Here is a 72,089-nt window from a genome sequence, read left to right as displayed (position 1 = left end):
TGACCCAGCAGGAAGGGGATGGGTGGAGGTGGGAGTCTGTCCTAGGCTGAAGACAGTTTGCAGGAGGCTGTGGCAGAATCAATGGAAGCTGTATCCCCATGGTGCTGAATTCAAAAAATATTTTCTAAGCATCCTCTGTTTGGGATGTGGGGTGAGGCACAAAAAGAGAACTGTGCCAAACTTTAATTGGCTGCCCATTAGCAAAGCCTCTTAGGTGTGACCTCTACAATATTCAAGAGATTCTTGTCTGTCTCACATTCTATGTTCCACTTTCTTTCCACATTCCAACACACTATTCAGCTTTCATCAGGCCTGCAGAGCGAGATAAAGCAGGAGAGAAGGAGATGGGAGAAAGGCAGGGAGGGAAGATGGGGAACAGGGAAGGGAGAGGAGAAAGAGTTGGGGGGGGGGGACAAAAAGGAAGAAGGGGGAGAGGGAAGAGAGTGAAAGAGGGGGAGAAGAGCTAGTAAGGAGAAAGAAACTTGGCAGGAACAGAGGAAGAGGAGGAGGAATAATAATAATAATGATAATAATGTTGGTATTTGTTAGGCGCTTACTATGTGCAGAGCACTGTTCTAAGTGCTGGGGTAGATACAGCGTCATCAAGTTGTCCCACATGGGGCTCACAGTCTTAATCCCCATTTTACAGATGAGGTAAGTGAGGCACAGAGAAGTGAAGTGACTTGCCCACAGTCACACAGCTAAGTGGCAGAGTATGGATTTGAACCCATGACCTCTGACTCCCAAGCCAGACTCTTTCCACTGAAGAAGGGGGGGAAAAGAGAAAAGGTGAGGAATAGAGGGAAAATGGGCGTTGGGAAAGAGGGAGTAAGGGACAGGAGAGTTAGATAGGAGAAAGAAGGGAGGGGGAGAAGGAGGAATGGCAGCTGGAGGACTGTATGGAGAGGGAGAATGAGAACAGGATGGAGGGAAAAAAGAAATCTAGTCTGTGAGTCCATGTGGGGCAGAGGTAGTGTCTGATCTGATCTGCCACTTGTCAGCTGTGTGACTGTGGGCAAGTCACTTATCTGGGCCTCAGATACCTCATCTGTAAAATGGGGATTAAAACTGTGAGCCCCACGTGGGACAATCTGATGACCCTATATTCCCCCCAGCGCTTAGAACAGTGCTTTGCACAAAGTAAGCGCTTAACAAATACCACCATTATTATTATAATTGTTTCTACCCCTCTGCACCCCATAAACCCTTAACAAGCAATACTGTTATTAGAAAGTTGAGGGGTGAAGGGAAGGTGAGAACAGCAAGGCTTTTAATGGAGACACTAAATTTCCAACTCACATCTTCCCCGGAGTTACGGTTCGCCTCAAACTCTTGTCTCTAAAAGAAAGCTAAGCTTTTTAGTAAAGATAGGCAATGAACTCCACGGGATTCAAACAAAGAATTCTAATTCCTTTTTCTGTTTAATTGAAGATACATTCTTTATGCAGGTATGTGAGAAAGCCCGCCCAGATGTTTTCTCCTTAAAGGTCCCTCCATTCTGGTAATCCAAGTCTTCCATAGGACAGAAGTTTTGGGAGAGAAGCAACTTGATCTGCTTTGGTTTGTGGCAGAGAATTTATTAGTTTTCTAACTGAGAAATGGATTTGTCTGAGGATGATGGGCAGAGTTCCTTCCAGATCCCTGCTACTGTCTGTGCTGGGGAAGACCCTCCCCCTTCGTATCTGACAGACCACCAGTCTTCCCCCTTTCAAAGCCTTATTAAAATCACATCTCCTTCAAGAGGTCTGCCCCAACTAAGCCCTCATTTCCCCTGTAGCAATAATAATAATAATTGTGGTATTTCTTAAGTGCTTACTACGTGTGTTTACTATGTATTAAGTGCTTGGATGGATACAAGCAAATCAGGTTGGACACAGTCCCTCTCCCCCATGGGGCTCGCAGTCTAATCCCTTTCCCTTCTGTGTCACCTATGCACTTGGCTGTGTACCCCTTAAGCACTTTGATACTCCCTCTACTCCACAATACTTACTCTAGTATTTTTACTATCCCTAATCTATTTTAACGTCTGCCTCCCGGGGGTAGACTGTAAACTCCTTGTGGGCAAGGACTGCATCTTCCAATTCTGTCAAGCCCTTAGTATAGTACTCTACACCTAGTAAGCACTCAATAAATACCATTGATTGACTTCTTAACACGGGCATTTAAGGCACCCCATTGCCTGGAGGTGGAGGGCTTGACAGGTGAATCTCTTACAAAATCCATTCCAGCTCTAGGATTCCGTTTTTCCGCTCACCAGAAAAGCACTGCATTTTAATAGATCAGATCAGGACTCCTGAATCGCTTAAATCCAAAATCCCGCAAGAGCATCATCAAAGGATTATTGTCCCTGTCTTTTAGGAGCTGATGATCTAGGGTGTATGAAGAAGAAATCATAAACAACAAATAATTAGGCAGGAAGAAGATCATTTGCATAGTTGAATTCAGCTCTGAACTCCCAGGGGAAGAGAGGAGGGAGTTTTGTTCTTTGTGGCCTTTTGCATCTCAGTTGCGCGGAGTCTGTTCATGTTCAGGCTTCTGGGCCCTTCTCCTACAGTTGGATGCTGTACCCCCAAATGAAGACAATTCCATCCCCCTGATTCATTCAATAGTATTTATTGAGCGCTTACTATGTGCATCCCTCCTGATCTCACTAGTGAGCTCCAAACCAAAGGGAATCCAACTAACACAGCCCATCCTGCCCCTTTAAATTCAGGCTTCCCTCAGGCCCTTCCTCCCTTCTGAGTCTGAATTAGCTAGATGAGGTGTATCAATCCAATGGAAGGGGGTTGATCTTTATAATAATAATAATGTTGGTATTTGTTAAGCACTTACTATGTGCTAAGCACTGTTCTAAGCGCTGGGGTAGATTACAGGGTAATCAGGTTGTCCCACGTGAGGCTCACTTAATCCCCATTTTACAGATGAGGTAGGTGAGACACAGAGAAGTGAACTGACTTGCCCACAGTCACCCAGCTGACAAGTGGCAGACTCAGGATTCAAACCCATGACTTCTGACTCCCAAGCCCGGGCTCTTTCCACTGAGCCACGCTGCTTTTCACATATCTTCAGTGTAGAAAAGTCTTTAATCTAAAAATACGGATTAAAGAAAGGTATTCTCTACACCTCTAATTAGGGAAGGCCTGCAGGGAAGGAGGCCAAGCCGAAGAAGGACCGACCTGGAGTGATGTAGTAGGTTAATTACGGTAAAGAGCTTCAACCTGCGCTCCAGCCGGGGTCACTTGGTCTCGCCCACGTGGAGGGGGGGCGGGTTGGAGGGTGCGAAAGGGAGAGCGGCGATTGGGACGCTGGATTGGGGGCGAGGCGCCGTTCCTCCCCCGGCGTCCGACGGCAGATGGTTCGGCCCGGGGGGCGGGGCCTGCCTGGCCGTTGGCGGTTGAGACTGCGGCGGTGGGGGGAGGGGAAGAAGCGGCAGAGGCCTCTTTGTGTCGAGTCGCCTTGGCCCAATTTCCGTCAGAGTAGTAAAAGCAAAGGAGTTCAAGTGTGAATAAATAAAAAAAAAATAGAACAATAATCAATTCTAAACATGGTAAATCCCACCAGTCTGCAGCTCTAAATAATAACAATGTTGGTATTTGTTATTATATGCAGAGCACTGTTCTAAGCGCAGGGGTAGATCCAGGGTCATCAGTTTGTCCCACGTGAGGCTCGCAGCCTTCGACCCCATTTTACAGATGAGGAAACTGAGGCACAGAGAATAATAATAATGGTTTTTGTTAAGCGCTATGTGCAGAGCACTGTTCCAAGCACTGGGGAAGATACAGGATAATCAGGTTGTCCCACGTGAGGCTCACAGTTAATCCCCATTTTACAGATGAGGTAACTGAGGCACAGAGAAGTTAAGTGACTTGCCCACAGTCACACAGCTGACGAGAAGCAGCGTGGCTCAGAGGAAAGAGCACAGGCTTTGGAGTCAGAGGTCATGGGTTCGAATCCTGACTCGGTCACTTGTCAGTTGTGTGACTGTGGGCAAGTCACTTAACTTCTCGGTGCCTCAGTTACCTCAGCTGTAAAATAATAATGGCATTTGTTAAGCGCTATGTGCCAAGGACTGTTCGAAGCACTGGGGGGATACAAGGTAATCAGGTTGTCCCACATGGGGCTCCCAGTCTCAATCCCCATTTTTCAGATGGGGCCCAGAGAAGTGAAGCGACTTGCCCGAGGTCAAACAGCTGACAAGCGGCAGAGCAGGGATTAGAACCCATGGCCTCTGACTCCCAAGCCCGGGCTCTTTCCACTGAGCCACCAAATCGTTCCAGAGGGTTGCAATTTCTCCTCAGGCATCTTCAGTTTCCCCAGGTTGCTTGTAATGTGAGATACTAATCTCCTTTGGAATGAAAAATTTCCATAACGAGCAACAAAACCACACAGAAGGCTAACCTACATTTCCTTTGGTCACAATTTAATAATAATAATAATTATGGTACTTGTTAAGCGCTTAACTATGTGCCAGGCACTGTACTAAGCGCTGGGGTGGTTGCGAGGAAATCGGGTTGGACACAGTCCCTGTCCCACCTGGGGCTCACAGTCTCAATCCCCATTTTACAGATGAGGGAACTGAGGCCCAGAGAAGTTAAGTGACTGGCCCAAAGTCACACAGCTGACAAGTGGCGGAGCTGGGATTAGAACCCATGACCTCTGACTCCCAAGCCCGGGCTATTTCCACTGAGCCATGCTTTTTCTCAGTAATTGAAGACAATTACTTGAGGTACCAGTCTCTAGAAATGGGGACTAATACCCAGCTGGAGGCCTTTCTGCACCTAGAGTCCTTTCCGCACTTGATGATTGAGTTCTTATCTCTGATCAGTCATTGAAAGGTGTCGAGAAGAAACTCCAGCAATCAAATAACTTCAGCTGCCTTTCAGGATTTGTTTATGTCTGAAAATTATGTATATATGCTTCTGTTGCATATGTATTTTTATGTCCTATGCCTCGGTCACTTCTGATTTTTGTCTTCATACTCTGAATATTTATAACTGCCTTCTCTCCTTCATAAAATAGTTAACAGCTTGAGGGCAGGGACTGTAACTTAGTTTCTTCCATGTAATGCACAGTAGCCGATTTGATGTGCCCAGAGGCCAAGTCTGCATAGGATAAATATTTCTGGAGAGGGTTTTTCTTCCCTCATGTGTAAAATGAGGTTTGAGACTGGGGACTGTGTCCAACCCTATTTGCTTGTATCCATCCCAGCACTTAGTACAGTGCCTGGCACATAGTAAGCACTTAACAAATCCTGTTATTATTATCATTATTATTGTGATCTGAATCTCTGTGGGGCAAATCTTTCTTTCAAATACTATGCAGAAAAACCATTTCCTAACTCCTACTTTAGATCTTGTCCCGACATCGGCTGTACTGCTTGACTGACACACTGCATTTTGGGTTTTTCCAGCTCCTCATCTACCCTTCCATGCCTCAGTCTAGGAAACGTCGTGGTAAATCTCAGAGTTTAAGCAACCTGGATGCAGAATGTGAGAAGTTACACAGAACACTCAGCTCTTCAAGATAGCAGAAGCCTGTTGGATGAATGGGGAGGCATGCCCTAGCATCAATCACCTACTTTTGAACCAGTCTCTTATTATTACAGTAATTTTCACTGTTTTCCCGTTTCTTTCTGGCTGAAGTGAAAAGGAAGCCGGACACGTTTGAAATGTTGCTTTGCCCTGTGAAGACAGAGGTTTCTCAGTGGATAGTGAATAAAAGAATGGCACTGTCCTAGGTGCTATTTCCACTCAAGTAGTCATGAGAATTCCCCTGGACAAAACTCATCATTATAATTACCAACAGCTTTTATGAAGCACTTACTTCATTCAGAACCCTAGGGATTTGGGAGAATTGTGAAAGAAGAAAGGATCCTTGATGAGTTTTCAATCTAATCAGGGAGTCAGGACAACAGATGGGGATGAATGAACTTAAAATTAGATTTATTTTTTTTAGTGCAAGGGAGAAGCAAGGGAGAACCTTGAACCTTAAGAGTGGAAATATAAATGCACCCACAGCAGAATTACAAAAGAAATAAGGGCTGATTTAGCTGTGATTAGTTTCACCAAGATCAGGGCGGGGTTTAAAGAAGTAGGAGGGTCTTGATCTCTTCAGAAAGGTTATTAAAAATAACTGAACAAATCAATAAATCATACAATTGTGGGATCTGCTGGGGTTTCAATATCTTGTGGGGACCCAATTTAGGGGAAAGCAGGGCAGACAAAACTGCATGCTTGGAAGTGCGATACTCTTCTCTTGAAGAAGAAAGATTTCATAACTTTATCTGTAAAATGGCGATCAAGGCCACAAGCCCCATGTGGGACATGGACTGTGTCCAACCTGATTATCTTGTATCTATCCCAGCACTTAATACAGTGCCTGGCACATAGTGAGCCCTTAATAAATATCATTTAAAAAACAAATAAATTAGGCAATCAATGGAATATCACAGAAGAAGTAATCTCTACCAAGTAGCGTGGCTTATTGGAAAGAGCACAGATTTGAGAGCCAGAGGATGTGGGTTCTAATCCCGGCTCTGCCACTTGTCTGCTGTGTGACCTTGGGCAAGCCACTTAACTTCTCTGTGCTTCATTTCCCTCATCTGTAAAATGGGGATTAAGACTGTGAGCCCCATGTGGGCTCACATGATTAGCTTGTTTCTATCTGATTAGCTTGTTTCTATCTCAGCACTTAGTAAAGTGCCTGGTACATAGTAAGTAGTTAACAAATACCATAAAAAAAAAGCACAGATCTCAGTGTAGTTCCTATCTAAGGGACCATCACGGTCAAGATATGAGATGAGGAAAAGAAAGAATGAGAATGCCTGTTTAGACCCAGCATATGTGCAAATGAAGAGGAGAGCCGAACAATTAGTGAAAAAAATCAACAGTCTTTTTGGATTATTCAAACCACAGATACCCTTTTCCTCACTAGCAGATCTTTTTAAGCTGAATTAGCAGAAGTGGTATTTGAGTGCCCACTGGGTGCAGTGAACTTTACTAAGAACTTAAGAAGGGTCAAACAAGCTATTCTTTCCTTGTCCAGGAGGAGCTTTCACTCTAATGGAAGAGACAGACACAAAATTATTTACAAGTAGAATAATCAAAATAAATAATAATGTACAATTGATAAACATATACAAAAGTGCTATCGAGGGTATAAATGAGTACATAAGTGCTAGGGATGGTATTGCAATGATCTGATGGGTTTATATGACTTGGTGTGATGGGAATTAATTTTAGAGGTTTGTTAAGAGAAGATAGGATTTCAAGAAGGCTTTGGATATGGAGAAGATGAGAACTAGCCACCTCTCCCTGGCCCCACCCATGAAGAGAGGGCGGAAAACGGTTGAGGACAGAATCATTTCAACTCAGAGTTGCCCATTTGACATTGAACACTGATTTTTGCATCAGGTATCTAGGGAACCTTACCTCCTATAAGAAAACTTCCCTTGGATAGACTTCCTTTTGAAGAATCAGCATCTCCCACTGCGGGGAATGGGGGTTGATGACCTTGTTAGAATGAAGTTGGTTTTTTTTCCCCTCTGTGGATCAAATTTGGGGTTACTTTGTTATATACCATCAAACTAGAACTAAAATTACTGAGCACTCTTAGTTCCACATCCTCCGAGGCAGACATGGGATTAAGAACCCCTAACATGACCCAGTGAGTCAAGTTCTGTATAGACCCCAGGGGCCATGAGTGAGCCAAACTCCCAAATCAAGCTAGATCAAAAATCAGTATTTAATTAATAACACAAATGGAAAAGAGTGTCACAGAGAATGTCACAGAGAATGCTAAAGATGATGGGCAACTTGAGTTGAAATGATTCTGTCCTCAACTCTTTTCCATCCTCTCTCCATGGGTGGGGCCCAGGAGAAGTGGCTAGTTCTCCTCTTTTCCATATCCAAATTCATTTTGAAATCCTACCTACTCCAACAAACCAGATGAGGTTTTCCAGATGACATTCAGGCAACTGGAGATCTGATTACCCGGCTATGCAGTTGGGTTATTATCAGAAACCTACTTGGGAAAATACTTGCGGAAGGACCTGAGTTCTAATCTTAGCTCCACCACTTGACTGCTTTGTGTCTCTGGGACAGTCACTTAACTTCTCTGTGACATCAGTTCCCTCATCTGTAAAGTATTCTCTCATAATATCCCGACTGGACTATTGCATCAGCCTCCTCGCTGATCTCCCATCCTCCTGTCTCTCCCTGCTTCAGTCTATACTTGACTCCAATGTCCGGATTATCTTTCTACAGAAACGCTCTGGGCATGTAATTCCCCTCCTTGAAAACTTCCAGTGGTTGCCTATTCACCTTTGCATGAAGCGAAAACTCCTCATTCTTGGCTTCTAATCTCTCCATCACCTTGCCCCCTCCTACCTCACCTCCCTTCTCTCCTTCCCCGTACACTCCGCTCCTCTGCCACTAACCTCCTCACTGTGCCTCGTTCTCCCATGTCCCGCCATCGACCCCTGGCCCAAGTCCTACCACTGATCTGGAATGCCCTCCCTCCTTACATCCGCCATACTAACTCTCATGCTCTCCCTCCTTACATCCGCCATACGAACTCTCTTCCCCTCTTCAAAACCCTACTGAGAGCTTGCCTCCCCAGACTGAGCCCTCCCTTTCCCTCTGCCCCTCCTCTCCTCCCCATTCCCCCTCCTCCCTCCCTTTGTTATACCCTCTTCCCCTCCTCACAGCACTTGGGTATGATTTATTACTCTCATTAATGATGTCTATATATCCGATTCTAGTTATCTATTTTGATGGTATTGATGCCTAACTACTTGTTTTTTTTGCTGTGAGTCCATTGTTGGGCAGGGATTGTCTCTATCTGTTGCCAAATTATACATTCCAAGTGCTTAGTACAGTGCTCTGCACACAGTAAGCGCTCAATAAATACGATTGAATGAATTAATAAGCCCTCTTTTATTCATTCATTCATTCAATCATATTTATTGAGCGCTTACTGTACAGTTGGGAAGTACAATTCAGCAACAAATAGAGACAATTTGTGAGCCCCAGAATGGGCTCACAGTCTAGAAGGAGGGAGATAGACATCAAAACAAGTAAACAGGCATCAGTAGCATCGTTATAAATGAATATAATTATAGATATATACACATTGTTAATAAAAATAGAATTATAATTATAAATGTGTACAAGTGCTGTGGGGCAGGAAGGGGGTACAGCACAGGGACTAGGTTGGGGCAATGGGGAAGGAAGGGGGAGCAGAAGAAAAGGGGGACTTAGTCTGGGAAGGCCTCCTGGAGGAGGTGAGCTTTCAGTAGGGCTTTGAAGGAACTGTGAGCCCCACGTGGGACCAGGACTGTGTCCAACCTGATTAGCTTGTACCTACTCCAGTGCTTAGACCAGCGCCTGACTCATAGTAGGTGCATAACAAATACCATAAAAAATACTGAAAAACGGGGGTTTGACTAAAATAACCCAGAGATTATGCTCATAACCAAATTAATCTAACCCTACTTTCTTCTAACCCCAAGGCCAGCTTGGATAGACACACTACCACATGCACATCATTCTGGCTGGATCTTAGGGGCAGAAGCCAGTTGGCAGCACAGTTTCCAGCCAATTCCAAACTGCAAAACTTCCAGCTGAGCTCATCCTTGCCTTCAGATGGTATGGAGCTTGTCGCCCTATTGGCCTAAAGTCAGACCCTTCTCAGAACATAGGCAGACCTGAGCAAGTCTATAGTTTATATAGCTGAAGTTTATAGCTCCCTCCCTCCAGCTGTCTGAGTTGAAATTCCAGACTTGCTCATCCCAGCCTCTAGGACCCGAGACTTTCCAATCAGGGTTGACAAGATCCAAAATGGTGGTTTTCTGGCCGTTAGCTCTTTGAAGACTTTTCTCTGCCGGTACCCCCACCCTCTAAAATCTCTACCCTCTACTTGCCCTAAACTCAAAATGAGAAGCTGTCAGGCACCTGTGTTTATAAATAGGTGGCCACATGACTGGGGAAGTCCTTAGCAAGAGGAAATTTTGCAGCGTGACCTAGTGGAAAGAGCATGAGTCTGGGAGTCAAAGGATCTGGATTCTAATCCCAATTCTGCCTTTTCCCTCTTGTGTAAGCTTGGGCACATTACATAACTTCTCTGTGCCTCAGTTTCCTCAGCTGTAAAATAGAGATTCAATACATTTTCTCTCTCCTACGTAGACTGTGATCCCCATGTAGGATAGAGACTGTGATTGACCAGATGATGTCCCTACCCCAGAACTTAGTGCAGTGCTTGGCCCACAATAAGCACTTAACAAATGCCACAGTTATTATTAAATGTTGCTTGATAAAGTGGATTCGTCCTGGCAGCTACTGATCTTTAGTTCATTTGATCTCCCCCTTGCAAATGGTTATTGGCAGTTGAAACTGAAAATCTTGAGTTAGTTCCCTTTTGCAAATTTCATTTACATTTAAATTGTGCATTCTTCAAAAGGATAGGGTTGGTAAATAACTGAAGATTAAACTTTAGTAGTTGAAATTTTGTCTGGTATCCAACCTGCAATGGAAGTGACATCTGGCTTTTACTATTTTGTAGTTAATTAGGTTTAATACTGCCATGTGTCATTAAGGGGAGTACATTTCTTTTATCTGCATTTTAATGAAAGAAAGAAGCTCTCAAGATTTGGATACCTTATCATGTTGAATGTCTGGTAGATTGGCAATTGAAATATTGCTTCCCTTTGGAAATGGGAATAAAACATCTTGCAACCTCTAGAAAAGAAACAACGACAACCAAAAAAGCCCTAAGCCATGTCAAATCAGCGAAAGCAAAGTGGAAGGTTGTGCAATTAAGCAAGAAGTATAGGCAAGAATAGAGGCTAATCTAGATATGCAGTATGACAGGATCCAAAAATATAAAGTTTTTAAGTGTAATCTCTTTGAATCAGAAAATTTTAGAGTTCAGAGGAAATTTAAGAAGCTATGTAGATTCTCCTTCACTTCCAAAGAGAATATTTTGAAAGTGTTTTTTTCTGCCCTATCAGGCCAGGTGTTTTACATAAGTGTTCTCACTTATCAGTGGTTTTCTATTGAAGCGGTGCTTGCAACTGTTAGCAACCGGGCAGCCAGGGGAAACCCCAACACTTATTTGTTTTGATTGAAATAAATGGGATCAATTTGGAAATATTTGCTGCTAAAGCAAATGGTTGAGAGTTTAATATTCTCGCAAAATGTTGTTTAGAAAGCTTTAGTGTTTTATTTGCAGTCCTTTGGAACCACTCTGTATGGTCCTTGCTAATTATGAACTTTTTAGGCACATTCTTTAACCATTTGACAAAGCATGATGTTGGGCCAGTGGAAAGAGAGTGGCTCTGAGGATTTAGTTTCTAGACCCAGCTCTGCCTAAAAGTAGACTAATGTGGGCAAAGACCACCCATGCCCTTTGCAATTTGCTGCACTCCTGCCAACCTACTCATTTGTTGCATGCTATATTCCAGTGAGGACATGTCCGGCAGGGACAAGAGAGTGTGAGTGACGTTGTTCAAATCACTAGCACTATAATCAATTCCTCTGTGCAGGTTCTCAGTCCTAAAGCCCCACTTCTGAGGTTCATCCATCGTTCCTGATGGGAGACTCCTTCGTTAATTATTTTGGTACCGAGGAGGCGTCTCATCCTCTGGAAATATTTAAGCTCAAGATTAAAGCTCACTTGCCTGGTTTGGTTTTGATGTAATTTTGCCTGAAGATTGAAGTTTGGACTAGATGACCTCCTTTCTAGGTCCCTTCCAAACCTCAACTCAATCAGTCCATCAGTCAATCTATAATATTCGTTGAGCACACATATCGTGTGCCTCTTAGAGTGCTGTACTTACAGCTTGGTGTACAAAATAATTTCTCTTTTATTACCCCTTTTAATTTTACCTCCCTATTCTATTCCCTGGGCATTCAAGTCCATACTCCCTATGTACATATGTATTTATATTAATATATATATATATATAATAGCATATGTACTATGTAATTAGCATCTGTATCCCCCTTTAGACTGTAAGCTCAATTTCAGTAAGGAAGGTTTTATCGTACTCTCCCAAGCATTTTGTATAGTCCTCTATACATGGTATGTTCTCAATAAATATTTATTCATTCAATTCATTCAATTGTATTTACTGAGCGCTTGCTGTGTGTGCAGAGCACTGTACTAAGTGCTTGGAAAGTACATTTTGGCAACAAATAGAGACAATCTCTGCCCAACAATGGGCTCACAGTCTAGAAGGGGGGAGACAGGCAACAAAACAAAGCAAGTAGACAGGCATCAGTAGCATCAATATAAATAAATAGAATTATAGGTATATACACATCATTAATAAAATAGAGTAATAATATGTACATATATACACAAGTGCTGTGGGGCGGGGAAGGGGGTAGAGCAGAAGGAAGGGTCTGGGCGATGGGGAGGGGAGGAGGAGAGGTACTCAAGTCCTCGCCACACCTTCACAACACTTTTGTACCTAGCGATCATTTGATGGATTTATTGAGCACTTACAACATGCAGAGCACTGTACTAAGCGCTTGTGAGAGTACAATATAACAGAGTTGGTAGACACATTCCCTGCCCATAAGGAGCTTACAGTCCAGAACTTACAGTCTACAGTCAATTTATTTTTATATTTGGTTGCTTCTCCCACCTGTAACTTATTTTAGTGCTTATCTCTCCTGCTAGATGAGTTCCTCTCCCAAATACTTAATACAGCATACTGCACTCAATTAATACCATTGATTGATTAGTAGAGATGGTCCCTGCTCCCAAGGGGTTTACAGTTTAGTGGGGAGAAGTTGAAATAATTTTCTAGTACTTCATAATGTTCTATTATACAGTATACAGGGAATCAGCATTGCCTAGTGATAGAGCATGAGCCTGGGAGTCAGAAGGTCCTGGTTTTTAACCATGGCTCTGCCACTCATCTGCTGTGAGACTTTGGGTAAGTCACTTAATTTTTCTGTGTCTCAGATACCTCATCTGTAAAATGAGGATTAATACTGTGAATAAGCTAGCACTAGAGGAAAGAGTATGCAGGCTGAGCTGAAGGAGGAGGTTAATGAGGTGAGGTATGATGGGACAAGCTGATTCCATGCTTTAAAGCTGATAGTAAGGAGTTTCTGTTTGATGCAGAGGTGAATGGGCAGTCATTGGAGGTGTTTGAGGAGTGACGAGACATGGACTGAACATTTTCGTTAATAAGTGATCCATACCGAGAAGCAGCGTGGCTCAGTGGAAAGAGCCTGGGCTTGGGAGTCAGAGGTCATGGGTTCGAATCCCAGCTCTGCCACTTGTCAGCTGGGTGACTGGGGGCAAGTCACTTAACTTCTCTGTGCCTCAGTTACCTCATCTGTAAAATGGGGATTAACTGTGAGCCTCGCGTGGCACAACCTCATTATCCTGTATCTATCCCAGTGCTTAGAAAAGTGCTCTGTACATAGAAAGAGCTTAACAAATACCAACATTATTATTATAGCAGAGTGAAGTATGGATTGGAGTGGGGAGAGACAGTGAAGTCCCCAACTGGGGAACAGAATATACTTAACAACAGTGTAAAAACATATGAGGACTCAGCAGTGTCTGTTACCTAGAGGGTGGACAGGTATACATTATTTGACAGGCATGAACTGAACCCATACCTAAACCTATAGTCTTGCAAGGTATGCACTTGACTTCCGGGTCACTGGATGAAAGAATGTGAATGGCTTAGTGCAAATCAGCACCGCTGATAATAAAACAATTCAAGTGCAGGTCTTACTGATGGTATGACACCTCAAACATGAACTCCAAAAAGTCTTACTCGATTAGGTGGTCCAGGATATTGGTCATGTAGTTGCTTTACAGGCAGCAGTGTGCCTCAGCAGGGAACTCAGTGGCTGAGCCAGCCCCATTCAGGAGTGCCCTGCATGCCCAGAATGGGGAAGAGAACTAGAAAAGTTGTCATTAAAAATCATCTTCCTCACCCAATCTCGGCTCAGTGGTAGATTGCAACTAATGAACTACACATCTGCAGTACAAAGTCGAACAGACTTATACTAAGTAGGAAACAATTGCATCATGGAACATCAGGTGCTACATGATGACGAAAACAGACATTGTCTTATAAGAAGAATGGCTCTAATAGTGCATGAACTGTCCAGGCACAGAATCCAGGCATAGGGAAGCTGCATTGCCTAGTAGATAGAGCACAAGCTTGGGAATCACAGGACCTGCATTCTAATCTTGGCTCTAATCTTGGGCAAATCACTTCACTTCTCTGTGCCTCAGTTACCTCTTCTGTAAAATGGGGATCAGACTGTGAGCCTTACCTGGGACGTGGACTATGTCCAAGATTAGCTTATATCTACCCCAGTGCTTAGTACAATACCTGATACATTGTGAGCACTTAACAAATATCAATAAAGGAAGTTGTTATTGGAGCATTAAATGAGACTAGATTTCTGAATGAAGGATGCAGGAACTGGACATACTTCCTTTTGAAGACACTTCTTTCTTCAAAATGATGCTTGACATGGTCTGGTTTTGCAAGCAGACATCATGAATAGTGGGCCTTCCAAATCGCGCCCAGAAATATGTACCTGACCAGCTAACATTGCTCCACCTGGTCCTGAAACAAAAGCTTTGCCATCATTGTGGTTTTGGTCCCATAGTGGCTAACTGTGTTGAAGGAAAGAATGTTCTACAAATCATAAATTTGTTCTAATGAGGGATTTCAGTGCCAGAGATGGAAGCAGTGCCCACCCATGGAAGAAAATCATCAGGCCCCAGGGGATTCACAAACTCAACAGCAATGGTCTACTCTTTCTGACTCTTTCTACTCTTTCTGTCTACTAAACACCCCTTCATGTTCACAAACAGCATCTTTCAATTGCCAAATAATAGTATTCATTGAGCACTTACTGTGTGCTGAGCACTGCACTGTTTGGGAAAGTACAGTAGGATTAATATAAGATCCTCAAGGACTTTGCTGTTTTATAGTAGTAGATGGACACTAAAATAAAGTACAGATAAGAGGAAAAAGGAAAAGGAAATATGTTCTCTAGACTGTAAGCTTGCTGTGAGCAGGGAACATATCTATCAACTCTGTTATATTGTACTCTCCCTAGCGCTTAGTACAGTATTCTGCACACAGTAAGCACTCAGTAAATATAATTGATTGCTAAATGTTCATGAATTAGTGCTTAACTAATGTGGTTTGTAAGATATTTACAGAAGTGGGACAGGAGATGTGAGTAATTAAGTTTTCCGGTGGTGTAGAAGTTATGGTGAGGCAGTAACGGGGGGTAGAAGCAGGGAAGATAAGAAATTAATCTGGACATCTTCCCGGAAGAGATGTGATTTCACAATGTCATTGAAAATGGGGACTGCTGTGGTCTGTCAAATCTGAAGGGGGCCGGGAGTTCCAGGAAAGCGGGAGGAAATCAGGAGCAGGTCAATGGTGGAAAAATGAGAACAAGTACAATGAATATATTAGCTCCAGTGATCGGCTCTATAAGTAGGAGGGAGAGAGAGCTGATTGAGCTCCTTCAAGTCACAGTCAGGAGTTTCTGCTTAAAGCAGAAAGGGAATGGGTAGCTGGGGATTTTGAGGAGTAGGGAGATGTGTGTAGAATACCATTTTAGAAAAACAATATAGGCAGCAGAATGAAATAAGGACAGGACTGGAGAGAGACTGAAGGTAGGGAGACCATTGAGAAAACTGTAGTCAAGTTTTATCCATGCTCCCCTTTTGGATGAAAAGAAAGGGAAGATCCTGGAAATCTTGTAGAGGAAAAAAACTGACAGGATTTAGCAACAGACTGAATGTAGGTGCTGAAAAGAGAGAAAATAATCAAAGTTAAAGGATTCAGAGATTGGAAGGAGAGTGACATTGTCAGCTACACCACCTTTCTCAGCTGGGTTGAGAAAGTAGTTGGTGGTGGGGATATGAAAGATAATAAGAGGGGGGGTCGAAAGTAAAACATCCTGGATGCATCCATAACCCGAGCATCTTATTTATTACAGCAGAGGGGGGAAGAAGAACTTCAAAAATATCCTGGTCACTGCAGTCCCGCAGAGAGAATATTAGCCAGATCACTATCTCATAGGCTCCAAGCTCATACTGTCCTTGGAATTATTACATTGAAAAATGGCCTCCAAACCATCAAAACATCAGAGCATTAAGCTCCCGGAGAATGAAGATATAATCAAGAAGTTTGGCAGCAACATCACAACAGACCTGTTGAAACAAGAAAATCCAATCCAATCCCCAAAATGCACAATGAATGAGCAATTTTTTCATGATGCTGTACTCCAAGAGCTTTCAAAACATTAGAGAAGTCACCAAGGTGAGTTTGCTGCAAATGACTTGGAGAATAAAAGGCCTATTTACTGCAAAACATCACTCACTCCAGCAGCACCCGCTGCTCCTTAGAGCTCATACCAGTTTGGGTTTCAGAAACCTGTGTCGCCACAAGCAAACCGATTAGAGAACATGCCCATCAGGTGGTGCGATGCCCAAGTATGCAGATCACCACAAAACCAAAAACTTCTATACATCACTAAAGAGATTATCATCCCTCTTCATGTCATCATGGTACCTCTGAAGCTGAAGGCGGCTCCACGTTCATCACAGAGAAGGAGACTCCCAAAGAGGTGATGAGAACATTTCAGTGTTCTCCCCATTATGCCTTCTCCAACTGAAAATGAGACTCTGCACAATTTAAAAACTGTTTTAAAGACTTGGTAAAACAAAGCCCCAGACCATGTTGCAGCACAGCTGAGAAACATGGATCAGCTACCGTGGATGGACCCGTAGAGGGTAAACACAATCAAGAAAGGAGTGGTTCTTTTCCAAAAATCTTCCTAATAACAGAGAGATGAGGAGTCAATTCTATAAGCTCACTGTGGGCAGGGAATGTGCCTGGTGTATTGTACTCTCCCAAGTGCTTAGTACAGTGTTTTGTACGTAGTAAACATTCAATAAATATGATTGAACGAATGAATATTTACTGAGCTCTTACTGTGTGTGGAGCGCTGTATTACTACAGTGCTTGGAAGACTACACAATAACGGAGTTGGTGGACAAATTCCCTGCCTACAAGGATCTTACAATCTAGAGGGTGAGATAAACACTAAGTTAATAATAAATTAAAGATATTTATTTAAGTGCTGTGGGGTTGAGGGTGGGGTGAATAAAGGGTGCAAATCCAAGTGAGAGGGTGATGGAGAAGAGAGTGAGAGAAGAGTGGAAGAAGTATCAAAAGAAAAACAGCACCAGGCACCCGCAAGCATCCAACATAAAACAACTAGGGACGGCCTATTTACTCAATGACACCAGGATTGTGGGTAACCCTGACTCCGCCACTTGTCAGCTGTGTGACTTTGGGCAAGTCACTTAACTTCTCTGGGCCTCAGTTACCTCATCTGCAAAATGGGGATTAAGACTGTGATCCCCACGTGGGACAACCTGATAACCTTGTATCTATTCCAGAGTTTAGAACAGTGCTTGGCACCTAGTAAGGGCTTAACAAATACCACCATTATTATTATTATTATTAGCTTTATGATCTTTTAGAGAAGAAGCATGGCATAGTGGATAGAGCATGGGCCTGGGAGTCAGAAGGTCATGGGTTCTAATCCTAGCCCTGCCACTTGTCTGCTGTGTGACCTCGGGCAAATCATTTCACTCCTCTGTGCCTCGGTTCCCTCATCTGTAAAATGGGGATTGAAGCTGTGAACCCCACATGGGACAGGAACAGTGACCATCCCAATTTGCTTGTAACTACCCCTAGTTCAGTGCCTGGCACATAGTAAGCGTTTAACAAATACCATTGCTATTATTATCATCATAAACAAACTTGTAGGTTAAGTGCATTATCAGTGGCACTTTGGTACTTTGTTTTGGTGTTTTGGTCTCTGCAGTTCAATATTTTCTCTTTGCCCTCTTCCTTGACTCTCCTGAGCATACTAGTACTTTTTCTGGTGAGGTTTTTGGCCTTTCACTCTCCTAAATAAAGACACACAAAATAGAATTTCTACCAATAGATTAGTTCCTTTTGCTTGAATTCAGAGAAAAAATTATTCAGTTTTTATATCAAACCGTTGCTATGGAGGTTGCTGATGATGTCACACTTAGAGGATTGTGACCATCCAAGGGTCTATAGAACCGGCAGAGTGAAACCCTAACCCTCCTTCCTTTAGTAATAAGCAAACATCATAGACCATAGACAGCCATGTAAAGGGGTGAGTAGATTATCCAAAGGGATTCTTTTTAGAAAGCCCCCCTTATATTCTTGGTTTTCCCTTTAGCAATTTATACCGTCACCTTAAATGGTTGGGGTCTGCCTGTGGTTGCTTTTAGGAAGTAGTTGTTAAATTTCTGAGGGACAAATATCACCAGTAGTTACATGATCCTCAGGAGGTAATTTCTTCAAAAAAAGCCTGGATTCTGGGAAGCATTTCTTGGTTTGGAAAGTGAACACAAGTTCTTTTCCCCAAAGCTGTCTGCCAAAGGAGGAATCAACTGAAATTGGTATAAATAATAATGTTGGTATTTGTTAAGCACTTACTATGTGCTGAGCACTGTTCTAAGCGCTGGGGTAGACACAAGGGAATCAGGTTGTCCCACGTGGGGCTCACAGTCTTAATCCCCATTTTACAGATGAGGTAACTGAGGCACCGAGAAGTTAAGTGACTTGCCCAAGGTCACACAGCTGACAAGTGGCTCAGCGGGGATTCGAACCCATGACCTCTGACTCCAAAGCCTGGCCTCTTTCCACTGAGCCATGCTGCTTCTCTAAACAGAGGGAAAAGACAAGGAAGGGGCGACCGTGGAATTTAGAGAAACAGCGTGGCTCAGTGGAAAGACCCCGGGCTTGGGAGTCAGAGGTTATGGGTTCGAATCTCGGATCTGCCACTTGTCAGCTGTGTGACTGTGGGCAAGTCACTTCACTTCTCTGTGCCTCAGTTACCTCATCTGTAAAATGGGGATTAACTGTGAGCCTCATGTGGACAACCTGATTACCTTGTATCTACCCCAGCACTTAGAACAGTGCTCTGCACATAGTAAGCGCTTAACAAATACCAAAATTATTACTTAGTGGGCCAGGGTTTAAAAAATGAAATGAGGGTGAGGGTGGGTCTGTCATCGGCTGGATCATGGACAAAGGGGTGAGGGGGTGACTGTGGAGAGGGTAGAAGCAGGTCTGGGGTTCAGGGGAATCTGTGGGGGCCTAGATTTGAAAGAGCAGGGTGAAAGAGAGGGAAAAATGAATTCAAAGGCTTACTTAGACAATAGGTAAGACTGTAAAAAGCTCTTTTTTATGACAGTTTCAAAGTTGAAATGCCCCATGAAATTTTTGATAGTCTCATTTTTTGACAGATCTGTCCTTTAAGACTGACAAACATAAATGGTCACTTTAGCCTGCATGGGCAAAGTGAGCTCAGTGTTTAGACTGTGCACTCTTCTGAGTGCAGGGATTTGGTCTTCTGCTTTTACTGTACAACGTCCTGCTTATAATAGGCCCTCAGTTTGGAAAATTGAGGAATCATGTGACTAATTCCATGGATATAATTAATTGTGGTATTTCTTAAGGCTTTCTGTGGATCAAGCACTGTTCTATGCACCGGAGTAGATACAAGTTGCTCAGACCAGATAGTGTCCTTGTCCCTCAGGACTCACTTGCCCAAGGTCACACAGTGGGCAAGTGGCAGAGCCAGGATTAGAACCCAGGTCTTCTGACTTCCAAGTCCATGCTTGTTCCACTAGACCACGCTACTTCTCTGCACATAGTAGGGCCTCAGTAAATGCCTCTGATTGACTGTTGATCAATTATCTGGTCAATTCCATTGATATAAACTATTTTACTAATCTCAGCCCCAAAAAAACCTCTTTTTCCTCTAGGTGTTGTTGATTTTCCCAAAATGTATCTGGATAATCACCTCAACTCTCCTCTTTTGCCTAAGTACTACAAACAAATCTTGTTTTCTGACTGTGGAGATATTTTTCTAACTGCACAAATGAAACAAGAGTTTTCTTTAGAGTCTTTTGGATGCTCATCATAATTTCTGCCTTTTTTACGGCCTTAACATTTTAGACTAGTTAACAAAAGCCATAAATTAACTTAAAAAGTCTTCATAAAATGTGAATTTACAGAGGGCCCAACTTTGAGGATCGAGCCAAAAAGAAGGCAAGAGTTTTAAGAGTAAGCAAATGGGATGGGGCTTAAGCAAACAAATCAGACCCAATTTAGGGGCCTTTCAGCCCCCTCAGAAACTCTTGATTCCCTTCAGTCTTGCTGAGAAGTTCTGGGGTCCTACTACACTAGAGAGGAGCAGTGTAAAAAGAATCACTCTGGCCCATAGCAACTCACATTCCAAATCTCCTTTATTCCACTCTTTCCGTGGTGATCTTAGCCCAAATCCAAAATCCCACCCACTTAATGTTAATGTTGGTATTTGTTAAGCACTTACTATGTGCAGAGCACTGTTCTAAGTGCTAGGGTAGATACAGGGTAATCAGGTTGACTCACCTGGGGCTCACAGTATTCATCCCCATTTTACAGATGAGGTAACTGAGGCACAGAGAAGTAAAGTGACTTGCCCGCAGTCACACAGCTGACAAGTGGCAGAGCCGGGATTCGAACCTATGACCTCTGACTCCCAAGCCCGGGCTCTTTCCACTGAGCCACGCTGCTTCTCTAGCCACGCCGCTTCTCTACACTTGAGCACAAGCTGCTTGCAGAGCTGGATTTTTAACAGTTTTTCTTTTTCTGTATTTTCACCCCAAACCACCCCTGTTACCTCCCAGAGATGGTCTCACTGGTGTGAATCCTTTGTGTCCCACCTTTGACTGGTAGGCTGATAGTTGGCACCTGCAGCTCATCATAGGTGGGGGATGTCAAAGGTCACCGCTTATTGTTCTCTTCCTCCTCGTGGGTCTCGCCATCTTGGTCCAGGTCCAGGGTTTGAGATTCTATGGGTGGGGAGCCTGGGCAGAGGCAGATCACTGGGGCTGGCCCTCCACCTGATTTCAGAGCACGAGGGTTCAGAGTCAGCACTCCAGCCATTATAGCCATTAAACTACTGTTTAAGTGCTGCATGATGCAGAAGGGGAAGAGGTGGAACCAAGCTAGCCGAGTGGTGAGCACCTCAATTCCTGCTCTCACCCATCTCCCGGACCTCCAAGGGGCTGAAGTAACCCCACTGTCCCTGCAAATGCTCCCAAGGCTTTGATCCTTGGATCTGTTTGACGCTGCAGCCTGCTTGACTCAGATGGCTGTGTTCATCATTTCTCCCACAATTGGAGAGGGTGTTGTTGGAGAACCAGAGAGAGAAAGACTGGAATTCCAGCACAACAAAGCTGTGAGAATGAAAATAATGACTTCATCCTCCTAGCTGGAAACCCACGAAGCAATAACCTACCACTCCCAAGGAGTTGGGCCCCTAAGCCTATTCAGAGTATGGATTATTCAAGCCTGCATTTGGAGCTGTTCATTGCTTGTCTGTATCTCCAGCAGAGAGGAATGCAGAGGCAGAAAGAGGAGGTGTGAATACCTCAGAGCTGGAGACTCTCACCCTTTCCAGAAAATCCATGCCTAGATTTTCCAGGAAGAGACTTTCCACCCCTTGCACCAGCCAGAGTGGGGAGGATCCCTCCAATCCTGGATGCTCCCATGTTCTGTGGCAGTTTTCCAACCAGCCCTTTTCCTAACTCTTCCTCCCACTCCTGTCCACAACCCTCAAATTTCCCCCTTCCAAGATGGCTCCAAGATGCTGCCGAGGCTGAGGGAAGGAGGGAGGCAGAGGCCATAGCTCGAGCCCTGCCCCTGCTGCAGCTTCTGCCCAGCCCCCGAGGCCAATTTGGGACCTGCTTAACATCGGGGGGAGAAGCTTGAGCAGAGAGATTTAGTAAGATTGGCTTTTGTCTTACCCTGCTACTGAGGCAGGGAATGGAAGGATGGGGAGGAAGGGGAGTGAAAACTGATAATCGGTCATTTCCTTCCTCCACCGCCATAGCTGCTGACACTGATCCTCCTCTTAACTGGGCTGCCCCACGTAGAGGCCGTTAATGCTATCCATGGCACAGGGGCTGAACTCGTTCCCTGCCCTGGCGCCTTCCTGCCTATTCTAAGACCATCCATGATGGCTATATGTCATGCTCAGTGCTTAGTGTAAGGGCTGGGCTTAGCTCCTGTGGCATGGGAGGAGGGGGTAGTGACCCCCCTGCCATTTGTTGAGTGGTTGGTGTGCTGTGGGGGTCCAGGATAGGGAAGAATGAGAAAGCTTGAGCTTAACCCCCACAATCTGGTGAGGCATGGAGGTGCCATCTTGTCTCCCCCTCATCTTGTCTCTTGTCTCCCCCTCAGTCCCTTTCCCAACTCAGAGGGTGGCCTAGTTACTTCCAGTCCTCCAGTCCAGTCCAGTCCAGTTCTCTGCTGCAGAGGCCAATAATAATGGTAATTGTGGTATTTATTAAGTGCTTAGTATGTGCCAGGCACTGTTCTAAGCACTGGAGTAGATACAAGAGAATCAGGTTAGACACAGTCCCTGTCCCATATGGGGCTCACTGTCTAAGTAAGAGGGAGAACAGATTTTGAATTCCCATTTTACAGACAAGGAAACTGAAACGAGCTTCTCCCTCTTGGTGCCAAGTGTGCGGGTAGGCACCTCAAGAGGTTCATTTGATTCCAAAAAAGAGCCAGATGGATCTCCTGAGCCGTTGGTTCCTGATTTAGGATTTCTACCCATGATGATGATTATTACTAATTTACTAATCACTGGGGTAATGAAACTCAGTTAAGACTCATTCCCTTCCTCCCTTGAATGCGTCTAGCACGTTCAAATTCCCTAGCTCATTTTGTTTCCTGGGAAGTATGGAGAGGCAGGTTTACTCCGGTTTCCAGATGGGGAACAAGATCCAGAGAGGGTAAAATGATGATGCGGTCCAGCAGAGCTTGGACTAGACCCAAAATCTCCTGACCGTCCCCAGATCTGTGTGCGTGCCATTAGACCACTGAGAGGCTTGCCATCTAAAACATTAATCAAAGATCTTGAAGATATCACAGCCAAAAAGCAGTTAAAATGCAATAATTATTCATTATTAATATAGAATGTTTGCTTTCATTGTTTAGATCAACCTATTCTGTGGAACTGTCTTGCAGAAATTTTCAGTGCAATAGTAAAAACCTTCAGCAGGTGATAGAAATGAGTTAGCTTTTACTTTCAAGATAAAAGTCTCTTTAAAGAACTTGGATGGTCACGTGTTTTCAGAAATGTGGTAAAAAGGTGAAGATATTAGTTTGCTTTGACATGGGGATCATGGGAGGAAAACTGATTTTGAGGTTGACCAGTATGGGGAAGTGTATTGTGACGTATAAATCCACATAAATCCATCTGTGTTCTTGGGCATGAATCACTGACTTTATTCAAATGCCAATTCAGCAATTACCTAGACTGCTGGCGGTTAATTAAAAACTACCATCTCATTATGTTCAGAGGTAAATTACAAGTGTGAAAACTACTGTTTGCAATAACTGACCGTTCTGTTCTCTCTTCATAAAGAAGGCAGGTGTACAAAATTTTTATTTAGCTATCTGGAATGACAACGCTTTCTCCTCTCTGCTTGGCTTTTCATTTAGATTTTAGCACTAGGATGTTTCTTTACGTGTCTTGCCTCGTCTGTGAAATTTTAAGTCTTCCCAAAAGTTATAAATAGTCATGGAAGTGATTGGGTATGAGAAGTTTGCTTATTTCAGTGGTGGTTTCACTCCCCACTTCATTTATCTGGAAAAAGCACTGTGACCTAGTGGATAGAGCACAGGGCCGGGAGTCAGGAGGACCTGGGGTCTAATCCTGGCTCTGCTACTTGTCTGCTGTGAGACCTTGGGCAAGTCACTTAACTTCTCTTTGCCTCAGTTACCTTACCTTATCTAAGACTGTGAGCCCCATGTGGGCCAAGGACAATGTCCAACCTGTATCTACCCCAGCACATAGAACAGTGTCTGGTACATAGTAAGCTCCTAACAAATACCATGAAGAAATCATTATTTTAAGATGGAGGTGACACTTCCATAATCAAAGCTTAATATTTTGAATTATTTGAATGCAGCTTTGCAAATAACACTATAATCAATCACTGACATTTATTGAGTGTGAACTGTGTGCAGGGCACTGTACTAAGCTCTTGGGAGAGTCCAGCGCTTAGAACAGTGTTTTGCACATAATAAGCACTTAACAAATACTATTATTCTTATTACAATATAACAGAATTGTTAGGCACAATCCCTGCCTACATGATTTTACAATCTACTGTAAGTAAATACTTATACTTGATTATCAACCTCCTTGCTGACCTCCCTCCTCCTGGTTCTCCCCATTCCAGTCCATACTTCACTCTGCTGACCTGATCATTCTTCTAAAAAAATTCTTCAGTCCATGCTTCCCCACTCAAAAATCTCCAGTGGCTGCCCATCCTCCTCTGCATCGACAAGAAACTCCTTACCATCGGCTTTAAAACACTCAGTCACCTTGCCTCTTCCTTCCTCACCTCATTGATCTACTACAACCCAGCCAGCACACTCTCCTCCTCTAATGCCAACCTACTCACTGTACCTCAAACTTGTCTATCTTGCCACCGACCACTCACCCACGTCCTGTCTCTGGCCTGGAACGCCCTCCCTCCTCATATCCAAAAGGCAATTAACTCTCCCCACCTTCAAAGCCTCCAAGAGGCCCCACATATCCTCCAAGAGGCCTTTTCTAACTCAGTCCTCATTTCCTCTTCTCCCATTCCTGATTTGCTCCCTTTATTCACCTCTCCATCAGCCCCACAGAACTTATGCACATATTTGTAATTAATTTCTTTTTATTAATGTCTGTCCACCCCTCTAGACAGTAAGCTCATTGTGGGTAGGAATGTGTTTACTAACTCTGTTACATTGTACTCTCCCAATCACTTAGTACAGTGCTCTTCATGTAATGAACACTCAATAAATACAATTGATTGATTGATTGAAATAATTGATGCCAGGTAGGTTGTCAAAATTTTGATTTTCATCCTTTTTACTGCATAACTACTCTCCAAGGGGGAAGTGGGCTGATAATTATTATTTCTGGTACTGGACCAGTACCTACTTTGTGCATAGCTTTATACTGAATCCTGGAGGAAATTTAAAAGAACACTGAACCAGATAGTGACCCAGGCCCTAAAGGAGTCAGATTCTAAAAAGTAAAGGGGAGGTAAGACAACAGGAAGGAAATTGGAAAATTTTTCAAAACAGTGGGAAATAAATAGGACAATTACTTGAACACTTTCAGTAAAAACAAAAACTCTACAGTGATTTTTTTTGGTACTAATTTGCAATGCCATCTTAATGAATGTAATCTTTTACTATTTCAAGGGTCCACTTTGGGAAAAGGAAGATAGAACTTGAAAAAAGATGGTGGACGTTGAAAAACTAAGTGACTTTGAACTTCTGGACCAACTTACCAAGCATGGACTCAAACCTGGTCCAATTCTACGTATGCATACAACAAATGAAAATGGAGATTGCAATTAGAATGATGATTGGGGGGATGCTTATTTCAACAAAAAATATTTAATAATGGGGCTGGTTCTGACCAACTATTTAAAAAAACAGCTATGACATTTTAAGCATGATCCAATAACATGAATTTAAGATTTATTCTTCTCAATTCCTTGCTGTAGCTTCCACAAGAAAGGTTTATGAGAAAAAACTCCTGCAGATATTGAATGTAAGACCATCAAAACCAACTGTGAAGAAGACAACTGGAGACCTTGAACTCTTCTCTGAAAATGACGAAGGTACTATACTTTCTTTGAATCTCCAATAGTACCTGCCAAATATAGTAAATTCTTCTTTTTTTAATGTGCAAATCTCAGGCTTGACTCAGAATCTAAAGCTGTCAATAGGGGAAAGAATTGTTGGCCATTACTTAGGGGTCTATGTGGCTAGTCATCTGGTTTTCTACACCAATGGTGAACTAGGCACTTTTGTGTCCAAGTTTTGTTTTCATTTCCTTCCAGAAGCCTTTATCCACCACATTTCCTGTTGCTGGGTTCCTTGGCTTGGAAAAAGTGCCCACGTTCAAACAGATATGAGAGGGGGATTCCCAGGTCCAAGTCAGGGGAACTTTGGTGTCACTCTTAAAAATGGGTTGAGATTGCATGAAATCGGTGTACTTCTGCAATATGTCATGGACACCACCATCTTCCCTGTCTCACAAGTTCCTAAACTTTGCATTATCTTTTTTTATTTCAATGGAATCTGTTAAGCACTTACGATGTGCCAAGAACTGAGGTAGATACAAGATAATCAGGTGGGATGTGTTCCTGTCCCACATAGGGTTCACAGTGTTAATTCCCATTTTACAGATGAGGGAACTGAGGCACAGAGAAGAGAAGTGACTTGCCCAAGGTCACACAGCAGACTCCCCAATCTCCTGCCTCTCCCCACTTTTGTCCGTATTTCACTCCGCTTCCTGGATTGTCTTTCTACAGAAACGTTCAGGGCATGTCACCCCTCCACAACCCTCAAATTTCCAGCGGTTGCCTATCAACCTCCATAACAAACAAAGACTCCCCACTATTGGCTTTAAAGATCTCCATCATTTTGCCCCTTCTTCCTTCACCTCCCTCTCCTTCTATATCCCAGCCCACACACTCTGCTCCTCTGGTGCTAACCTCATTGGCCTGTCTCTTGGCCAACCCCTGGCCCACATCCTACCTCTGGCCTGGAACGCCCCCCCTCCTCATATCCTCCAAACAATCACTCTTCACCCCTTCAAAACCCTACTGAAGGTACACCTCCTCCAAGAGGCCTTCCCAAACTAAGCCTCCTTTCCCTCAATTCCCCCTCCCTTCTGTGTCACCTCGACTCACTCCCTTTGCTCTCCCACTCCCGCCCCACAGCATTATATTTATTTAGATTGATGTCTGTCTCCCCTCCTCTAGACTGAAAGCCCGTTGTAGGCAGGGATTGTCTCTTTATTGCTGTATTGGTCTTTCCAAGTGCTTAATATAGTGTTCTGCACACAGTAAGCATTCAATAAATATGATTTAATGAATGAATAAATAAATTGTGTCCCAGGTCCGAGCTCTTTTCACTAGGCCATGCTGCTTCTAATCTCTTGACTCATCCTTGACTCATCTCTTTCCTTCAACCCACACACTAAATCAGTCACAAAATCTTGTTGGTTCTACCTTCTCATCTCTAGAATCTGCCCTTTTCCAACCAAATTGCCACCATGCTGTTAATCCAAACGCTCATTTCCTGCCTTGACTACTGTGTCAGCCTCTTCACTGACCTCCCTGCATCCTGTTTCTCCCCTCTCTAATGGATACTTCACTCTGCCACCCAGATCATTCTTTCTAAAAAAAGCTCAATTCATGTCTTCCCATTCCTCAGAAACCTTCAATTGTTGTTCATCTATCTCCACATAAAATAGAAACTCCTTACCATCGGTTTTAGAACATTCAGTCAGCTCTCTCTCCTAATAACTGTGGTATTTGTTAAGTTCTTACGATGTGCCAAGCAGTTTTAAACACTGGAATGGATACAAGGTAATTGGGTTGGACACGGTCCTTTTCCCTCATGGGGCACACAATCTTGATCCCCAATTTTACAGATGAGGTAACTGAGGCACAGAGAAGGTAAGTGACTTACCCAAGGTCTCACAACAGCACGTGGCAGAGCTGGGATTAGAACTCATGTCCTCTGACTCCCAGGCCAGTGCTCTTTCCTCTAGGCCATGCTGCTTCTCTAATCTCACTGACCTACTATTACAACCCAATCCATATGCTCAGATCCTTTAACACCAACCTACTTGCTGTACCTCTATGTCTTCTATCCCCGCACTGATTCCTTGACCATATTCTCCCTCCAGCCTCTAACTCCCTCCTTCTTAATATCCGGCGGACCACCATTCTTCCCACCTTCAAAGCCCTCCTAAAATCACATCTCCTCCAAGAGGTCTTCCCTGACTAGGCCCTTCATTTCCCCTAACTGCCCTCCCCTCAGCATCAGTTGCTGACTACTTGTTTTGTTTTGCTGTCTGTTTCCCTCTTTTAGACTGTGAGCCAGTTGTTGGGCAGGGATTGTCTCTGTTGCTGAATAGTACATTCCAAGTGTTTAGTACAGTGCTCTGCACACAGTAAGGGCTCAATAAATTCGATTGAATGAATGAAAGAAAGAACTTGGCTATGTACCCTTTTAAGCACCTTGATATGATCCCAGCTCCAGAATACTTAATGTAAATATTCTTACACTCTACTATTTCCCCTATCCCCTAATCTTTTTTGTTTGTTTTTAATGGTATTTATTAAGTGTTTACTATGTGCCAGGCACCGTACTAAGCACTAGGGTAGATATAAACCAATCAGGTTGGACAGAGTACACGGGCCACATGGAGCTCATAATCCTAATCCCCATTTTTTACACATGGGGTAACTGAGGCACAGAGGAGTGAAGTGACTTGGCCAAGTTCACACAACAGACAAGTGGCAGAAACTGGAGTAGAACCCAGGTCCTTCTGACTCCTAGACCTGTGTTCTATCCATTAGGCCATGCTACTCCTCTAATCTATTTTAATGTCTGTCTGCCCCTGTATACCTTAAACTCCTAGTGGGCAGGGATTACATCTAACAACTCCATTGTATTGTACTTTCCCAAGTGCTTATACATAAGCCCTTTTCCTCAGCTCCTCCTCCCCTCTGCATCTCTCTCCCTTTGCTCTACCCCCCTCTCCCCATCCCATCCCACTTGTTTATATATCTACAAATCTATAGTTCTATTTATTTATACTGATGCCTGTTTACTTGTTTTGATGTCTGTTTCCCCGCTTCTAAACTGTAAACCTGGTGTGGGAAGGGATTGTCTCTCTTTATTGCTGAAGTGTACTTTCCAAGCACTGAGTACAGTGCTCAGCACACATTAAGTGCTCAACAAATATGACTGAACGAGTAAGATCTCAGTAAATTACACTGATTGACTCACTGATTGATGGGTGTGGGCCTCATTTTAAGCCACTTGCTCCCCATGAAGTTGTGAGTAATGTTGGGTGAAGGCATGTATTGAATCAGTTATGTGAACTCTGTTCAAATGGGAAGAGTCCCAATTAAAATGCTGGGTTTGATTATCTTTAAACAAAACTATTCTCAATCCTAGTGGAATGCTCTGCATAAGGAAGACCAGTCAAATAAAGGCTGTTGATGATGATGTTGTTTGATAATAATTCTGTTAAACTGAAAGGAAGGGTTTGTTGACAAAAGTCCCTCAGAGACTTACAAGGCTTTGAAAAGGGCAGAAAAGTAATTGTAGTCAATGGCCATTTTTCTTATGATAATTCTCAAATTCTGGTAGTCAATTTTCAATGTCTTTTTTCTAACATTCAGAGTATTTTTCCGATTCTGTTTTGGAACCTGGCAGTCTCGAAATGACATCAGAAAAAGCCCAAGAAGATGGAAAAGTATCTAACACCATAGATGTGAATATTTTACTTATAGAGGTAAGAGTAGGAAATTGCATGTTAATGTAAACTGTTACAGTTTATAGTAGTATTATGATACATCATAGACTTTCCCTTTCCCTTCATCATAATTCCACTTTTTGGAATACACACTGTCTGAAGACAATGCCTCTCTGAAAATAACAGTAGAAATTACCTGTTTGGATTTTAGGAATATTTCAAGTGAAGTAATTTTCAGCTTTGATTTAAAGGCAGAATAAAGCCATAACTGCATTTGAAATCTATGGTGGATGGGAATATGAGATCTGAATTAGAAAATAGTTGGAAAAGGTATAAATCCAAGTAGTATTATTTACTGAAGGTCCTCAAGACATCTGAATCTTTCGTTCATTAAAAAGGTTGTTAATTTAACTTGAAGGTAAAAGTTGACAGACACTAACTCAGATTTGTGTTTCTTAAGACAATCTTTAAATTAACTATGAATGCAGTAAAAATCCAATTATTTAAAATCTGTAATCTGATCAATTAACTCAATTAGTGATATTTATTGAGCACTGTCTCCTGCGGAGCTCTGTACTAAATGCTTGGGAGAGTACAATGCAGTTGATAAGCATAATTCCTGCCTTCTAAGAGCTTAAAGTCTAATGAAGGGACAGACTTTAAAATAAATTACAGATAGGGGAAGCTGTAAAGTATAAAGATATGTACTTCAGTGCTCTGGGGGTGAGGTACAGACCCAAGTGCATAGGTGATGCAGAAAGGAGGGAGAATAAGGTGGGTTATCTTTTGCTGTTTCTTTCAGAGTGGCTTATACACTCAATCAGTCATTTTTTATTGAGCATTGTCCTGAGTGCTTGGGAACAGATGGGGTTGAAGATCTGATCCTTGCCCTCAGGGAGCTTAAAAACTAATGTAAACCAAACTAATGTGAGAGGAATAGGCAAACACTGAGGGTTTTAGAAGACTGGGGAGATTTATGCAGAAAGAAAAATAATCCAAGCAGTGGAGTATGGTATGGATAGAGACTAGAGGCAGGGAGAAACCAGTGAGGACCATGACCTAGTGGATAGAGCATGGACCTAGAAGTCAGAAGGTCATGGGTTCTAATCCTGGTTCTGCCACTTATCTGCTTTGTGATCTTGGACAAGTCACTTCACTTCTCTGTGTCTCAGTTCCCTCATCTGTAAAATAGGGATTAAGACTGTGAGCCCTGTGTTGAACAGGGACTGTGTCCAACCCACTTATCTTGTATCTACCCCAGCGCTTAGAAGAGCGCCTGGCACATAGTAAGCACTTAACAATTACCATGATCATTATTATTATTATTATGGTGATGATATAGTAGACTAGTCAAATTATGATGAGCACCATGGCAGGCTCATGGAGAGGATAATTAATGTGCCAGCTACATATATAATTTACCCATCTGTGACAATCTATCAATTGTACTTACTGAGCGCTTACTGTATGCAAAGCACTGTACTAAACACTTGGAGAGTACAATAGTACAGAGTTGGAAGACATGTTCCCTGCCCACAAGGAATTTTACAGGCTACGGGGGAGACAGATATTAATACAAACAAATAACAGATATGTACATAGCAGTGTGGCTTAGTGGCTAGAGCACTGGCCTGGGAAACAGAAGGACCTGGGTTCTAATCCCAGCTGCCCCACAAGTCTGCTGTGTAACCCTGAATAAGTCACTTCACTTCTCTGGGCCTCAGTTACCTCATCTGTAAAATGGGGATTAAAAGTGTGAGCCTCCTGTGGAACAGGGACTGTGTCCAACCGGATTAACGTCTGTTTATTGTCATATTGTACTCTCCCAACTGCTTAGTACAGTGCTCTGCACATAGTAAACGCTCAATAAATATTGAACGAATGAACGGTCCCTACCCCAGAGCTTAGAACAGCTTGGCACATAGTAAGAGTTTAGCAAGTACTGTAAATGCTGTGGGAATGAGGGTGGTGTGAATGAAGGGTGCATATCCAAGTTCAATTCTGTGTGAATTGATGAGCATTATTCTGTGCATATCAATTTGCATACTTTTTAAATTTAAGCACTTAACGATTTACATATGCATTTGACTCTTCTCCTGTCTGCAGAGTATTTTATGTCAGTCTCCCCAGGTAGAGTAAACTACTTAAGACCAGGGATTGGGTCTTCCATTGTACTCTCCTCTTACTGCAGGGCACTGCTCTTCACAATGGATTGTAAACTCCTTGGGACAGTGTTCCCATTTCCCAACTGTATTGTACTGTACTCTCCAAAGTGCTTAGCATAGTGTTCTGCTATCACTGACTGATTTGACAGTAGTAGCTCAGTGAATACTATTGATCGACTGATGGACTGAGACAGATTCAGGAGTCAATTAATAATCCTCAGAGTGTCATGCACATAGAAGTGGATGCTGAAGCCACTGGGATGTGTGAATTTCCTGAGGAAGTGAATATAAAGTCAGAATAATAGGTGATTCAGAACAGAGTCTTGGGAGAGTCTCATGGGGCCTAAGGTGGAAAAGGAGCAAGTGAAAGAAACTGAAAAGGCAGCTAGAGAAGGACCAGGGGAATCAGGAGAGAAACAGTGTGGCTTAGAGAACAGGCTAGGGAGTCAGAGGGACCTGAGTTCTAATATTGGCTCTACCACATGTCTGCTCTGTGACCTTGGGCAAATCACTTAAATTATCTGGGCCTCAGTTACCTCATCTATAAAATGTGGATTAAGAATGTGAGCCCCATGTGGAACAGGGACTGTGTCCAACCTGATTGACTTGTATCTACCCCAGAGATTAGAACAGTGCTTGGGACATAGTAAGTGCTTAACAAGCACCATAATGATAATAATAATCATTATTATTATGAATAAGCATGTCGGTTAGATTAAGGTTAGTGTTTCCAGGAGAAGGAGTGGTCCACAGCGCCAAAACCTTCCAAGAGGTCAAGGAGGATTAGGATAGAGAAAAGTCCATTAGATTTGGCAAGGAAGGTAAAAGGGACAGGAGCCAGATTTCAGTGGGTCAAGAAGAGAGTTGGAGAAGAGGAAATGGAGGCAGCTGGGGTATAAAACCCATTCAAGTAGTTGGAACAAGAATGGGAGCCAAGAGATAGGAGAGGGGCTAGACTGGAGGATACAGAAGGATAAAGAAGGCTTTTTTAGTGTGATGGAGACATGAGCATAGTGGAAGATAGAAGGGAAAGAACCATCAGAGAGTGAGTAGTTGAAGATGGAAGCTTTGGAGGGAAGAAAGGTGATAGCAAGAATCTGTAGAGAATGAAGGGTCAGAGGCTCAGGTGGCAGGAGTTGATTTAAATAGGAGAAGGAGGAGAGGTCCTCTTCAGAAGCAGCATGGCCCAGTGGAAAGAGCATAGACCTGGGGGTCAGAAGGACCCGGGTTGTAATCCCAGCTCCACCACTTGCCTACTGTGTGCCCTTGGGCAAGTCACTTAACTTCTTTGTGCCTCAGTTACCTCAACTGTAAAATGGAGATTAAGACTGGAAGCCCCAGGTAGGACATGGACTGATTAATTTGTATCTACCTCAACACTTAGTACAGTGCTTGGAACATAGTAAGTGCTTAACAAATACCATTACAAAAAAGAGAAGGCTCAAAGGATGAGAGAATGGATGTGGGGTGGGAGGGAGTTGGCAAGGAGATAGGAGACCTCGGGGAGTTCATGCCTGATGATTTCAATTTTGTCAACAAAGTAGTTGGCAAGGTCCTCAGGGGCAGGAGAAGGGGAAGAAGGAGACACTGGGGACTTCAGGAGGTAGCTAAAGATCTGGAATAATTGGTAGAGGCAATGGGCATGGGAGTTGACGCAAAAGAAACAATTAATGCTGAAGGAAAGAAAGGGCAGAGGTATAATAAGTGATATAATAAGTGGCAGAATTCAGGCCGCTGTCTGGCTTTCTGCCAGTAGCGCTCTGCAGCAGGAGCAAAGGTGCACAGGAGTTATGGTGGAGAGGGCCAGATTCAGAAGGTTAAGTGAGGTAAGCAGGCCCTCCAGGGTGGTGGGTGGCAGATGGCAGGGGCAGATGCACACATCCTAACCCTCCCAATCTGGGCACTGATTGTGACATTCCCAAGATGGCTGCCAGCGGAGCAGGTTCAGAGAAGACAGGTGGTGTGCTGGAGTTGACATGTTGAGTTCCCCCTAATCAAGGTGCTCCCAACCCCCAGCATTGTGTATGTGCAGTCATTTTGCAAAGGTTCAGTTCTCCAGTTCTCCACTCCCCCCTCCTTCTCTTAAAAACCTCCTTCCCCACTGGCCACTGGAAATAAAAACATGAAAAGGTGCTTCTGAAAGTATTCATTTATTTGTTATTTATTTACCTAAATGCCAGGGAGTCCTGGGAGCTCCGATTTCTTTTCCCCTAGTTTCCCTCCCACCTTCCTGGGCTCCAGAAACTGCAAGCAGCTGGGTGTGGGTTGGAATACTGCGGAGCTAGGGGATTATGCAGGGGTGGGAGGGTAGAAGGGGCAAAGAAACAGCGGGGCAGTAATGGATGGCAACTGGTAGATGAATTGAGCCTACAAGGCTCTGGTTGGGACACCACAATTGTTTTCTTCCAGCCAAGTTTGCAGGACCAAGCTGAGGGGAACAGGAGCTGAGAAAGGCACGGCTGAGGAGGTTCATTCATTCATTCATTCATTCATTCATTCATTCATTCATTCATTCAATCCATCAATCATATTTATTGAGCACTCACTGTGTGCAGAGCACTGTACTAAGTGCTTGGAAGGTACAATTCAGCAATAAAAAGAGACAATCCCTGCTCACACAAGGTTTACAGTCTAGGAGCGGAGAGACAGACATAAAAACAAGTAAGCTGATATCAATATAAATAATTAGAATGATAGATGTATACATAAGTGCTGGCAGGAAGAGGAAAGGGAGTGAGTCGAGGTGACGTGGAAGGGAGGGGGAGCTGTGGAAAAAAGGGGCTTAGTCAGGGAAGGCCTCTTGGAGGAGATTCACCTTCAGTAGGGCTTTGAAGGCGGGGAAGAGTGATTGGCAGATTTGAGAAGGGAGGGCGTTCCAAGCCAGAGGTAGAACTTGGGCCAAGGGTCAGTGGCGGAACAGGAGAGATCAAAACACAGTGAGAAGGTTAGCACCAGAAGAGTGGAGTGTGACAACTAGGATGCAGAAGGAGAGAAGGGAGATGAGGTAAGAAGGGACAAGGTGACGGAAAGCTTTGAAGCCAATAGTGAGGAGTTTTTGTTTGATACAGAGGTTGGGGAGGGACAGAAGGAGGCTTTGTCCCTTTAGTGGGAGCCTGTGAGCATTTTCTTGAAATGTGATGACTGCCTTCTCCCCTCTGAGAGGGAGAGAACTTTGCCTACCGCTCAGCAAGTGATGGCTGTGCCATTAGTCAGGGAGCTGGGGCACATTATGTTGGGGAAGATATTTGACAGAGCTCCCCAGCTACTGCCAATGCAGTGCCCTAGGGAGTCTGCCCTACCCCCGACCCCTCACTCCTCACTCCTCCTGCCTTGCACCCAGCCCACCTTTCCAGGATCCAGAGAACGGGACCAGAGTAAATAGCCCACCTAAGCTACTTGCAGAGCAAACAGGGAAGAATTCTCCAGACCACAGGGCTTTGGCCAGTTCTGCAGCCCTGGGAGGGGGTGGCCAAAGAATACTTCCTGCGTAGTTGGCAGACTCAGGAAATCTCTGTGCTGCCACGTGGGTTTAGATCCTAGAACATCTGTCTTCTGGTGTCTGTAGTTTCAGTAGCATTGAAATCACCCTGAACCTGTGGTTTTGCCTGATAAAATGGAAATGAAGCAGTTATAGATAAATTCAAGTCCAAAAGTACAGGTTTAGTGGTAAGAAAAGGAAGTTAGAGGACTGAATTAGATTGGTTTTCTTAGTTGATTAGCGTTTATAATAATAATAATAAGCACTTACTATGTGTCAAGCACTAGGGTTGATATGAGATAACCAGTTCAAACACACTCCCTGTCCCATGTAGGGCTCACAGTTCAAGGGGAAAGGAGAACAACTATTCCATCCCCATTTTACAGGTGCAGGAACTGAGGCACAGATAAGTAAAGTGATTTGCCTAAGGTCACAGAGAAGCCAAGAAGCAGAGTTAGAATTAGAGCCCAGATCCCCTAATTCTCAGGCCTGTGCTCTTTCCACTAGGCCACACTTCTCACTGAATGTGCTCCTCAATTAACTATTCATCTTTCTACCCTACTTAACCCATACTATCAATCAGCAACTAATATTTATTGATACATACTTGAGAATGAGTTCTTTGATTTTCTTAATTTATTATTTGGCATTTATGGAACACTTTGTAATTGACAAGTAATTTACATTTTATTATTCTCCACAGTTATGACAATCCAACCAACTTCCAATTTCACTATACTAATGTAAATCACCAAACCAGAGGCAGGAATAGATTTTTAGAGCAAGGATGAGAGAACAGTCTTAATTAGTGAATTTGTCCATTAGGCAGTGATTTTTTTTAATGACTTTTGAATTAATTTAGGAGAAAATTCTAGTGGAGAACATATTATTAATGGAGGTTGATTAATGAGAATCTTAGAAAAGATATGGCCTTTGGGGTGACCCAAACAGTTTTTAAAAGCCTGATGAATGCAAAAATTCCCCTATTCAGAATTCATATTCAAGATCTTCATTTTATACCTATATCCTTTTTCATTTTACTTTCAAATTCCCATTTTTTGGGTCATTTTCTTTGAAACAAAACTATAACTGTTTGAGAATACTAAAACCCAAGGTGATTCAGTAGAGAAATACCTTTAGTTCTTTTTATGACAATATCTACTATCAGTGATTAGGTATATTACAGACCTATTAATTAGTATGAGCAGAGTCAATCCCATATATTCTCTCTTGAGATTGGGTTTGTAAGGTTTTTAAATGACCAAAGTTTTTTTTTTTCCTCTGGAGTCAAATGACCTAAGTTAGCTAGGGAATAGACACTGTCAGATTTTCAATTACAACTGTGCTCTGTGCAACATATCAGATTTTAGGAGGCATGATGTTAAACATCTTAAAGTATTTTTCTTAATTAGTTGAAAAACACTTTTAATTCCCAGTAGAAGTTATGTATTCCAATTGTGTCAAAGAGGAGTAAATTAAATATTCTGAAATTACTTTAGTCTTACTTCTGGCATGTTCTAATAAGTTCTAAATGTCATCTCTATAAAGCTCATAACTCAAAACTCTTCATGTGAAAATATTGACTTCCAAGGCAGTGGTGCTTAATGGCACATATTGAATTCATCTTATTGGTTTCCATTGATTCTGCTTTCTGTAATAGAGCCAAGTCAATTTAAATTCAAAGAACAGCACATAGCAAATTTAAAGTTAGGTTTTCATTATGTATTTCCAAGCAAAGTAATAAAGGGATTTTAAAATTTCTTAGTCATATTTTTTGACTGATCAGTGCCAACTTTCTATTGGGATTTGTTTAGGAGGTTCAAATCAATTCTCTCTTTTAAATGGAGGTTACTGTATCATGGAGTTCAACTGATATCTAATTTGCTTGTCTCAGGGTAGTGCGAGAATGAAGGTAAACAAAGCACCAGAATAATGAAATGAATAATTCACCTAACCAAATGGCTCCCTCCAGTGTTCCTTTTCATGTGAATCTGAAAATTACATTTTTATAGGAAAGCCTTTAGCCTTAAAGAAAATAAAAATTACATAAGAACAATGTAACGTTAAAATTGATCAATCATTTCATCCTTATCATCATTAACACTAATTAACTTTTGTTAGTACTTATTACTAGCATTATTCTAGGCAAATCTTATTGTTTTTGAGATATAGCACTCACAACCTAGTTAATTTTAACATTTCACTGACTCTTGGCTAAGAAGAGCAACAAACGCTGTGTAAAGATGACATTTTGCATCTATTAGTGAATATTTATTAGCAAAGATAGGCATGTTGGAAAGAAAGTGTTTATTTTGTTCTTAAAACATTCTATTTGGGGGCATCTTAAAATATGCTTTTCCACTTACAATATTTTTGCAATGGAAATGTTAATGTTGCTGCCCACGACAAATATTTTATTTTGGGAGTTTTAAAAAATGTTTCTAGTCATTTCTTCCAATGAACATAACATCCTTTAGAAATAACATTTTCAAACTAACCATTTTAACAATGAAGATGTTTCCAAGATTTGGAAAAACTTTCTGCTAATGCAGCACATAGAAAATTAAAATACAGTAATCTAGTCTCAAAAACCTTTGACCCCACTCCCACCCAAGACATGGCTAGTGTGTCTTAGATCCAAGATGGCTCTATAGAAATTTCCTTCGATGAATATCTATTTTTGGATTCTAGGTGGACACTAAGCTTACTGAACCAGAAATTCATGGACAAGTTGAAATGAAAGGAAGCAATAGTCCTAAAGGAAAAATGAGACACAGATTTCTTCATAATAAGGTAATTGATGATGGTGGATTATTTCATCAGAGAAGCAGCGTGGCTCAGTGGAAAGCGCATGGGCTTGGGAATCAGAGGTCGTGGGTTCGAATCCCTGCTCTGCCACTTGGCAGCTGTGTGACTGTGGGCAAGTCACTTAACTTCTCTGTGCCTCAGTTACCTCATCAGTAAAATGGGGATTAAGACTGTGAGCCTCACGTGGGACAACCTGATTACCCTGTATCCACCCCAGCGCTTAGAACAGTGCTCTGCACATAGTAAGCACTTAACAAATACCAACATTATTATTATTATTTATTGAAATGTTTTTGGAGCAGGAATAGGTAATAACTTCAAGGCTTGACCTGGGTTAAGGGGAGAGAGAAACCATTTTAGGTAAATGTGATTCCAACTACAGTTTAAGAATGTGGGAAATTTCATCACTGGACTCTCTCAGTGGTCTATCTAGCCCAATATTCTGTCTCCAACAGTTGGCAACAAGATGATTAGAGGAAAAGTGATGGTTACCATCTCTGAAATCTATCCTAATGGGTATTGATATAAAATTTTATGTTCTTTAATTTTCCCCCTATATCCTTAACATTCTTCTTATAATCCATCTTGGACCACTCACCCAAAAATTCTCCCAAATCCCTCTTGAACTTGCTGATATTTTCTACCTGTTAAACTTGCTAGGATATTGAATTCCAGGTTCCTATAAGCCATGTGTGTATTTCCAATGGTCCCCATTAATAATATGAATAAAAATAATTGTGGTATTTGTTAAATGCTTACTATGTGCAAAGCACTCTGCTAAGGGTAGGAGGTAGGGATAGATTCAAGATAATCAGATTGGACACAGTCCCTGCACTGGAGTCACAAGCTAAGGAGGGAGAAAAGGTAATTTTTAGTTTATGCCCTGCCTCACTGACCCCAGTATAACTAAGGAGAGAAATGTTGGTTTGAATAGTGGTTGCTGGCTTCAATGGCCCTCTCTGTCACCTGACTCTTGTAGAATAATGATAACAATAATAATAATAATAACTGTGGTATTTGTTAAGTGCTTACTATGTGCCAAGCATTGTTCTAAGAGCTGGTGTAGGAACAAGGTAATCAGGTTGGACACAGACCCTGTTCCAACATGGGACTCACAGTCTTGATCCCCAATTTACAGGTGAGGTAACTGAGACCCCGAGAAGTTAGGTGATTTGCCCAAGGTCACACAGCATACATATGCCCGAGTAGAGATTAGAAGCCAGGTCCTTCTGAATCCAAGACCCATGTTCTATCCACTAGGCCACAGCTGCCTCTACTGGAATGCTCCCCTTCCGATACCAAGTGCACTCCCTCACCCTGCTCCTCTACAGTGCCCCCAAGTCCACTGCACCTCTGGGAGCTGTACCAACATGACAATACCTTGAAATAGTCATGTTCAATACCCTAGAGTAACAATTTCCAATGTCACCACAAAAAATTAGGATCAACGTCTGATCCGGCTGATCTAGCTTGTCAAAAAAATGAAACTCTTTAAAGGATAGTACTATGAGAATGTGTACAGTGGATATTTCAATATAGTGAGAATTTATAAAATTCCAAAAAAGGTGTTATAATGAATGTTCATGACATCCAGACATAGGCAGAAGGCTAGCTATAACAATAATGCCTCCTCTTGCTATAATGAGAATCACTAGACTATTTGATTTATATTGAGGGTTCATCAGGAAAATATCTTGGAATCACCACCCCCATCCAGAATTCTGCTACTGATCATTCCCTAGGGAACTCCCACTCTGTGGAGGCTCCATGCGGGCTTGCCCATGTGTTAATAGTGCTAAACACTTAAAAAAGTGCTCGGCACAAAGTAAGCACTCAATACATACCACTGACTGACGGTTGGTCAAATTGTGGCAATTAGTAAGGCATCTCATTATACTCTATTGCTGGCAAAAATCTCAGCCAGAATACTTCTGCATTGGTTTCTAAAGAATATTGCTAACCTCATGCTCTCAGAATCGTAATGTGGCTTTCTGCCTCCCTCCAAAAATTGCCCTATCTCTCTCCTACCATTCCACCCCAAACTCCTTGAAAGAGTTGTTTACAGCCACTGTCTCCACTTCCTCTCCTCCAATTCTCTCCTTGATCCCTTCCAATCTGGTTTCTGGCCCCCTTCACTCCAAGGAAACTGCCCTTTCTGAGGTCACCAATGATCTTCTTGCCAAATCTGATGGCCTCTACTCCATCCTAATCTTCCTTAGATTCTCAGCTGCCTTTGGCAGTTATCCATTGGATTTGAGGAGGGAGGGTGTTCCAGGCCAGAGGCAGGATGTAGGCAAGGGGTCGGTGACAAGATAGATGAGATCAAGGCACAATGAGAAGGTTAGTAGTAGAGGAGCTAAGTGCATGGGCTGGGTCTAATTACCTTATTAGAGAGTAATGAGGTGAAGTAGAAGGAGGCAAGGTGATTGAGTGCTTTAAAGCCAATGGTGAGGATTTTGTGTTTGATGCGGAGTGGGGAAACATGGCCTGAATGTTTTTGTAGAAAAATGATCCGGGCATAGGAGGAGAATGTGCAACAGCAGGATACCCAAGCAACTGCTGTATGATGGGCTGAAATTAGGAAACTGAAAGCAAGGAGGGCAGAAAGAAACATTTTAGGATTGTGATTGTGGTTTAAATCACCCATGACCTCTCTGAATTCTTGAGTTCCTCACATGCTGAATATGTCAGCACATGCTTTGGGTATAAACAGGTGTTAATTTATTTAAGGATATGAATGGGAACAGAAGTTGAGCAATAGATCATAAGCCAAATCCAGGAATAACTGCCTATCCGAAATGTATAACTTATTCCTAATTCAACCCACATACTTCCCTTAACAGATCTTCTGTGAGTGTGCTGCCTACAAGATCTTCTTCGATTGTTCACTTTCCTGATCACAGCCTTATCAATCACTCAATCACTAATATTTATTGAGCATTTACTTTGTGCAGAGAGCTGTACTAAGTGCTTTCAATCAATGAGTGATATTCTGAATGCTCGAAGTGCACAAAGCACTGTACTGAGCCCTTAGGAGAGTATCACAGAACAAGTAGCACAACCCCTGCCCTCAGTCAAGCTTGCAGTATAACCAGGGAGACAGACATTAAAATAAATTCATTCATTCACTCGTATTAACTGAACACTTACTGTGTACAGAACACTGTACTAAGCACTTGGAAAGTACAATTCGGAAACAAATAGAGACAATCCCTACCCAAAAATGGGCTTGCAGCATGGCCTAATGGATAGACCATGAGAGTCAGGAGGACCTGGGTTCTAATCTTGGCTCCATGACTTGTCTGCTGTGTGACTTGGTTAAGTCACTTAACTTCTCTGTGCCTCAGTTACCTCATCTGTAAAATGGGCATTAAGACTGTGAGTCCCATGTGGGACATGGACTGTGTCCAACCTGATTAGTTTGTTTCTACAACAGCACTTAGTACAGTGTCTGGCACAAAATAAGCACATACAAAAAAAAAGTATTAAGATATGTACATAAGTTCTGTGAGCTTGAGGGATGAGTACCTAAGGGCTTAGGGAGCATAGACATAAGTGCAGCAGTGACTTGAAGCCAGGTCTCCTTATTTTAGGGCCTGGATGGTAAAGCCCAGTATGATCCTGACAGTTTTAGAAAGAGTAGCAAATGTCAGAATTGGGAATGCCCCACACCAAGCCCCAAGGCCCTTGTTCATGTTAAAACCTTGAAATGACTTTCACAGGCAGACCAAAGAATAATCAGTACAAGCCCAGGGTAGGTAGGTATATTCCAGAATTCTGGGGGATTTTCTTCTTCCTTGCCCTCCATTTAACTGCTGACCAGAGAGAAGGAAAGCTAATAATAATAATATAAGCACTAGGGTGGATGCAAGCAAATCGGGTTGTGAACACAGTTCCTATCCCAGTGGGTCTCACATTCTTAATCCCCGTTTTACAGACGAGGTAACTGAGACACAGGGAAGTTAAGTTTCCCAAGTCACACAGCAGACAAGTGGTGAAGCTGGAATTAGAATCCAGGTCCTTCTGATTTCCAGCCCAGTGCTCTATCTGCTAGGCCATGCTACTTCTCCCTCTTGAAATGGTATCTCAGTATACAAATTTTCAACATAATTGATGTGGTCAGCCTAGAAAGAGAATATAACATCTCTCAAATTCTTCCCGTTTATTAGGTACCTGAGTCTACTTTTGTGGGGGAATATGAACTGATAATCTACACTCCTGACCCTCGCTCACCTTTCGGAGTAAGGTAATGCTTTCTTAACCTATGAAGAGCCATATATGGGACAGAAATTGTGTCCAACCTGATCGTTTTGTATTTGCCCCAGCACTTAGTATAGTGCTTAGCACAATCCAAATGCTTAACAAATACTATTATTATAATAATTATTATGGACTACTATGAAGAGGTTGATTTAATTGTATTATAAATGAGGAGTCCTTGTTTGATCCTCTTGAAATTAATCAATTCTTTGATGAGCTTGGGTGAGAGGAGAAAACCCCTGAAAAAATGGTATTTATTATCCTACTTTGGAACATGGGAGGAAGAAAAGGTTCAGTAGAAAGTTCAGGCCATCAATCAATCGTATTTGGGTACTACTGTGTGCAAAGCACTGTACTAAGCACTAAGGAAGAGTTTAATAGAATTAAAAGTCACAATTCCTGTTCTTAATTGTTTACAATATAGTGGAGGAAACAGACATGAAAATATGTGCAAGGAAGAGAAAAAGGTGGACTGGTGGATGAAGCAGTGTAGCCTGGATGAAGCAGTGTAGCCTAGAGGAAAGAGCAGGGGCTTAGAAGTCAGACGGCCTGGGTTCTAATATCAACTCTGTCTACTGTGTGATCTTGGGCAAGTCACTCAACTTCTCTCTGCCTCAGTTAAGGAGACTAAAAATGGGGATTAAATACATGTTCTCCCTCCCAGTTATACTGTGAGTCCCATGTGGGTCAGGAATGGTGTCCATACCTGGTTATCTTGTATCTACCCCAGCGCTTAGTACAGTGCTTGGCACAGTGAGCATTTGAAAAATACCACTATTATTATTATACGAGTAAGATCAGTGTACCACAAGTCTTCCTGGTTTCCAGACTTCTGAATAAACAATCGTTCTTTTGTATAATCTAACTATGGACTGGTCCTGACTTTTCCCAACATTTCCAAAGGCCTTTCGAGAAGAAATTGATAAAAGAAGAGGTCCCACCAGCACAACCAGATGAACCCAAAACGGAGGTGGTCACACCCCCACCGCAGATGGAGACACAGGTAGCCAGTGAGGAGGTTGCTGAAGAGCCAGAAATGCTGATTCCCAAAATTGAACCGGATGAAGGGCTTCCTTTGGCCTTTCGAGCTGCTGTGTTTGGCATTTTTGTTTTCGTACTTCTTGTCTATATAACCATGGAAACCAATCCTGAAAACCCCTTCACTAAATTCCTCAAGGAGATAAGATAATCGCTGAAGTCAGTAGGGTTAAATAATGCACCTTTCCTCCTTCAGCTCCTGAACAAGTAGAGTGGTTACTGAATAAAAAACCTGAAGGAGAAACAAAGACCATTGACTAGAATCTTTCTTTTCTTGGGGTTGCACACTTTACATTTAGAAATTAAGACAAGAAATGGAGGCCTGTAATTGTTGAGAAGTTCCTCTCCATTGCTTTTCAGCTTCCACTGAAGATGCTTCCTAACCAACCTCTAGAGTGTAAGCTCATTTTGGGCAGGAAACATGTCTGCCAGCTCCTGAGTGTTTAGTGCAGTGCTCTGCACATAGAAAGTGATCAGTAAGTGCCACTGATGATGATGATGATGATGATGCTAGCTGACTGGTGGCCTTCTAAGCAGTAAGCAGTTTTTGTTTGTTTTTCTCTTGCTGCTTTGATTTTTGAATGAGAACAATGGGCTTGTGGCTGGATGTTTAATCAATCACTTAATCAATGATATTTAGTGAGCACTTACTACATGCAGAGCATTGTACTAAGCGCTTGGGAGAGTACAGTGCAGCAGAATTAGCAGCCACAGTCCCTGCCCATAACGAGTTTAAATAGGTGAAAGCAGTGGAGAGGTGGCTAAATTCCAGGATGCATAGAGTGGACACCACAATCAATTTAGAGAAAATCAGATCAATTGCCTGGAATATACTCTTTTATGACCCTGCAAATTAACACAAAGAGATGTGAGAAAATTGCAGAATTGAAAGTGTAGAACTCAGGGATGTAAGGCTGTATGGAGTCATGTTTTTCATCTCTTTTCTTTAAAAAATAAAAGACTGCTACTGACTTAACCTGGGGATGTTTCTCACTCCTTTGACCCCACTCCTGACCTCCAAAACCATTTAGCCCACATTAGATCATTCAGATGAACATCTACAATTTTGTGGATGTGGCTGGGAAAGTGTGCAGCCAGTGGCAAAGATGGGTGCCAATTATATTCTTCTGTGCTGAAATTCAACTTGTCTGGTTGCGGAGAGGAGAGCTGGCCTTGGTCCAATAGCTTCCACTTGGTCTTTTTAACGACACTGATATTTCATTGAACACAATACCTACCTTGAGATTAGCCAAAGAGTTGGCAACTTTCCCTTTCATTTGTTTTTAAAATATCACCCAGCAGCCTACTGTTCATGGTCTCTACTTTTGCTGTCTCAGCAATGTTGTATAACAGGGGGAGCAGGGAATTCAGTCAGTCAGCTAGTCGTATTTGTTGAGCGCTTACTGTGTGCAGAGCAATGAAGTAAGCACTTAGGAGAATAAAACACCACAATAAACAGACACATTCCCTACCCAAATGAGCCTGTTATATCATACTCTCCCAAGCGTGTAGCACAGTGCACTGCAAACAATAAATGCTCAATAAATACCATTGATTGATTGCACCTAGGCACAACTTCTTCTTACCTCTTGCTGCTGCCAGAGCTGAACTTCTTGCCACAGCCCCAGATCATCACCCCTACTGCTCCTGCTGCCATCCTGGCAGTTCCTTAATGATACCAGTGGCCACTACTCTGGTGGGGAGAAGCTAATCACTTTAGCTCTGGGACCCAGGGAAACTCTAGGCCTCTGTGATCTCTCATCCCAAATGGGCTTTCCTTGGTTTGGTCCTAGAGAAGCACCATGGCTTAGTGGAAACAACACAGGACTGGGAGGCAGGAGACCTGGGTTCCTCTCCCAGCTCTGCCACTTATCTGCTATGTAACTTTGAGCCTCAGTTTCCTCATCTGTACAATGGGAATTAAATACCTGTTCTCCCTCCCCCTTATTTTTTTTATTGTATTTGCTAAGTGCTTACTATTTGCCAGGCACTGTATTAACAGCTGGTATAGTCAAGTTAATCTTGAACACAGTTTGTGTCCCACGTGGGGCTCACAGTCTTAATCTCCATTTTACAGATCAGGTAACTGAGGCACAGAGAAGCAAAATGACTTGCCCAAGGTCACACAGTGGCGGAGCCAGAATTAGAACCCAGGTCCTTTTGACTCCCAGGTCTGTGCTCTATCCACTAGGCCATGCTGCTTCTTAGACCATGATCCACATGTGGGACAAGGACTGTGTCCAATCTGATTATCCTCTATGTACCCAGGTGTTTAGCACAATGCTGGGCAATTGTGAGTGCTTAACTGAGGTTCCACTAAGGATGTTAACCTTCCTGATACCTCATCCCTTTATCCTTCCCTTCTACCTGTCTGGTCTCGACACCTAAAGTGGAATCTTGGGTGACTGAAATAGAAAAAATATGTCCTAATACATTTTCGCAAGAGCATTTGGTTTCATTGAATTCTGCATATGGAGCAGAGAGCACAATATATTGTGTATAAGATGTTCATTTCACTACAAAACCAATAAAATAAACAGACAGATGGGTAAAATAAAAAAAATTTTAAAAACCCTGATGGGCACTATTTCCATTTTCCCCAGGACAAAGAAATACTAAACTGTCACCTCTTAAAATAATTGGTTAACTGTGTACTGTACTAAATTATTTTCACTGACTCTGAAGCAGTGGGGCCAGAAGCTTGGCCCCAAGTTGTATATTCATGAAGCAAGTTTTTGCCTTTAGGCACTGTTGATTTACAAAGTAGTGCAGCCTAGTGGAAAGAATACAGGCCTGGGTTCTAATGCCGGCTTGGCTACTTGACTGCTGTGTGACCTTGGGCAAGTCAATTCTCTGTGCCTCAGTTTCTTCATCTGTAAAATGGTGAGTCAATCCTCCCTCTGATTTAAACTGTGACTCCCTTGAGAGACAGAGACCAACCATACTATATCAGATCTCGAATCTGCACCAGTACTTAGGACACTTCTTGGCATATAGCAAGTGCTTAACAAGTATCTGAATTATTATTATTACTCACTGTTCAGAAAACACGTGGATTTGGGCAGGTGGGGGAAGAGTCAACCTGCTTCTCTTTCTGACTTTGCCGTGGGCTGGAGCCTCTCTCCCCAGGAGAGGTCCTTTCCTTGATGATGTCTCCAGGAAGGGGGGGTGGTTTGCACCCAAATTGCTGCACTTTGAGGGGAAGATCCCCCATTATCTGTTAACATATATTATCTCTATATTGTCTATATTGGAAAGACCATGGACCTGGGCAACAGAAGGACTTGAGATCTCATCCTGGCTCTGCCACTTGTCTGCTGTGTGACCTTGGGAAAATCACTCAACTTCTCTGTGTCTTAGTTTCCTCAACTGTAAAATAAGGATTAAATACCTATTTCCCCTTTTACTTACATTGAGACCCCTATGTGGGATGGGGACTGTGCTCCTCCTAATTAACTTGTACTTACCCTACCACTTAGAACAGTGTTTGACACATATGAGCACTTAACAAATACCATTAAAAAAATATGTTAAATCCAGAATTAAGAGTTTGAAGAAAAATTCCCTACCTAACTCAAGAGGGAGAGACTATACAAATGAATTCCTCTCCCCAACTCCCAACCAAGCCTTTCTCTGAGCTAACTTTATGCAAGATTGTTCTAGAAGAAATGAACTTGTATCCAACTTCCCCAGTTCTTTCATTCCTTGAACTGTTAGGTGACAGACCTGAGCATCAGAGGACCTGGGTTCTAATCCCTGTTCTGCCATTTGTCTCCTGGGTAACCTTGTCCAAGTCACTTAACTTCTCCATACCTCCCTACCTCGTCTGTAAAATGGGGATTAAATCTCCCTCGCTCCTTCTAGGACTATGAGCCCCATGTAAGACAGGGACTGTAACCAACCTGATTATCATGCATCTACCCCGGTGCTTAGTACAGTGCCTGGCACATTGTAAATTCTTATCAAGTACCACAATTGTAATTGTAACACATGAAGTGCTTGCCCCATTAAACAAAGCAAGTAACTGGATGGAAGAAATAGATGGAGGAAGCAGCAAGGCCTAGTGGAAAGTGTACAAGCCTGGGAGTTGGAGGACCTGGGTTCTAATCCCAGCTCTTCCACTTGCCTGCTGTGTGACTTTGAGTAAGTCATATTATTTATTTGTCCCTCAATTACCTCATTTGTAAAATGGGGACAAAACTATGAGCCCCATGTGAGGCAGGGACTGTGTCCAACCCAAATATCTTCTATCTACCCCACCGCTTAGTACAGGTTCTGACACATAGTAGGCACATAAGAAATATCATTTAATTGAAAAAAAGAGTTTGCTCCACCAGCACCTGCTGTTTTCAGGCCTCATTCATCAGAAAACGATAGTTCTTGTGAATGCTCTCTTGTGTGAGCAGTTACCGAAGCACAGCCTGTGACTAATGAGGGACTCTGGGGAATTAGAAGGGTGTTCTTCTAAGCACAGAATGCAAGAGAGGATAACACCATTGTATTTCTAAGTAACAAAAAAATCATTACCACCATGATTCATAAAGCTCTCGTTGGAAAATGCTCTGTGTTCAAAGATCAGTCTCAAATAGAGAAGAGGTTTGCATTTTTTAAAAGTGAGAATGTGGGTTGTTGTTTTCTGTTGCAAAATAGCTGATTGCAGTTAACTTGTGTTCAGATCATTCATTCATTCATTCATTCATTCATTCAATAGTATTTATTGAGCGCTTACTATGTGCAGAGCACTGTACTAAGCACTTGGGATGAACAAGTCGGTGACAGATAGAGACAGTCCCTGCCGTTTGACGGGCTTACAGTCTAATCGGGGGAGACGGACAGACAAGAACAATGGCAATAAACAGAGTCAAGGGGAAGAACATCTCGTAAAAACAATGGCAACTAAATAGAATCAAGGCGATGTACAATTCATTAACAAAATAAATAGGGTAACGAAAATATATACAGTTGAGCGGAAGAGTACAGTGCTGTGGGGATGGGAAGGGAGAGGTGGAAGAGCAGAGGGAAAAGGGGAAAATGAGGCTTTAGCTGCGGAGAGGTAAAGGGGGGATGGCAGAGGGAGTAGAGGGAGAAGAGGAGCTCAGTCTGGGAACGCCTCTCGGAGGAGGTGAGTTTTAAGTAGGGTTTTGAAGAGGGAAAGAGAATCAGTTTGGCGGAGGTGAGGAGGGAGGGCGTTCCAGGACCGCGGGAGGACGCGACCCAGGGGTCGACGGCGGGATAGGCGAAACCGAGGGACGGCGAGGAGGTGGGCGGCGGAGGAGCGGACCATGCGGGGTGGGCGGTAGAAAGAGAGAAGGGAGGAGAGGTAGGAAGGGGCAAGGTGATGGAGAGCCTTGAAGCCTAGAGTGAGGAGTTTTTGTTTGGAGCGGAGGTCGATAGGCAACCACTGGAGGTGTTTAAGAAGGGGAGTGACATGCCCAGATCGTTTCTGCGGGAAGATGAGCCGGGCAGCGGAGTGAAGAATAGACCGGACCGGGGCGAGAGAGGAGGAAGGGAGGTCAGAGAGAAGGCTGACACAGTAGTCTAGCCGGGATATAACAAGAGCCCCTAACAGTAAGGTAGCCGTCTGGGTGGAGAGGAAGGGCGGATCTTGGCGATATTGTAGAGGTGAAACCGGCAGGTCTCGGTAACGGATAGGATGTGTGGGGTGAACGAGAGAGACGAGTCAAGGATGACACCGAGATCGCGGGCCCGAGAGACGGGAAGGATGGTCGTGCCATCCACGGTGATGGAGAAGTCTGGGAGAGGACCGGGTTTGGGAGGGAAGATGAGGAGCTCAGTCTCGCTCATGTTGAGTTTTAGGTGGCGGGCCGACATCCAGGTGGAGACGTCCCGGAGGCGGGAGGAGATGCGAGCCCGAGGGGAGGGGGAGAGGACAGGGGCGGAGATGTAGATCTGCGTGTCACCTGCGTAGAGATGGCAGTCAAAGCCGTGAGAGCGAATGAGTTCACCGAGGGAGTGAGTGTAAATGGAGAACAGAAGAGGGCCAAGAACTGACCCTTGAGGAACTCCAACAGTTAAAGGATGGGAGGGGGAGGAGGCTCCAGCGAAGGAGACCGAGAATGACCGGCCAGAGAGGTAAGAGGAGAACCGGGAGAGGACAGAGTCCGTGAAGCCAAGGTGAGATAAGGTATGGAGGAGGAGGGGATGGTCTACAGTGTCAAAGGCAGCAGAGAGGTCAAGGAGGATCAGAATGGAGTAGGAGCCATTGGATTTGGCAAGAAGGAGGTCACGGGTGACCTTAGAGAGAGCAGTTTCGGTAGAGTGGAGGGGACGGAAGCCAGATTGGAGGGGGTCTAGGAGAGAATGGGAGTTAAGGAATTCTAAGCATCGATTGTAGACGACTCGTTCTAGGATTTTGGAAAGGAAGGGTAGTAGGGAGATAGGGCGATAACTGGAGGGGGAAGTGGGGTCAAGAGCGAGTTTTTTTAGGACGGGGGAGACATGGGCATGTTTGAAGGCAGAGGGGAAGGAGCCCTTGGAGATTGAGTGGTTAAAAATAGAAGTTAAGGAAGGTAGGAGGGCAGGGGCGATGGTTTTAAGAAGGTGAGAGGGAATGGGGTCGGAGGCGCAGGTGGAGGGAGTGATACCTGCGAGGAGGGAGGAGATCTCCTCTGAGGATACTGCAGGGAAGGATGGGAAAGTAGGGGAGGGGGTTGGTGGGGGACAGCACCCCAGATTCCACTGTAATTGTTATTCTGGTAACAGAAAAAGAGGGAAAGACTTGACAGTGTTTAAGTGTAGTTATTTTTCTGCAAGAAAAATATATCTTCATCCTCAAAATAAGAAGAGCTAAGGTCTTTCTACTAAGATAGCAGTTAAACCTGGATCCTCTCAGTCAAAATGGATGGATACTAGAAAATTATCTGGATAATTCAGGACACTCTTTATATTTTAGCCCAACTAGATATTTCAGTAAAACTACCCAACTTTCACCAGAAATTTCTGGATAATTAAAATTGTGTTTCTGGTCTTGACTTTGGGAAAATTTGATCTTCCAACCACTTGATAGAATCACAGTGGAAAATTGAGCCTTTATTCGTTCAATTTTAATCTTGTGAATAAGACAAACTGAATAATTCCAGCTTTAAAATCTCCAAACCTGTCTTCCTCAGTAAACAGGCTTTTGACTAAATTTTCCAGATAGTTCATTAACCTATCTTTGTTTATATTAATATCTGTCTCCCCTCTAGGCTATAAACTCTTTGTGGGCAGGGAACATGACTCCCAGCTCTGTTATATTGTACTCTCCCAAGCAATCAGTACAGTCTTCTGCTTGCAGTTAAGTGCTCAGTAAATATGACTGATTGATTGTTAGATTGCCTACACAGTTAGAAGAGTCTGCCCTTATCCTGGTGACTGCAAGGTTGCTGGAAGTAGGAGGTGAGATAGGTAACCAGCAAAATCAAATTAATTCAATCACTTTTATTTATTAAGCACTTACTGTGTGCAGAGCACTGTACTGAGAGCTTGGGAAAGTACAATACAACAATAAACAGTGACAATCCCTGCCCACAGAGAGCTCATAGTCTAGAGGAAGAATGACAACCAGACAGTACCTAAAAATTCACCTTCCTCTCCGTGATCTCAAGAATTCTCTTGATTCTTGCTTGATTCTTGCTATGGAAGACTTGCTGGAAAGATCTAAGTGTGCCTGGAGATTTTCCTGTGCCTTAAATCCCTCTAGACTGTAAACTCCTTATGAGCAGGGAACAGATCTACCAGCTCTGTTACATTGTACTCTCTCAAACACTTAGCACAGTGCTCTGCACAAAATAAGCTCTCAATATATATGAGTGGTTGATGGATTGATAAATTTGATTTTCCCAAGCTGCTGGTTCACAGCCAGTCATTCTTTTCATGTGGTTTGTGGTATTCTATCAGTTGTATTTATTGAGCACTGATCTTATGCAGAGGACTGTACTAAGCACTTGGGAGAGTATAATACAGCAGAGTTAGTAGACCTGTTTCTGAATTCCTCTCAAAACACTTAGCAAATAGTTCACCTTATGGATAATTAATCTCTCATGGACTTCTACAACTAATTTATATAGTGTACTAATAAATAATTGGTGGTAAAAATGTCAATAAAAAGTGGTTTCACTTTCTCCCCAATCAGCAGCAAACAGATGCTCGTATGCCGCTGGTATTTCACTATACTTCACTTTATTTCCCTTGCCAGATTCTTTTTCACCAGTGAACCCAATACAACAACTTGGCAAGAGAAAACGGAGAGCGTTCTGCATTTGTTAGCAGTTTTATTTTAAGGTGAGACGTTGCTTGCAAAACTAGGCCATTTGGAGAGGTGTAAGGAATGCTTCACTAATCAACTGCCAGCTCCCCGCCTGTTGACATAAACTGAAGGCAAAAAATGGAAGCTCCGTTGAAGCTTTCTGCAATTAACCACTCTCGGTGACAGCACAGATGTCTCCAGCTTATAAGAAACCATTTGAAAGATTCTTTTCAATATAATGCATTCCCCCCAAATGGGAAAAGGGGGTATTTCTTTAGATGGAAAGATATGCCTTCTCAGCAGAATGTAGTTGGTTATTTCAGACTTTTGTGCAGAAACCTGGTTGCCTTAGGTATTCAGAGCGACACAATTAAGTGAACTATTTGCCCATTGTTTGAGTGCTTGTGTGGGGGGAGGAAAGGGGTGGGGTATGTGTTGAGCAGTGGTGAAGCTAATTTAAGATCTCTGAGCAAGTGTTAGAGGTAGGCAGCTCCTTGCTACTGCTGCTGCTATTCTGACAACTGTAGTCAATTAATCGATGGTATTTACTGAGCACTTTCTGTGCGCGGAGCACTGGACTTCCTGTGTGCGGAGCGCTTGGGAAAGTACAACGCAACGGAATGGGTAGACATGATCCTTGCCCACAAAGATCTAGTCATGGTTTATAGTGGGGGGTACCAAATAGGTGTAGGTAGGGGGCACAAACCCTTCTTTAACAAGGAAAAGATGGTTTCCATATTTGTTGAGGTGTCAACCGGCACTTAAATGCACTGAGGTGTCTCTTGGCTTTAGGATCCTAAAGGCACTTGATGCCACAGAAGAGACAGGAATTCTGCCCCTGGGGCATAGCTTAATTTTCCGATTAAGTGAAAAATCTAAATCTGGGCCTGATGACAAGGGTCTTAATAATATAGGTTTGATAAACAATATGGTACTATTCCCATGAAACCATGTGAGGTGGTTTTCTCTTTGAGTTCCTTTTAGCAGCCTTAGTCTGTAAGCTGCCTACCGACTTTATAGCATTGTACTCTACCAAGCACTTACTATAGTGTTCTGCTTGCATTGAGAGCTCACTAAATACCACTGATGATGATGGTGATGCCAGATTTCTAATCATGGAACTAGCTATCTGGTGACTTTCTGAGCAGTAAGCGGTTATTTTTCTGGTGCTTTGATTTTTGAATGAGAACAATGGACTTGTGACCAGGTATTTAAATAGGTGACTGATTGGTCTTTTCTTTCACCGACTTTCATTCAGTCCTATTTATTGAGCACTTACTGTGTGCAAAGCACTGTACTAAGTGCTTGGTAGAGTACCGGTGCCTGTTGGCTGAAGCCGAACCATTCTTTCTAGTAAGCTTCTCGGATGATAAAAAATAGTTCGCTCCCGAGGTACAGGATCTGAATCAGGGAGAATTTCTCAGCTCTTCGTTTTCCCTGCTCCTCCAGACAGAGGTAGGAGACGCACAGAGTTCCTCAGAGGATCAAATTCCAGAAACTCTCTCCAATAGTACATTGTGTTCGCATACCAGCTGAACCGGTATAGCAACTGGATGACCCTAGGACAGATGGAAAAGAGCCAGAATTTTGTCCTAACACATTTAAACAAGGGATTAAAGGGCAAATTTAATTGCCTGACGTTCAGGGATTTGCAGATTTGTTTTTCCCCATTTAAGGAAAGACAAAAGGGTGATTGTGGCAGATATCTGGATCATTGGATCATTACATTACATCATTACATCATTACTTTACATCATTGGATCATTACAAGCTCTTAGTACAGTGCTCTGCACATAGTAAGTACTCAGTACATATGATTGAATAAATTGGAATCAAAGTGGATCTTTTGCCTAAATGCCCAGGAAAATTGTCTCAATTTTTCACTTCCCTTTAGCCATCTGGGTTTGACATGTGGAGAAACTGGAAGGAAAGAATCAGTCGATCAATGAATCAATCATTGATATTCTCCCTAGACTGTAAGCTCCTTGTGGGCAGGGAATGTGTCTACCAACCCTATTATATTGTACTCTCCCAAGCACTTTTTACAAGCTCTGCATACAGTAAACATTCAGTAAATATGATTGATTGATTATTGAACACCTACTGAGTGCAAAACTCTATAATGCTTCTCGGCCTTTTGGCTAAGATCAAATGTAGTTCTTATCTTATCAGTTTATCAGTTCTTATCAGTTTAATATCTGTTACGTCCTGAAGACAATATATTAAATGGATATTAGTTGTTGATTTGTGTTTTCCCAAGTGCTTAATATAGTGCTCTGCACACAGTAAGTGCTCGATCAATATGATTGAATGCATTAAGCAGCTGGGAGTGTACAACAGAGCAGAGACAAAAAGCGGCATGGCCTAGGGAAGCAGCATGGCTTAGTGGAAAGAACACAGGATTGGGTGTCAGAGGTCATGGGTTTGAATCCAGGCTCTGCCACTTGTCGGCTGTGTGACTGTGGGCAAGTCACTTAACTTCTCTGTGCTTCAGTTACCTCATCTGTAAAATGGGGATTAAGACTGTGAGCCCCACGTGGGACAACCTGATTACCCTGTATCTACCCCAGTGCTTAGAACAGTGCTCTGCACATAGTAAGCGCTTAACAAATACCAACATTATTATTATTATTAGTGGAGAGAGCACAGGCCTGAGAGTCAGAGTACCTGAGTTCTAATTTCAGCTCTGCCTCTTGTCTCTTGTGTGCCTTGGGCCTCCAATTCCTCACCTGTAAAATGGGGATTATGACCTAGACCCTCCTGCTTAGACTGTGAGTCTCATATAAGACAGAAACTGTGTCCAACCTGATTATCTTGAATCTACCCTAGTGTTGACTATAATGAATGAATCAATCAATCAATCAATTGTATTTATTGAGCGCTTACTGTGTGTAGAGCACCGTATTAAGCACTTGAGAGAGTACAAAATAATAATATAATAAACTCATTCCCTGCCCCAAATGATCCTACACCTAGAGGGGGGGGGCAGACCTTAATATAAATAAATAAATTACAGATATGTACATTAGTGCTATGGGACTGGGAGGGGGAAATAAATAAAAGGAGCAAGTCAGGATGACACAGAAGAGAATGAAGGAAGAGGAATTGAGGGCTTGGTTAGAGAAGGTACGTTGGAGAAGATGTGCCTTTAATAAAACTATGAAGGTGGGGAGAGTAATTGTCAGATATGAAGAAGGTGGGTGTTCCAGGCCAGAGGCAGGATGTGGGCGAGAGGTCAGCGGCGAGATAGAAGAGATGAAGGTACAGAGAAAAGGTTGGCATTAGAGGAGTGAAGTGTGTAGTCTGGGTTGTAGAAGGAGAGTAGGTGAGGTTGGAGGGGGCAAAGTGATTACTTCGTGCATGGAGAAGCATCGTGGCCTAGTGGATCGAGTATGGGCCTGGGAGTCAGAAGAACCTGGGTTCTAATCCCAGCTCAGCCACTTGTCTGCTGTGTGACCTTGGACAAATCACTTCACTTCTCTCTACCTCAGCTACCTCATCTGTAAAATGGAGATTAAAGTGAGAGCCTTATGTAGGACAGGGGGATTGCATCCAACCTGATTAACTTATATCTACCCCAGTACTTAGTACAGTGCCAGGCGTATAGTAAGTATTTACCAAATACCATTATAATTTTGGCACATATAACGAAACACCGTAATATATATTCCCTTCCCTTGAGAAATTTGCAGTCTAACAGGGGAGACAAACAAAAATTATTTACAAGTTTGGGAACTTAATTGCGGTAGGCTTCCTGGAAGATTTTAAACATGGAAAGAGTGTGGTCTGGTGGATTTAGGAGGCAGAGAGTTCCAGGATGGGGGAATTGAATGAATAAAGCATCCGAAGCAGGAGACAAGAGCGAGATTCAGTTAGATGGTGAGTTTGGGAATTGCAAAGAAAGTAGGTGGTCCAGGAGCTGGTGAAGAAAACTAACAGGTAAAACGTAGAGAGTTAGTGCAGACCCCTGAAGTTAATGCAATCTATCGATTATATTTATTGAGCGTTTACTATTGAGCACTATACTAAGCACTTGGGAAAATACAATATGTCAGAGTTGGTAGACATAATAATAATAATAATTACGGTATTTGTTAACTGCTTACTATTTGCTGGGCACCATACTAAGCGCTGGGGATGGGGGGGTACAAACAATTCAGGTTGGACACGTATTCCTGGGCCACAAGGATCTTACAGTCTAGATGGGCAGACATGAATATAAATAATTTACAGCCTTGTACATAAGTGCTGTGGGGCTAAAGTTGAGTTGAAAAACCAGTGCTTAAAGAGCACAAAATCTAAGTGATACAGAAGGGAGGAGTGGGAGAAATGAGGGCTTAGTCGGGAAAGGCCACATGGAGGAGATGTGATTCAAGTTCCTTCTCCAAGTCAATGCTGAATTATTCAGGACCTAATGATCTCGTTTGAATTATCCTGAATCCAGTGTTTTTCTCCCTACAGGCTCTCCATCTTTGGGCCATTTAGTCGCTCATTAGCTCTATCATTGGTGAACACGGCATAGAGAAGGAATTAAACCTCAAAGCAAATTATTCTGCTACTTCTTAGTAGCTCTGGAAGAAGGCTAGATAGGAGAGGAAACCGAAAGAAATGGTTAAAATGAGAGTTTATTTTAGAGGTGGATTTAAGTCATCCATGATCTCCCTGAAATTGGGTCCTTGAAAGTCATTTATTCTTCTTGCTCACCTCATGGTTATGTTTTGGGGACTAATTGTTTTTAAAACCTTTTCTAAGGTTAATAATATTTTCAGTTGATCAAAGCTCCTTTAATTCCAAGGCCACCACGGATGTTTTCTGTGTTTAGAAACTCCCAAATTCCAAGGATCAGTATCTCAAGGCAATCTCCCTTGGCTTGTCAACCCAAGAGGAGCCTCGGTCTAAAATCTACCATCTGGTTTGCCAGAAGAGCAAAGAGGAAAGGATAATCCTTCCTTGCACCCAGTGAGGGGGAGGGAGATTTAGAGAGACACTGTGAGGAACCAAACACTTGTAGAAAATAATGAGGGATTTAATGAAAATGTCTACATTAGAGGACATAGGTTTTCTGAGGTATGCCAATAGAGAGAAGCCTTTCATCTTCTAAGTAGATTTGTACTGGAAAGGAGTAAACTGAAATCTCAGATGCTCTATTTGCCCAGGGATTTGATCCCCATCTTGTGACTGTTACAGTTAATCCTAGGCTGGCTAAAAGCCTCCTGCATCCTCTCTCCAGCTCTGCAGGATCGGGGAGATGGCAGAAATCTTTTCAAATGCAGCAGAGTGATAATTATGTCCCCGGAGACTGACTTCTGGGGAACACAACTGAATTGCACAGAATATTCCGTCGAGAGCATTTTCAATTTGGGTCCCTTTGTATTTTTTTCGGGAACTGTGTTTTCACCATTTGCACATCTGACAGCAATTCTTCATCGATCGCCCCGCTTTCCGCTCCTCTCTGCCTGCTTGGCTTATCCCACACAGATGTCAGTCCTCACTTTCCAGAGCTTTAATGTGATGACTTCTAATTGGTTGCTCTGTGGTTTCTCCTCCACTGCAGGGTTGACACTTAGTTGATTTCCATCCCTTCTGCTTCCGGGCTTTTGTGCTTGGGTGAGATCTGAGATCTGGATCGTGTATATGTGGATGTACGAATTTATATTCCAGTCCCTTTTTAGATGAACTGGAGAGTGGGGAGGAAAAGAGCAATAAAAGGGTGGTGGAAATACTGACCGAGGTGATAAATCCTTAATCTTCAGCTAAGCAGAGCTCAGCTGGCTGCTGGGATCTCAGGTTCCCAGCCAGATCTGCACTGTTGGTCTTTGTTTTGTTTTGAATCTGGACATGAGCCGGCTGGTGTTACAGGCAAATCTTTCTTATAGCACAATAGCCTTTTCCTTTCTCTTTCTCCTTAAAGCTGGATAGAGCTTGGGCCTGGGAGTCAGAAGGACCTGAGTTTATGGTTTAGTGGTTAGAGCACAGGCCTGGGAGCCAGAAGGTTGTGGGTTCTAAACCCAGCTCTGTCGCTTGTCTGCTGTGTGACCTCGGGCAAGTCACAGTCACTTCTCTCAGCCTCAGTTTCCTCATCTGTAAAACAGGGATTAAAGACTGATAGCCATATGTGGGACAGGGACTGTGCCCAGCCTAATTTACTTGTATCCACCCTAGTGCTTAGTACAGTGCCTGGCACACAGTAAGTGCTTAACAAATAAAAGAATTATAATAAGTAGCAGTATTATTATTAATAATCCTTACTCCACCACTAGTCTGCTGTGTGACCTTGGGCAACTCACTTTACTTCTCTGGGCCTCAGTTTCCTTACCTGTAAAATGGGGATTAAGACTGTGAGCCCCATATGGGTCTAGTCTGATTAGTTTATATGTACCCCAGAGCTTAGTACAGTGCCTGGCACATAGGAAGTGCTTAACAGATATCATTTTTAAAAAAATGTTACAGTTCTGACCCGAGAGAACCAACAGCATAAACCCAATTTGAATTTGCTACCTCAGTGTTGTGGTGGGATCGCGATGTCACATTTCCACCTCTGAGAAGGGTTATTTTACGGAGGGTGTTGCCAGGAGTTCTCCTAGCAACCATGAGAAAAGAACCCTGTTTCACAGAACTGAAACACTTCCATATCCTGGATTTACTACTATGCCTACTCTTTCAATTAATAAACTTATCCCTATCTTGAGATTACCTGCTGGGTCTACGCCATCATCATCATCACAATACAACAGAGTTGATGGACATATTCCTGGCCCACAACGAGCTTACAGTCTAGTTTACTCTTAAATTATTTGGAGAATTCAGGCCAGAATTTCCAACTATTTAGGATTAAAAGAGGCATTTGTGAAGTCTAAGTTATCCTGATCATTTTGCTTGTACAGAATCAACCAGGTATTTCAAGGTAAGAACCGAGCACCCCAATTCCTGCTTCTTAAGGTAGTCTTGGCTATGGCCTTTTGCCCATTGACCCAGTGCTAGTTAAAATTTATGTCAGGCCTTTTGAAAGCTATGTCAATATTATTGATTTCATTTTATTAACGCTGTACCTCCTGGGAGGAGCATGGGCTAGCAAACAGTATTTGTGAGAGCTGGCCTTTTTTTTAATTTTGCTTACTTAAAGGTTATTCTAATGATTCCGCTCCAGCCTGTTCCCCTCCCTTCTCGTCCTTAAATGGTTCCTTTTCTCCTTAGTTTTTAGAGATTTGCCAGTGTTTATTGAGACTCCTGCCTTGCCCATTTAGTTGTCACTTCCACAAGCTGTCATATGTGCAGCCTTTAATCTCTCAGCTTAAATCAATCCCCCTCACTTCCTCATTATTTGGGTTGCTCTTCTCCATTCTTTAATACACACTCCTCCCCACCCCTCCCACTGCCACAACTCTGCTCTAATTGAGCCTGTAGCATCTTCTGCCTGCATTTTTAATGTGATATCCTGTTCTTCCTTCTGCTGCTCTGTTGGCTGGAGAGCCCTCAGTTCTAACAAATTGTCCCCCACCTCCCCAGAACACCCAGTGGCACCAGGCAGACCAGAGCCAGAGCTAGCCTTTTCAATTCTTGGGGTTACCCCTCCCAAGTTTTCAGGGAGGATCTGGGAAATAAGGAGATCATTTAGGAGAGGAATGATGAGAATATGATTTCCGGATCAGGCTTCCAGACTCATTAAAAAAAACTACCCACTCTCTTGGAATGCTCAGATTTTGAAATAGAACCATCAAAATACAGAGAACTCATGATAATTGTAAAGTCAATTAGTCAGGGGGTGGATTATCGCTTAACAGTAATTTACCTTATTATCTCTCTCTCCCTCTAGACTGCAAGCTCCTAGTGGGCAGAGCTCTTGACTAACTCTGATGTACTTTCCCAAGTCCTAATATACAGTGTCCTGCATACAGTAATTGCTCAATATATATCACTGATTGTTTGATTGATGGATTGATCTTGGTTTCTCCCTACCCCAACTCCCATTTTGAGCTCATTAACATGTTTGTCAGGCATGGAGAAGGACAAACGAAAGATAAATCAAAACAGTCTGAATAGCTCCTTGTGGCCAAGGTTTTGCTGGGTTATCCGTGGGTTTCAGTTATCTGGGTTCTCTGTGTTTTCCCATGGCCACAGATAATTGAGAGCAATTTCTAATTGTGTTTCTCCAAGGAGAGGCAGCGAGTGACATTTATTCCCTTATTCAGAGAGAACCTGGGGCATAGAGAGAAAGCAGCCCTGGGATGACAGGACAGCAGAACTGATGCTCCTTCCTCCTCTTGAGACTCTTGTGTGACATGATTGGAGCTCTGACTCTAATTGGCATCAGGGTAGGAAAAACCAGGTCACTTCTTCCTCAACAATCTAGTGAATTTCGCCATGCTGTCGGCTGATGCATGCAGATCATACCTCTATCCTGTTGAGGGGCATATATGCAGCCAGCATGGTTTAGTGGATAGAGCACAGGCCTGGGAGTCAGAAGATCATGAGTTCTAATCTTGGCTCCACCACATGCCTGCTGTGTGATCTTGGGCAAGTCACTTCACTTCTCTGGGCCTCAGTTTTCTCATCTGTAAAATGTTAAGACTGAGAGCCCCATATGGGACAGGGACTGTGAACAACCCGATTTGCTTGTATTCACCCCAGTGCTTAGTACAGTGCCTGGCACATAGAAAGTATTTAACGGGCGTGATAATTATTACTGCCCCGCCCTCCTCCCTGCACCCCTAACTCTCCACCACTTAGTCTGCTTCCCCGACCCCTCCAGTACTCCTCTCCTTTCCTTATGATTTTTCTATTCTTGTAACCCATTTTAAAGGATATGTTTGTAACAGCTATTGCTGGGCTCTCTGTCACTGGCTACTTCCCCAGAATGTAGTTTCGACCTTCAGGGACAAAACTGGGGGCAGAGCTGGGACAGGGTGGAATTGGGGAGGGCAGGCAGCGGCAGCAGGGGAGTTCAGTCAGAGGGGAAGTTTGTAAAGGAGAAGACCGGAGAGTGATAGTCCCCTCCACATCAATGTTCCCCTGGACCTCTCCTTGACCACATGTCCTTCTACTATCCCACCACAGTTGAGCCCTGTCACACCAGACACTTCACATCAAGCTGTAAACTCATCCTCTAGACTGCAAGCTCATTGCGGGCAGGGAAGGTACCTGCCAGCTCGGTTTATTTTGCCCTCCCAAATGCTTAGTATAGTGCTCTGCATATAATAATAATAATAATAGAATTTGTTAAGTGCTTACTATAAGTCAAGCACTGTTCTAAGCACTGGGGTAGGTACAAGCTAATCAGATTGGATACAATCCCTATCCCACATAGGGTGCACAGTCTTAAACCCCAAATTAATAGAAGAGGCAACTGAGGCACAGAGAACTGAAGTGACTCACTCAAAGGCACATAGCAGACAAGTGATAGACCTGAGATTGAAACCCAGGTCCTTCTGACTCCCAGGCCCATGCTCTAACCATTAGACCATGCTGCTTCTTATTCAGCTCATTACCAAAGCAGCTCAGAGCTCCCAGACTTCTGGGTTGAGAGTTTAGAGCTTCTACACTGGCAGCATGGGTGTCTCCCAGCACAGATCCTGCAAGTCCCAGAAATACATGTTCTAACCTAGGAGAATCTGGCCTTAATGGTCCTGCCCCACCTTTCCACTTCCCAACCACCGCCACCATCCTCGATTTCACACTATCAAGAATTCATGAGGCAGAGGAAGGAGCCATCCCAAGTTTAAATTCTGCCCAAGGGTGGAGGACGTGACTGTCTCCAGAGGCTAGTTATCCAACACCATTATATGTTGGGGTGGGCATATGTGAAGAAATCTGAGTGAACTCTAATTGAAAGGACCTAAAAACAACATCCCTGCTCCAGGCCCAGCACAGAATACCACAAGCAAGCTGAGGGGCAGTGTGATGGTGTCTTGGCCTGAAGGACACGGGCCTTGGAGTCAGAAGGTTGTGGGTTTTACTCCCGGCCTTGCCACTTGTCTGCTGTGTGACAGACAAGTCACTTCACTTCTCTGTGCCTCAGTTATCTCATCTGTAAAATGAGGAATAAGACTGTGAGCCCTACGTGGGACAGGGACTGTGTCCAACCTGATTTGCTTGTATCCATCCCAGTGCTTAGTGCAGGGCCTGGCACACAGTAAGCACTTAACCAATGCCATAATTATTATTACTAGGAGGAGGCACTACAGCAGGAAATTTTGGAAGGAGATTCATTCTTTCATTCATTCATTCAGTCGAATTTATTGAGCGCTTACTATGTGCAGAGCACTGTACTAAGCGCTTGGAATGTACAATTCAGCAACAGATAGAGACAATCCCTGCCCAACAATGGGCTCACAGTCTAAACGGGGGAGGCAGACAACAAAACAAAACAAAACAGTCTGGCATCAACATAGTAGTCTGGCATCAATCTAGTAATCTGACATCAAGAAAGTCACTCCTGACACCAGACAGAAATACCTATGAGGAATCCTGTCATGGACTTTTGGCCCTTTTTTTTTTCACTGGTACTTAAGTGCTTACTCTGTAACAGGCACTGTATTGAGCAGTGGGGTAGATCCAAGCTAATCAGATTGGACCAGCCTATGTCCTTCATAGGACTCAAAATCTTAATCCCCATTTTACAGATGAGGTAACTGAGGCCCAGAGAAGTGAAGTGACTTGCCCAAGGTCACATAGCAGACAAGAGGCAGAGCCCAGATATAGTGGGTCTTGGGTCCTTAGAGAAAACTGGTGGTGTTGGCTAAAAAGACTTACCCCACTATACCTTGATCTCATCTATCTCACCGCTGGCATCTCACCTACATCCTGGCTCTGGCTGAAACTCTTTCCCTTTTGATATCTGACGGACAATCATTCTCCCCACCTCCAAAACCTTACTGAAGGCACATCTCCTCCAAGAAGACTTCCCTGACTAAGCCCTCATTTCCTCTTCTCCCACTCCCTTCTGCACCACCCTTACACTTGGATTTGTTCTCTTTATTCACTCCACCTCAGCCCCACACCATTTATGTAGAAATCCTTATTATTGTGTCTTCAAGTCATTTCTGATTCATAGCAACTCTGTGGTTATATCTTCTCCAGAACGTCCTGTCTTCTGTCATAACATAACCATATTGTATTTATTTATATTAATATCTGTCTCCCACTCTAGACTGTAAGCTTCTTATGGGCAGGGAACATGTGTACCAACTCTGTTATATTGTACTCTCCCAGTCGCTTAGTACAGTGCTCTGCACACAGAAGGGACTCAATAAATACGATTGATTGATAGATGGATTGATCCGCTTAGGCTGCTACACTTCCGAGCAGAGCTGTCATTAGGCATAACAAGAAGTGGCTTGGCCTAGTAGTTAGTGCCCTGGCCTCGGAATCAGAAGGAGCTGAGTTCTAATTCCAGATCCACCACTCTTCTGCTGTGTGACCTTGGGCAAGTCACTTCACTTCGTCTGTACTTCAATTACCTCATCTGTAAAACGGGGATTAAGACCATGAGCCCTATGCTGGACGGGGACCGTTTCCCACCTGACAACCTTGTATCTACCCCAGCACTCCTTTCAGTCCTTTCACATAGTAAACACTCAACAAATACTGTTAAAAAAAATCAGAAACACATTTCCAGTTCCCATGGGACTGAGCTCAGAACTGGGAGGGGTTGCAGAGCCCCCTCCTCAATAGGGGAAAGGGCAGGCAGCAAGCAGGACTTGAGGTGGAGAGAAAACACCTCCTCTTAAAAATATCTTGAAGATTTGTTTGTGTCTTCTGGCCCTGTCCATAATTCCCAATACCTGCTTCCCCCTCTAGAGTCTGTTTCTGCATTGGTAGACTGTCACCTCCTGCACTCTGAGGTCCTCCAGTCAGTCATTCAGTCAATCATATTTATTGAGTGCTTATTGTATGCAGAGCACTGTACTAAGCGCATGGGAGAGTACAATATAACAATATTACAGATACATTCCCTACCTACAACAAGCTTACAGTCTAGAGTCTCCAGACAGACAGCGCCATGGAGACTCAACACCAAGGGGCAGAAAATAATAATGTTGGTATTTGTTAAGCGCTTACTATGTGCCGAGCACTGTTCTAAGCGCTGGGGTAGACACAGGGGAATCAGGTTGTCCCACGTGGGGCTCACAGTCTTAATCCCCATTTTACAGATGAGGTAACTGAGGCACAGAGAAGTTAAGTGACTTGCCCAAAGTCACACAGCTGACAAGTGGCCGAGCCGGGATTCGAACCCATGAACTCTGACTCCAAAGCCTGTGCTCTTTGAAAAACAAGGGGTAGAACAGATTACATGACATGCATGGAAAGATACCCCTACCTGCTTTCTTTTAGGCCTTGTATACTGCAGTCAATCATTTTACTTATTGAATGCTTACTATGTGCAGACCACTGTACTAACTGGTTGGAAGAGTACAGTGTAACAGGGTTGGTAGACATGTTTCCCGCCCAGAAGGAGTTTACCATCTAGAGGAACTTACATGGGTGTATATGTGTGTGCATGAATGTTTAAGAATTGGTATGAAGGGTTAAGAACCTATAAACCAATCGGTATTTATTGAGTGTTTACTATGTGCAGAACACTGCACTAAGCAGTGGCAAAGAGGGAAGGCCTCTTGGAGGAGGTGTGATTTTTAGACTTCCCCCAGTCAGACTGCCTTTCCCCTCTATGTTCTCGTACCCCATAATGACTAGGGCTGGACAAACTGCAGGATGCTTCTCTCCTGGGAGTCAGGAGAGTGGATGAGTTTCTCACTGGTATGAACCCAGGAGTCTGAGGATGCCCATAAGGTTGCTCCCTCCTCACAGGACCATAAACACTTTTTTAAATCTGTTACAACATTTTCTGAAAGAGAATCGATGGGCCCATATGGGAAAAAGACAAAAATCTCAGCCTCTTCTGGTGACTTGTTCTTGGGTCTCAGAATCTTTGCTGATGAAGTCCTCTGTCTTGTCAAACCGGCATCCCTACTGCAGTAACTTGTGTCTACCCCAAAAGTTTTTACAGTGCCTGGCATCTAGTAAGTGCTTAACAAAACCATAAAAAAAAATATATTTAATTGACTAATTGATTACTCTCCCAAGCACTTAAAACAGTGCTCTGCAGAGAGTAAGCCTTCAATAAACACAACTGATTAATAGATCGACTCTGAGTAATAAGCCCTCAGTAATGAGTAATGAGCAAGATAGTTATTAACATCTCTAATTTAGTTTTCCTTTCTCTGACCTAAAGTGTCCGCAAATGAATCTTTTAATGAAGGCAGTTTTTCAGGTTCTCTTCTGGTCAAGAGCTGAACCCAGAAGTTGAGGAAGGGTCTAACCAGAAACAGGTATAAGGGAGGGGTCTCTTCTCTCCATCAGTGAGGTCTTTGCTCAGAGAGCAGCATGTTTTGGCTTCAGTCTCCGCCGTTAGCTCTTCCCTACCCCATCTAAGCAGCTGCTTTTTTTAATGGCATTTGTTAAATACTTACCGTGTGCCAGGCACTGTACTAAGCACTGGGGTAGATACAAGCTAATCAGGTTGAACACTGTCCACATCCCACCTGGGACTCACAGTTTTAATCCCCATTTTACAGATCTGGTAAATGAGGCACAGAGAAGTTAAGTGGCTTGCCCAAGATCACATGGCAAGTGGTAGAGCCAGAATTAGCACCCAGGTCCTTCTGACTCCCATGCCTGTGCTCTATCCAGTAATGATGATGATGATGATGGTATTTGTTAAGCATTTACTATGTGTGAAGCACCGTTCTAAGTGCTGGGGTGGGGGGGAACAAGGTGATCAGGTTGTCCTATTTAATAATATTGGTATTTGTTAAGCACGCTGGGGTAGATACAGGGTAATCAGGTTGCCCCACGTGAGGCTCAGAGTAAATCCCCATTTTACAGATGAGGTAACTGAGGCACCGAGAAGTTAAGTGACTTGCCCACAGTCACACAGCTGACAAGTGGCAGAGCTGGGATTCGAACCCATGACCTCTGACTCCCAAGCCCGGGCTCTTTCCACTGAGCCACAGCCTTATTCCCCATTTTACAGATGAGGGAATTGAGGCACAGAGAAGTTAAGTGACTTGCCCAAAGTCACACAGCTGACAAGCAGTGGAGCCAGGATTAGAACCCATGACCTCTGACTCCCAAGCCCCTGCTCTTTCCATTGAGCCACGTGCCTTGAGAGGCCAAGTCTGGAACAGGGAGAATTTTAAAAATCAAAGAATCTTGAGGAGAAAGGGAAATAAACAAAAATCTCAGTCTCTTCTGGTGACTTGTTCTTGGGTCTCGGAATCTTTAGGAAGAATGAAGATGAGTTTTTGTGTGAGAAACGCTGGAAGGCTGACCACCCAGTTTTATCCCACACATATTGCCTTTGAATGGTGCCATATTTGGAGTGGGGACTCCAGAGGACTATCTGAGTGCTGTCAGGGGCCCCCTTTGAAGAGTCAGGATGATCCTTAGGACAACTCTATAGCCACTTTTCTGTGCGCCCTTGTACAGGTCACTTAACCTCTCTGGCCATGGCTTTCCCCATCTACAAAATGGGAAAAATAATCCATACACCTTTCATTCCTCACAGAGATGTAGAGATGAACTCCTTTACATCTCAAACACAATTAGTCTCCTTCTTCCCTGGGAAAGAGGAAGAGAGACAAAAAACACAAAAAGCAAGAGTACCAGTTCCCCAAGAACAGGGGGTGAGTTCTAGATTCAGTCGATCAATGGTATTTATTGAGTGTTTACTTTGTGCAGAACACTGTACTAAGCGCTTGGGAGAGAACAATGCAATAGAGTTGGTAGACCCAATCCCTGCCCTCAAGGAGTTTACAATTCTAGTGGGGGAGAGAGAAATGGAAATGAATTATAGATAAGGGAAGTTGCAGAATATGTATGTAAGGGCTGTGGAGGTGGGGTGAGCAGTAAAATACTTAGGGGATATTGACCTTACTACATTGGCATCACAAGAGGGAGGGAGAACAGGTCAGGGAGATGAGTGGTTAGTCAGGGAAGGCTTCCTGGAGGAGATATGATTTTAGTAGGGCTTTTAATACGGGAGAGCAGTGGCCTGTTGGTTACAAAGGGGAAGGGAGTTCCAGGGAGGAGGAAGGACATGAACAGGAGGTTGACTGGGAGAGAGATGAAATTGAGGCATAGCTAATAGGTTAGAATCAAAGAAACAGCTTGTCCTAGTGGAAAGAGTTTAGGTTTGGGAGTCAGAGGACCTGGTTCTAGGTTCTAAACGCTACTAAACTGCTGTGCGACCTTGGGCAAGTCAGTTAACTTTTCTGTGCCTCAGTTACTGTGTCTGTAAAATCAGGGCTAAGGCTATGAGCCCCAAGTGGGACAGAGACTGTGTCCAACCTGATCATCTCGTAACTACTCCAGCTTTTAGTACAGTGCCTGGCACATAGTAAATACTTAACGCATATAAAAAAAAAATAAAGTGAAATGTGCCATCTGGGTTATAATGGGAGAGGAGTGACTTTAAGTGGAAAGGGGAGAGCTGATTAATTACCTTAAAGCCCAGACTTTAAGCAGGCTATGAATTTACAGGTAACATGAATGATTTAAAAAACAAGCTGAGCTAAAATTTGGAATTTCCATTTTTGTCCTGTTCTTTCTTTCCCTAGATGTTTATCTGATCCTCATCTCTCCAGTCTCCTCTGAAAACCTCTCCTGTCCCTCCTTTGTCAGGAAGTTATAATAATAATAATAAGGGTTAAGCATTTACTATGTGCCAAACACTGTACTAAGCCCTCAGATAGATACAAGATAATCAAGTTGGACACAGTCCTTGCCCCCCAGAGGGCTCATAGTCTTAATCCCCATTTTACAGATGAGGTAACTGAGGCACAGAGAAATGAAGTGACCTTTTCAGGGTCACACAGAAGACATGTGGGAGAGCTAGGATTAGAACCCAGATCCTCTGACTTCCAGCCAGGCACATGCTCTTTCCACTAGGCCACCTTGCTTCTGTAAAGGCTTTGTGGTAAACAACCTGTTAAATAATGACAACAAATAAATACCACGGGTCTGCTGCCTCTTCTTAACCTCCAAGAAGAACTGAAGTGTCTTTTAATTTTTAAAGTGGGATGAATTTGTAATTAGTGCTTTAACAATATATTGGAGTCGTTCCGAAGGGCTTCTATTTAAATGCAAATTGAGTCTTCCCATCGGAAAACTAAGTGGGGGGAGAGGGAAGAGGCGGGATGAAAGTGGATGACAGAGGATGGTGGGGGAGGAGGAAGAAGGCTGGTTCACTGTGAATGGTCTTTATCACTACGTTGCCAGTTGCTGCACGAGAGGCAGCGTGGTTCAGTGGAAAGAGCTTCGAATCCCTGCTCTGCCACTTGTCAGCTGTGTGACTGGGGCAAGTCACTTAACTTCCCTGTGCCTCAGTTACCTCATCTGGAAAATGGGGTTTAACTGTGAGCCTCATGTGGGACAACCTGATTACCCTGTATCTACCCCAGCGTTTGGAACAGTGCTCTGCACATAGTAAGTGCTTAACAAATACCAACATTATTATTATTATTATTAACTTTGAGGTTAACTGATTTAGTTCTGCCTTTTTTTAGCGGACACCTAAACTCTCCAGGTTAAAGTGGGTTGGAGGTGAAGGGTGGGTGGTCTAGTACTTTCTAAACGGTTTTAGGGATGAAAGATTCCACACCGTACCCTCACCATCTTATTCAAAGTTTTAATACCCATGACAGTCAAGAAGTTCTCCTTCATCTCTAACTCAACTCTCTCTTGCTGCTTTTCGTCTATCTCATATGGAATCTCAGCTCTGGAATACAAAGAAGACTTGCCTAGATTTGAGATACAGGAATGGACACTAGCTATCTTTTCTTCCCAAACATTCTCTAATCCAAACTCAGTTTTTCTCATCTGTACAATGGGGAATAAAGCCCATTTTTATGTGTGGCATTTGTTAGGAACTTACTACGTGCCAAGCACTGTACTCAGCCCTGAAGTAGATACAGGATAATCAGGTTGGATACAGACCCTGTCCCACAAAGGACTCACAGTCTAACTACAATGTAATACAGGTATTGTATCCCCATTAAGAATCAATCAATCCAGGGTATCTATTGAGCATTTACTCTGTGCAGAGCTCTTGGGAGAGTACATTACAACAGTACAAGAGACACATTTTCTTCCCACATTGAATTTACAGTCTAGATGGGGAATAATAATAATAATAATGTTGGTATTTGTTAAGAGCTTACTATGTGCAGAGCCCTGTTCTAAGCACAGGGGTAGATACAGGGTAATCAGGTTTGCAAACAATATGAATAAATTAACGATGTGTTATAGATGAGGAAACTGAGGCCCAGAGAAGTGAAGTGACATGCCCAAGGTCACGAGTGGGCTAGTGGCTCACTGGAAAGAGCCTGGGCTTTGGAGTCTGAGGTCATGGGTTCGAACCCCGGCTCTGCCACTTGTCAGCTGTGTGACTTTGGGCAAGTCACTTAACTTCTCGGTGCCTCAGTTACCTCATCTGTAAAATGGGGATTAAGACTGTGAGCCCCAAGTGGGACAACTTGTTTCCCCTGTGTCTACCCCAGCGCTTAGAACAGTGCTCGGCACATAGTAAGCGCTTAACAAATACCAACATTATTATTATTATTATTGGTGGCAGAACCAGAATTAGAATCCAGGTCCTCTGACTCGCAGGCCCGCACTCTTTCCACTAGGCCACACACTGCTTTCTGTTAGCCTCCACTAGCTATCTTACTAGCTACCTTAGCATTCAGACATGACCTCAGTGCCAGGTGAATGGAAGAATTCTGAAAAATTTTGATAGCCTAGGCTGGCAGATCTCTTAATTTTATTATCACTACTAATAATTGTAATAATAACATTTTATTGTTGTAAATATTAGAATTAGTAATAATTATTACTTCTAATAATTAATATTATTAACTGTGGTATTTAACACAGTATTTAACAAGTGCTTACTAGGTGCCAAACACTGTGTTAAGCTTTTGAGTAGATACAGTACAATTGATCAGACACAATTCCTATCCCAAATAGGGCTCACAGTCTAATAAGAAAGGGAGAACGGATCATTAATCCCCGTTTTACAGGATGAGGAAACTGAGACACAGATAATTTGTGGCAGGGCTGGGACTAAAACCTGGGTCCTCTGACTCCCAGCCCCATACTCATGTGCCACTTCCTCCCAAGAGAATCTAAATCTAGAGCCTTTTGGGACTTAATCTGCCCATCATTCATACCAACGACTGGCATCATTTCCTGGGATTGGACATAATTATGAACCTGAAAGTGGATCAGATAAGACCCAGGAATGCCATCAGGTTATGCCACCTATGCCATGATAGATCATGGTTGTTGTTCCACCAGCCCCACTTACTGGGGCCTGGAGCCTGGAATAATGGAACCTGGAAGTGCAGAGGAGACCAATTCCACAGGAATTGCCTAGGAAACCAAGGTCATCACAAACTCTTGCTGACTCTGTAAGGTGGAGAAGATGCCACGGTAATGTTCTCTGAGATCGCTCTGAACCCCAACGCTGTTCTTTCCTTCTTGCTTCCTGAGCTTTTGGGGGAGAAGGTCTGAATTGCATGACCTTGTGGATAGAGCATGGGCCTGGGAGTCAGAAGGACCTGAGTTCTAATCCTGACTCGGCCACTTATCTGCTGTGTGACGTTGGGCCAGTCACTTCACTTCTCTGTGCCTCAGTTACCTCAGCTGTAAAATAGGGCTTAAGACTGTGAGCCCCATGTGGCATGTGGACTGTGTCCAACCTGATTAGCTTGTATCTACCTCAGTGCTTAAAACAGTGCCTGGCACATAATAAGTGCTTTAAAAATATCATAAAAATCATTTTAAAAACACAACCAAAAAAAACAGAATCCATGCCAGAGAAGGACTATTTTTTAATGACATTTATTAAGCACGTATTCTGTGCCAGGCCCTGTACTAAGTGCTGAGGTAGATACAAGATAATCAGGTTGGACACAGTCCCTGTTCCATATGGAGTTTACAATCTCAATCCCCATTTTACAGATGAGGTAACTGAGGCACAGAGAAGTGAAGCGACTTGCTCAAGGTCACGCAGTAGATGAGTGACAGAACTGGGATTAGAACCTAGGTCCTTCTGACTCCCAGACCCATGCTCTATTCATTAGGCCACACCACTCCTCTGTGCACTATGTTCGCAAAGAACCAAACTAGAGGAAATGACTTACAAGATAGTGAGAACTGGGTTAGACTAAAGAAAGAACTTCCAGCTTCTTGGGGCCATTAAAAGCTTGAAGCTGCAATTGAGGGTGGAGTTTCCAGCTCCGGAACTGCCTTAAAAGGAACAGAGCAGTTGTGAAGCAGGGGTTGGATCAAATGACCTTTTCCCAACTCTTGGATTCTAGGCAATGGGGATAGGGCTGGCGAGAGAAGGATGGAAAAGGGTCTTTTCTTCAGGAGTTGAAAAGCTTTCAGCAATGCTAGGAGGTTGCTTCCCTCGTCCTGTTGAATTTCTGTAGTGACCAGAGAGAGGCTCTGAGGTGAATGTCTACTTGCCAGCCGCACGAGTGTCCAGAGCTTTCCCAGATTCTCGTTAATCTAATCCTTATATATACACAAGCTCAGCTGTCCCCCCCCGCCCCTCCCTGCCCTCCTTCCCTCTGTTTCTCTCCAAGCACAGAGAGAATACAGCGCAGCAGATGGAGACCCCTGTGAATCTGACTGCCTCTTATCTCAGGGAAAGAAGCAGAGATTAAGGCTGTGGGAGAGGAAGCGTTTAGCGCGCTCATCTCCATTTCCCAGTTTGCTTCGGTTCCTTTCTTGGAACCTCCAGGGAGAGAGAGAGAGGGGTAGGGGGGTGTGTGTGTGTGTATGTGTGTGTTTGTATGATGAAACACCAGTGTGTGTGTGTGTGATGAAATATCAGAAAAAAGGAAGCAAGCCAGAGGAGGACAGCCAGAGCAGAAGCCAGCCTGAAAGATTTCAGGTCGGGAGGATCGAGGCCAGCTTGGGCCTTTGACGCTGCCTGCTTGCTGGAACAGTAAGTAGTACCCCCGCCCCTCCTGGCTCGGAGAGGATTCTGGGCTCTTGGGGGGGAAAGGGAGAGAGGGCGAGGCCAGCTCTCTAAGATGGCTGCCTCTAAAATGACAGTTCGGAGACAGCTGGCGTCGCTGAGGATTCTTGGGGACGGGGGCGGAGGGATAGAGGGGAAAGAGGGCTCTTTTCCTGGTCATTTGTCTTCCCCCTTGTTTGCTCTGGGGTAGGAGAGAGTGTAAATTCCCAGCCCCCACCTGGGTGGTGATAAGGAGGAGTCAGCTCCCCACAACCAGGGCAGGGACCCTCCTTTCTCTTCACCTGTACCCATGAGGCGACCAGGACTCTCCAGGCTTTGGGGGAGCGGCAGTTTCTGTGAGGGTTCTGAGAGGGCTGTCTGAGTCAGGGGGGTCAGAGATAGAGCTGGCAAAAGCGCTTGTATTTACTGATGCGGATGACTGTGGAAAAAGGATATTTTGGGAGCGACCAAGTGGCCTTTCTTTCCCCTCATGGGTGTTGCTGAATTCCTTACAGAGGAAAGGAGCCCAAAGTCTGGAGAGCCCCCTATCTCTGACCCAGTAAGAGGAAAATGGAGGAGAAGAAAAGGAAAACCTTTA

The 72,089-nt window shown here is 43.4% G+C and overlaps 2 protein-coding genes and 1 pseudogene across 3 annotated transcripts in view; all 3 read left to right on the top strand.

The window, feature by feature from the left end:
- The first annotated feature begins 18,122 nt into the window (after positions 1-18,122).
- Positions 18,123-43,467, top strand: LEMD1 (LEM domain containing 1). The gene is made up of 7 exons (XM_007670200.3): positions 18,123-18,224; positions 25,382-25,502; positions 25,690-25,806; positions 29,395-29,507; positions 37,803-37,904; positions 42,089-42,165; positions 43,083-43,467. Exons 2-7 carry the CDS (start codon positions 25,421-25,423, stop codon positions 43,366-43,368), a joined length of 777 nt encoding a protein of 258 aa, XP_007668390.1. The 5' UTR covers positions 18,123-18,224; positions 25,382-25,420; the 3' UTR covers positions 43,369-43,467.
- A 10,119-nt stretch (positions 43,468-53,586) lies between these two features.
- LOC114813398 lies at positions 53,587-53,790 on the top strand (annotated as a pseudogene).
- Positions 53,791-71,135: 17,345 nt separating this feature from the next.
- Positions 71,136-72,089, top strand: part of KLHDC8A (kelch domain containing 8A) — a 19,944-nt gene continuing 18,990 nt past the window's right edge. The window contains exon 1 of one of the 2 annotated variants that reach the window (XM_029068278.2): positions 71,136-71,479. The gene's annotated coding sequence lies outside the window, so the exon portion shown is untranslated. The remainder of the gene's footprint in view (positions 71,480-72,089) is intronic. The other variant, XM_029068277.2, reaches the window with a different exon arrangement.

The sequence above is a fragment of the Ornithorhynchus anatinus genome, chromosome 7 (assembly GCF_004115215.2).
Source record: "Ornithorhynchus anatinus isolate Pmale09 chromosome 7, mOrnAna1.pri.v4, whole genome shotgun sequence".
NCBI classification, from domain to species: Eukaryota; Metazoa; Chordata; class Mammalia; order Monotremata; family Ornithorhynchidae; genus Ornithorhynchus; species Ornithorhynchus anatinus.
This window is presented reverse-complemented; position numbering and strand designations above follow the sequence as displayed.

Bases quoted from the DNA above. Each gene is read 5' to 3' on its own strand.
- LEMD1 (XM_007670200.3), top strand. From the start codon at position 25,421: ATGGTGGACGTTGAAAAACTAAGTGACTTTGAACTTCTGGACCAACTT. The intron at 25,807-29,394 runs GTACTATACTTT...TCTAACATTCAG, and splicing joins CTTCTCTGAAAATGACGAAG to AGTATTTTTCCGATTCTGTT. The intron at 29,508-37,802 runs GTAAGAGTAGGA...TTTGGATTCTAG, and splicing joins TGAATATTTTACTTATAGAG to GTGGACACTAAGCTTACTGA.